Source organism: Ipomoea nil, unplaced genomic scaffold, assembly GCF_001879475.1.
Source record: "Ipomoea nil cultivar Tokyo-kokei standard unplaced genomic scaffold, Asagao_1.1 scaffold1562, whole genome shotgun sequence".
Classification (NCBI taxonomy): domain Eukaryota; kingdom Viridiplantae; phylum Streptophyta; class Magnoliopsida; order Solanales; family Convolvulaceae; genus Ipomoea; species Ipomoea nil.
Window position 1 is genome coordinate 1,938,984 of NW_017617990.1, and position 71,442 is coordinate 2,010,425.

General features: G+C 35.6%; 7 protein-coding genes and 3 long non-coding RNA genes across 12 annotated transcripts; 7 read left to right on the forward strand and 3 right to left on the reverse strand.

The window, feature by feature from the left end:
• Positions 1-3,508: 3,508 nt before the first annotated feature.
• Positions 3,509-7,993, forward strand: LOC109189629 (transcription factor EGL1-like). 3 transcript variants are annotated; one of them, XM_019340244.1, is made up of 10 exons: positions 3,509-3,644; positions 3,952-4,169; positions 4,265-4,407; positions 5,417-5,671; positions 5,772-5,868; positions 5,990-6,004; positions 6,121-6,177; positions 6,292-7,065; positions 7,210-7,638; positions 7,729-7,993. In XM_019340244.1, exons 3-10 carry the CDS (start codon positions 4,283-4,285, stop codon positions 7,798-7,800), a joined length of 1,824 nt encoding a protein of 607 aa, XP_019195789.1. In that variant the 5' UTR covers positions 3,509-3,644; positions 3,952-4,169; positions 4,265-4,282; the 3' UTR covers positions 7,801-7,993. The 3 variants fall into 3 exon arrangements, with proteins under 3 accessions (XP_019195789.1, XP_019195788.1, XP_019195790.1); XM_019340245.1 differs by lacking the exon at positions 3,509-3,644 and adding an exon at positions 3,816-3,830; XM_019340243.1 differs by lacking the exon at positions 3,509-3,644 and having other exon boundaries at positions 3,677-4,169.
• A 314-nt stretch (positions 7,994-8,307) lies between these two features.
• LOC109189780 (GMP synthase [glutamine-hydrolyzing]) lies at positions 8,308-11,389 on the reverse strand. Its single transcript, XM_019340406.1, has 6 exons — positions 10,716-11,389; positions 10,005-10,255; positions 9,478-9,853; positions 9,245-9,376; positions 8,956-9,131; positions 8,308-8,619 (listed from the first exon to the last, which is right to left on the reverse strand). Exons 1-6 carry the CDS (start codon positions 11,355-11,357, stop codon positions 8,496-8,498), a joined length of 1,701 nt encoding a protein of 566 aa, XP_019195951.1. The 5' UTR covers positions 11,358-11,389; the 3' UTR covers positions 8,308-8,495.
• Positions 11,390-23,211: 11,822 nt separating this feature from the next.
• LOC109189617 lies at positions 23,212-27,013 on the reverse strand. Its single transcript, XM_019340227.1, has 6 exons — positions 26,807-27,013; positions 26,492-26,654; positions 25,690-25,754; positions 24,304-25,533; positions 24,027-24,216; positions 23,212-23,948 (listed from the first exon to the last, which is right to left on the reverse strand). The coding sequence occupies exons 2-6, from the start codon at positions 26,613-26,615 to the stop codon at positions 23,413-23,415; spliced, it is 2,145 nt and encodes a 714-aa protein (XP_019195772.1). The 5' UTR covers positions 26,616-26,654; positions 26,807-27,013; the 3' UTR covers positions 23,212-23,412.
• A 10,165-nt stretch (positions 27,014-37,178) lies between these two features.
• Positions 37,179-38,613, forward strand: LOC109189690 (protein FAR1-RELATED SEQUENCE 5-like). The gene is made up of 2 exons (XM_019340301.1): positions 37,179-37,200; positions 37,739-38,613. Exons 1-2 carry the CDS (start codon positions 37,179-37,181, stop codon positions 38,611-38,613), a joined length of 897 nt encoding a protein of 298 aa, XP_019195846.1.
• Positions 38,614-38,759: 146 nt separating this feature from the next.
• LOC109189691 (protein FAR1-RELATED SEQUENCE 5-like) lies at positions 38,760-40,820 on the forward strand. Its single transcript, XM_019340302.1, has 3 exons — positions 38,760-38,872; positions 39,314-40,646; positions 40,794-40,820. Exons 1-3 carry the CDS (start codon positions 38,760-38,762, stop codon positions 40,818-40,820), a joined length of 1,473 nt encoding a protein of 490 aa, XP_019195847.1.
• Positions 40,821-53,736: 12,916 nt separating this feature from the next.
• LOC109189692 (replication protein A 70 kDa DNA-binding subunit D-like) lies at positions 53,737-55,029 on the forward strand. The gene is made up of 6 exons (XM_019340303.1): positions 53,737-53,842; positions 53,928-54,024; positions 54,118-54,202; positions 54,349-54,443; positions 54,526-54,658; positions 54,757-55,029. The coding sequence occupies exons 1-6, from the start codon at positions 53,737-53,739 to the stop codon at positions 55,027-55,029; spliced, it is 789 nt and encodes a 262-aa protein (XP_019195848.1).
• A 714-nt stretch (positions 55,030-55,743) lies between these two features.
• Positions 55,744-56,383, forward strand: LOC109189637. Its single transcript, XR_002055606.1, has 3 exons — positions 55,744-55,824; positions 55,912-55,977; positions 56,316-56,383. It is a non-coding gene; the product is annotated as an uncharacterized LOC109189637 (long non-coding RNA).
• A 470-nt stretch (positions 56,384-56,853) lies between these two features.
• LOC109189638 lies at positions 56,854-64,316 on the forward strand. Its single transcript, XR_002055607.1, has 3 exons — positions 56,854-56,932; positions 63,161-63,162; positions 64,306-64,316. It is a non-coding gene; the product is annotated as an uncharacterized LOC109189638 (long non-coding RNA).
• LOC109189639 lies at positions 59,098-60,456 on the reverse strand. The gene is made up of 3 exons (XR_002055608.1): positions 60,343-60,456; positions 59,606-59,609; positions 59,098-59,109 (listed from the first exon to the last, which is right to left on the reverse strand). It is a non-coding gene; the product is annotated as an uncharacterized LOC109189639 (long non-coding RNA).
• A 2,249-nt stretch (positions 64,317-66,565) lies between the features above and the next one.
• On the forward strand, positions 66,566-69,014 carry LOC109189693. Its single transcript, XM_019340305.1, has 3 exons — positions 66,566-67,238; positions 67,355-68,780; positions 68,909-69,014. Exons 1-3 carry the CDS (start codon positions 66,566-66,568, stop codon positions 69,012-69,014), a joined length of 2,205 nt encoding a protein of 734 aa, XP_019195850.1.
• The last annotated feature ends 2,428 nt before the right edge of the window (positions 69,015-71,442 follow it).

Below are 71,442 nucleotides of genomic sequence, written 5' to 3' on the forward strand. Positions count from 1 at the left end.
GACCATGGTCCACACAATTGTATGGACCATAAATAAAAAGTACATTTTTAATATACTAAGGGTACATTATTTATGTAAGTAAGGTACATTTTTTGAAAATACATTTTTAATATACTAAGGGTACATTATTATATATAATGTACCTTCAGTACAAAAATAATGTACTTTTAATATATTAAAAATGTACCTGATATTCATGGTCCACACAATTGTATGGACCATGGTCCATGCAATAATTTGCCTTGTTCGGCCAAGTCGTCCCATGCCCAACCTCTAAATCATTATCGGCCCATTTTGACACTTCTACTATTAGAGAAAGAAGGATAATGTAAAGGGTCATAAATGTATTTTCATATCTTTCGTCTTGTAACTCCCACTATGGTATCAGAGCTACGGCCAAGCTCGTACCTCGTCGTCGTCACCAACAAGACAAGCCAAGAAGGACATGCAACGACACCAGCAGTTGGATCGCCGACTTGCAAGTCCTCGACAACAACGCCGCAGAGGCATCTTAATTCGCAGAGGAAATTTGCAGCGGAAGATATGGAGAATCTGTACTTCCTTAGCACAAATGAGAATCCATCTACGATTTTGGTCCGTCCGCCTCTAATACTCTAATAGGAAGCTCTAACTATGCTTCCTGGTGTATTTCGATGAGGATCGCCTTAGAAGTCAAAAGCAAATGGTATCTCGTCGACAGTAGTCTTCCAGCACCGAACAGAGAAAGCAACCGCTACAGAGCTTGGAGACGTTGCAGTTTAATGGTGTGTTCGTGGATTTTTAGGTCGGTACACTCTTCGATCGCTCAATCCATTATGCATTTGGACAAGGCAACAGATGTCTGGGAGGATTTGAGAAGGCGATTCGCGCAGATGTCTGGGAGGATTAATATACCTTTACTAAAATTAGTCTACATCTTCCAAGATGGGATCTCAATGCAAGCGGAAAATTTGTGCAAATTCAAGATCTTATATATATTGAGAGGGTCTGCAGTTTCATTTGGCTAGGTGTAAAATACTCTATTAACTACTTGAGAGACAACTTTACAATAGAATTATAGTATCTTTTAGGATGATTTCCATTGGATCAAAACAATGGCTTACAAGAAGGCTAAAAGATGAGCTAGATTTAGATGTTGTGGCGAAAACCTACGAAGAGATAATGGGCAATCAAATGAGATCGCAGGAGACTTGTTGAAAACGAAGGACCTTTGGAATTTGGCATACGTTTAAATAGGGCAACAAATGTGCTGATTATTTGGGTAATTGAGGTTAGTGAAGATTGTGGAGGAGAGTCATGTGCATCTACTAGAGTGTATCAAGTACCTATTGCTTTTAGATGCCTCCAAGATTGAGAATCGATGGGTGAAATTGTAAGTCTTTTACTATAATTTTATTACTTTTTGATATATCAATTGAGTTACTCATCATTAATCAATAATATAATGTTAATTTCAACCATTTTACTAGACATTGTCACATTGATCGAAACACAAAAACAACCAACACAAATTTGCACATAGTGATCCAGACTCTAGTATATTGGACAAATATACTAACAACATGGTTAAAATTATTAAAGTTTTTTACTATATTCAGTAAACTTAACTGAAAAGCTAGTTAATAATTGAAAAGTTAGAAATTAGGAACTAAAAATTTAGAGCTGTTAAACTATTTGATTATGATTAAAAGTGTTTGGTAAAATTAATAATTGGGTAAGTTCATAAATGTATAAAGACAACAAAAAAAAAAAAAATCTTTTATTATCATTGTTGTTGTTGTTGGTAAAAATTAACATATACTCTCAAGACATGTAAAATCATATTATTTATAGTCAGAGAGTAGAAAAATCATGCAAAAGAAAGAATAAAAACCCCCCCCCAAAAAATGAAAAAAAAATGAAAAAAAAAAGAGAACAATAATAGAGATCAAATATTTAAAAATATGTATAAAAGAATATAGCAAATTATGTTAAAGATAGTATAACCTAATTTTGCTGAATGAGAAAAAAAATAGGAGAATTTTTTTTAATTATTTAAATGATATTCCAAGTAGTGTTTCAAAGTAAACTTTTATTTTAAATGTCTTTTATTTATAAAATAGATTTTATAATTTATTTGTAATTTAAAACAAAGTATAAGCTTTAAACTAGACTTTTCACAGTGTACTAAATATTTTAAAAAAAAAAAAAATTAATAGTTCAACCCATAATCGGACAAGGACAATATAACTAAGTAATTGAAAGTAGAATAAGTTAATTTAATGTATTAAATATTACATTAAAAAAAAAGTTAGATTTAAAATTACAACAAATAAAAAAAATTGAATAATGAAATAGTTTAATTTTCAAATATTCCATAATAAATATGACAAATACAATGAGAACCAAAAATTTTATTTACTTTGATTTAACAAACTTAATTTGAACTATTACTTGTCACTATTTAATTTTATTCAATATACACTAAAAACAAAATCTTAATGCAATAAACATAGGTTTTATTGGACAATGTCTATACTCTATACCCATAATGAAACTGTATTGTTAATGGTAAAATATGAACACAAATATTAAACAAATAGGACACTAGGTTACATATTGCAAATTATTGTGTGGACTATGGTTCACACCGTGCTATGCGAACCATAACAAAAAGTATATTATTCGTATAATGAATGTACATTATACAAAATAATATACTTTCAGTACGTAATAATGTACTTTCTCAAAATACAATGTACATTATTTGAAAGTATAATCTACACAGCTATGTTGACCATGGTCCATACAATCCCTCTTTGTTACATATACTCTTTTGGTCAGTAATGAAAAATAACCTCAAATCCATGCCTACGATGGCTGTTACAAATTATAGACAAAAAATACAAATTCATGTTTGGTAAATGGTTGCTAGCTGTTAGCTGATTGGGTTAATTAGAGGGTATAACTAATTGACAACATCAGCTGATTGTAGAAAAATGTTTGGTAAATTAGTTGTTGGTTGATAGCTGTTTGGTACAATTTCTTTTCTAAAAAGGCTAATTGAAAAGGTTGCTTTAAACAACTTTTTTTATTTTAGCATTTTGAAGTTACAAAAAGTTAATTAACCAAACACTTATATTGATTTTTTAATCACGTCAAACAATTAATAGTAATCAAATAAACTAAAATTGTCTGATAGACTGACTATTTTACCCGACATGGCCAATATTAACATGTCACTTACTAATATATATTAAAGGATTTAAAGCTAAATACTAAACATTATTTTTATGTGGAATTTAATGTCATATTAATACTATCATCATGTTAAAATGTCAAAGATTTTTAAGGATTTGAGACAATCCAACCTAAATTAAGGTGCATATGTATCTGCCCCTACTTTTTTTTGAAAACCTATGTGCCCCTACTTTAGTATTGAATAGAAGTGTAATCATAAGAGATTATTCCAAAAACCGAAAACATTTGAGTGTTTTGGTACTCTCAAGCTTGATTTATTCTTCCTCATTTGAGCAAACACCACCTCGTAAACCTCATTCTTTGGTTTGAGTGTTTCATTGTACAGAGTACTACTACTATGTATCACTAAAGCAATAGTCACTTGCGGGGAGTTTTGGTACTCGGAACAGTAGGCCCATTCGCAGGTACTATCCAAAAGACTGGATCTTTAATCCTTTTGAGTCACTTTTTATAGTGGACACACTTGTATAGTATCATAGCTTCCCCATTTCTTTATTCAAAGATCCAATCTTTTTTCACATTGACCGGTGGACTAGTATGCGTTTTGGCTAAATTTTGCAGCACTCTCAAGTTTTGCATGTGTTTGAAGGGTGGTTTTGAGGCTCCACCTTTGCAAAAAAAAATGTTTTTTTTTTTTTTTTTTTTTTTTGGCTATTGTTTGTGCTGTAAAGTGATGTTTACCTTTGCAGTATCACCTGCTTTTCTTTTCAGGTTCTTGGGCTTTTAGCGCAAGAATGAGTTGACTGGTGTGAATGGCCATTTGTGCTGCATTATTAGTGACATCTTGAACTCAGATATGCAAACAGTGAAGTATTAGGGGCTGGTTTGAGATAAGGGCATGGGTTGTGGAGCCAATGTGGTGTGGTTTTGAGGTTAAAGATTTCAATTGAAAGCGAAATATAATAATTTTTTGAGTGCCCTTTGTTAAGGTATGGTATCAGTTGCATTCTTGAAGTTCAATGGTATCCTTTTTGTTTGACACATTGACTGACAATTTTGTTTTTTGGGTATTTGAAAAATGTAGAGTGAGCTGAGCTTGATAATGGCAAAGGGGTGTGAAGATCAGGAAGGATTTGCAGAAAACTTTAGAGAGAAGCTTGGTTTTGCAGTTAGAAATATTGAATGGTGCTATGCTATCTTCTGGTCCATTTCCTCTTCCCAGCCAGGGTAATGAAGCTTTAGACAGACTTCTGCTTTACATATATTTTGAATATTTTATCTCTTTTAGTCTTTTTCTTCTTTAGCTGCATAATTGCAAGAAAGTTGCCCTTCATAAAATTAGTCTTTGCCTTGTTATTTTTTAAAGTTTCCTTGTATCATTAGCACATTGGTGTCTATGCTTATTGGTGGGTATATGGGGATTTCCTTATTTTCTTTTTAGGCTTGTGAGATAACTAATCTTGCCCACATGATTTAATCACAACTAGAAATCATTGATTTAAATTAGGAGTTTAAATTTTGAAAAGAAGAGCAAGTTTTAATTTTGAGAGGTCGAGATGATTCTTTGAGCCCTGGTTGAGTTGTTGACACGACAGAGTGAATCCGGCCATGTCAGTCTCTTCATTGATTCTGACCTTTCAAATCGCAATAACGTTTAAGAAACCGAGTGGGTCCAATGGAGTAGGTTTCCGGGGATAACAAAAAAAAACCCAGCTTTTTATACAGCACCGTAAGAATGCTTAGAATTAGAAGTTGAGGATCGTTGTTTTGGTGGGCATAAAGGAATGTTCTTGATTGTTATGTGGGTTCCAGCCTTCCAGGGCTAATGAATCCTAGCTCTTTATGTGTGGTATGTTTCCATGTGCTCAATATTCATATTTGCTTTACATTAAATACAGATCTTTAGTGATCGACTCGAGTGGTTGCTTTTGGTTGTTGTTATGTAGTTTTCCCCGGGCTTCTGTACCAACATGATCAATATGCAGATTTGTTGTGCATTAAATATACAGATACTTGTTCGTCCACAAATGACATTAGTGTATGCCATGACATAAATAACGTATCAGCTCAAGACTGTGATTTAGGCTTTCTGTTCTTTTTACCCTTTTTTTGCAATATGTTTTCCAGCCTGATGTATACGAATTCTATGTGCTGTATATATAGGCAGACATGCCGATAGCCTTGTTTAATGATGATATGCTTGTGTTCTGCTAAAGTGATTAATAATGTCGTTTAGGGTTTTGGAATGGGGCGATGGGTACTACAACGGAGATATAAAGACGAGGAAAACAGTGCAGGCAACAGAAATTAGTCCCGATCTGCTAGGATTGCAGAGAACCGAGCACTTGAGAGAGCTTTATGATTCTCTCTTAGCCGCTGAAGCCAACACGCTAGCAAAGATACATCCTACAGCATTATCACCGGAAGATCTCACGGATACCGAGTGGTATTTTTTGGTTTGCATGTCGTTCGTATTCAATGTAGGCCAAGGGTAAGGGTAGCTCCGCCTTTTGATCCTTTTGCTGTTGAAGAATGACCGAATTTCTGGTGTCCTTTTTTCCCTCGTGCTAATGCTCTTGAAAATTCGCCAGGTTGCCTGGGAAGGCACTTTCGAAGAACCAAAGTATTTGGCTATGCAATGCACACCAAGCTGACAGCAGAATATTTACCCGATCCTTACTTGCAAAGGCAAGTAATTAAACGTCTCTTTTGATCTAGCAAAACCGTCATTACCACTTTGATACTCGATCTGACCTTACTCTACTTTTGTTTTCTCTTCAAAATTAAACGAAACTTCTCTACCCCTCAGAGTGCATCGGTTCAGGTACATCTTTTCCCCTTTTTCATTCTTTCTTCGAACATGCATATAGAGAATCTAGAAAATGGGCATAAACATTTCGGTAAGTTTCACTCGAGAATGGCTTTTTCTTCAACTTGTAGACTGTGGTATGCTTTCCATACTTGGGAGGTATAATTGAGCTGGGAGCTACTGACCTTGTAAGCCAATTTCCGTTTCATAATTCATATTTTTCCCGATTGTTCCACTGTATTTTTTTTTTTTTTTTTTTTTTTTTTCTGTCACATTGCGCCTTGTTGCATTTTCGTTTGTAGGTTCTGGAGGACCTTAACCTCATTCATCACATTAGAACTTCGTATCTGGACATCCCTCACGCTGTTGGTTCCAAGGTTCCTAATTATGTCTCGAGTAATGGCAAAAACGACAAAGACATTGGTGGTAGGGAGCCCGATGAGGATAAGCTCGATTTGTGTCCCGTTCCACCTGTAGAATGTGAAGATAATAATAATATCGGTTCCCCTTACAACAATTCAAACGGTTTTGGGGCCAACCAAGAAGAAGGGGATTCGTTTATGGTTGAAGAAATGATCGGGGAAGCTTCACAGCTACAAAGCTGGAAACTTGCAGATGACGATATCAGTAACTGCATCCATAATTCTACGAATTCAAGCGACTGCATCTCCCAGAACTATGTAAATCCCGAAAGGGTATCCACTCTTTCAGATGCAGAGAAGCTAAACGGGGATTCTGGAAAAGGAGTCGATGTTCATTACCAAAGCATTCTTTCGAACGTTCTCAAGAGCTCTCACCAACTAGTTCTAGGACCGCACTTCAGGAATAACGATAGAGAATCGAGCTTCGTTACTTGGAAGAAGGAAACATCGTCCAAGAACCCGATGCCAAGAACCAGAACTCGTCCACAGAGGCTCCTAAAGAAGGTTCTCTGTGGCAGCCACAAACAGAACGACCATCATAAACCCGAAGCTGATGAAACTGATAAGAGTCGCGTTCTATCAGAGAGAAGACGTAGGGAGAAGTTAAACGAGAGATTTACAACTCTTGCATCATTGATCCCAACTAGTGGCAAGGTACTTAAACTTCTTGTTATCTTAAGAATTAGCTAACGAAGGGATTAGTCACTGTGTCCGACGGTGGAAACTCTGGGTATACTAAAAAAAAGCTAGCTGGCTCGATATGTGGGGGCTAAGAAGATATTTGCTTATTTTTTGCAGGTTGACAAAATATCTATACTCGATGAGACAATCGAGTACCTTAGAGACCTCGAAAGAAGAGTCAGAAACGTCGAGCCTCAGAAGGAAAGACTAGAGTTGGAAGCAAGAAGTGACAATGCAGAGAGGATATCTGATAATTGCTGTGCTAAAAGTGCAGATAAAGGCAAGAACGTAATGCGACAAAAGAGGAAGGTTAGCGATATGGAAGAAAACTCGCGTGGAAAGCACAAGGATTGCACGAAGAATGGTTCGGGTCATGATGTAACTGTTAGTATGATTAGTAAGGACGTTACGATTGAGATGAAATGCCAATGGAGCGAGGGCATGTTGATGAAAATCGTGCAGGTGTTGAACAATCTGCATTTAGACTGCCATGGCATTCAATCTTCCAACAGTGATGGGATTCTGTCTGTGACTATTAAAGCTAAGGTAAGCCACCATTTCTGATGTAACAAAGTTTCATTAGTTACTACAAAGTATTCAGAAATTCTTAGGGCTTTCGGGCTTCTAAAATTGCAGATGGAGGGGACAAAAGCCATATCGATGTCTCTGATTAGACTAGCACTTCAAAAACTCATCCAAGCATCTTGAAGATCACATCATTTTGATGAATCTTTGGTGGTAGAGATCTTTGCTCTCATTGCATTTCTGTCACACCCTTGTATGTAAGTGGAAACAAAAATAAAAAATGAGGCTATGTAACTTGATTTATGCATAGGAAGTGAAGTAATTGATGTTTTCTGCAAGTTTTAGACAGAGCATATGTGAGCCTATTTCATACAAAGTGCACCCAAACACCGACATACTACATACAATTGTTGTAGTGTTCATCGAACCAATCAATGTAACGGGATTCTATCCCCCCTCAAAATCCATTCTGGGAACCAAACATGCAATTAATAGTTGGGAATGGGATTTTATCCCCTCAAAATCCATTCTGTGAACCAAACATGCAGTTAATAGTTAGGAACGGGATTCTATCCCCTCAAAATCCATTCTGTGAACCAAACATGTAGTTAATAGTTAGGAACGAGATTCTATCCCCTCAAAATCCATTCTGTGAACCAAATATGCAGTTAATAGTTAGGAGCAAGAGAATTGAAACTAACGATCTTAAAATCATATTTTTTCATTAAAAAGCACAAGTTTGTTCACAAAGAACATAACACTACACGACTTTTGGCAATAAAATGCTACTTAAAAGCTGTATAACGTTTCACACTTCTTGGTAGGTCATTTAAAAACCTTTCTAGTTTTACCAATTGGAGATGCACCCTACAAGAGGATCATTCCCATTCGATTGTTGATGGAGGCTTAGAAGTGATATCTAGAAGGACTCTGTTTACTCCCCGAACACTATTGCAAATCTTTCTTGACACATCATCAAGGAACTTGAAGTCAAAGTAGTACCTGAAAGTTAAAATTCCATATAGAAACCTTGTTTAGAGTGCAGAGGAGATATATTGTAATTCATGACGAGAAGGAAATAGCAATATAGGTTAGCCCTTCGAATTAGGATGAACCAATACCCAAAAAGATAAAACCCCAGAATGTAAGGACTAAAGAGGGTGGGTTTACGAAGCCTAAACTGAATATGTATGAACTATGCTGGTCATTAGAGGTCCACACCTAGATCCAGAATCTACTTTGTAGACAAACGGGAATTGATAATGCATAGCTATGAATTAGTTATTCAAAAACTAAAACAGAAAGAGTTAAAACATATAAAATAAAATAGATATGTACCAGTCTGCAGTCATTCCATCTTGACTAGTTACAGCCCTAAGTGCAACAGCATGAGAATGTGTTCTTTGATCCCCCTGAACTCCAACTGTTTTTACTGGCAAAAAAACAGCAAAAGCTTGCCAAATATCATCATAAATCCCAGCTTCTTTAATTGATTGGATGAAAATCTCATCCACCTGAAGGAAAAAAAATTCAATTCAAAGAATATATAGGTAGGGGATTTGTAGGTAATTCATTTGCAGATATATTTTGATACACTTTTGTAGTTAAAAAAAAAACTGTCATCTACCTGGCGAAGAATATCCAAGGCATTCCCTTCTGTGACATCACCTGGAATTCGTACTGCTAGGCCAGGCCCAGGGAAAGGATGGCGTCTCAGAAAAGCCACTGGAATATTCAAAATCCTTCCCAACTCACGAACCTGGCAATCAATTGAAGCACCATATAGAGTAGTTGTAGAGAAAACCATTTGAAAAGAAGGCAAAGGTCAAATGTGTCAAAATGGTAGGGATGTAAACAAACCTCATCCTTGAAAAGGAGTTTGAGTGGTTCAATGAGCTTCAGCTTCATGTCTTTGGGAAGCCCTCCAACATTGTGATGGCTCTTAATTGTGTGGGAGTGTGTTCTTCCACTTCCTGGTGGGGGGCATGATTCTATCACATCTGGATACAAGGTTCCTTGGACCAAGTATGCAGGTTTCTTTCCTAATTTCTGCTCCAAATCATGAGCAAATTTATCGAATATGCAGATGAACTCCTTCCCAATTATTTTTCTTTTCATTTCTGGATCCACTACGCCTTTCAGTTTGCTGAGAAATTGCTCTGTAGCATCAACACAAGTAACCGGTAAATGGAGATCCCTTTTAAAGGTCTCCATCACTCGTTCTTGCTCCTTGTACCTGTGTGGCAAGGAGGAAGAAGAAATAGATGAGAAAAAAAAACAAAAATGAATAGAGCTATGCATGTCTTGAGCAATTTGTAAATAACATCTTCCTTAGTGAAATATATCAAGATAAAAGGTTCCCAATAAAGAATGAGCTAGAAACCGACCTCAAAAGACCATTGTCAACAAACACACAATGAAGCCTATCCCCAATAGCCTGGTGTACAATTGTAGCTGCTACAGTCGAATCAACACCTCCAGATAACGCACAAATGACGTGATCATCAGGCCCTACTGTCTCCCTAATAACCTTAATTTCTTCCTCTAGAACATCTTCCATCTTCCAGTCCGCAGACACACCGCAAACATCAAAGAGGAACTGTCGCAGTGTTTCCATACCTTCAGGTGAATGAGTTACCTGCAATACATAGCCATCAATTTCGGCTTGGATTCTAAAAATCTGACTTTTAAAGTGCTATTATGATCAGGGAAGAAAGACTGGTAGATTGGAAGTCTTGGGATCCTAAAGTTTGAACTGTCCAACAATATAGAAGCAAAATCAATATGATTCTACAGTAATGATGCATAAATAGGACATTATTGATTAAGGAAACTAACAATGTAATCCTACAACACGTGATTAGTGGATAGAGTACTTAAATATGTTCTTCAGCACACCAAATTTGTAATTAGTAAGTGCCAAAATACTGTTTTGCAATATTTGAAGTCATTAAAGCACTGAAAGGACCTTTCAAAATCACAGAATCAAGCACAAAATTTTCAGACTTTTGAAACAACAAAACATCATATGTATTTCAAGCAGCTCAAAAAAAAAAAAAAAAAAAAAAAAAAAAAAAAACAGAGTAATTTATATTCACCTCGGGATGATACTGCAATCCATAGAACCTCCTTTCCCTATGCTCAATTGCAGCCACAGCTCCTTGGTGACTCCTGGCCACAACCTCGAACCCTTCGGGCAACTTCACGGCCTCATCCCCATGGCTCATCCAAACCACCTGCCTATCCCCAACGCGCTTGTTCCCAAACAGCCCGGAACCCTCCTTAGCCACCTCAATCTCCATTCGCCCATACTCGTGCTTCTCCCCGACGTTCACTTTCCCTCCGAGCTGCTGCACAATGAGCTGCAGCCCATAGCATATTCCGAGCACGTACACGCCTCTGGACTCGACGTATTCAATGAAGCCGGGCGGGAAGGACGGGGCGCCGTCGGCGTGGACGCTGTGGGGGCCACCGGAGAGGATGATGACTCGCGGCTCGAGCTTGGTTATGGTTTCGAGTGGGGAGGTTCCGTTGATGCAGAGGGAGAAGACGGAGAGGCTTCGGATCCGGCGGGTGATGAGGTGGGTGTACTGTGAGCCGTAGTCTAGAATTAGGACGGGGTTTGATTTCGCCGCCGGCGGAGCTTGAGAGCCCATTGTGGTCGGAGAGTGTGAGGGTTTTGGAGTTAATGACGGCGGGGCTAGGGTTTTAGGCTTTGGATGGCGGGAAGCACCCCTCATTACCACGCTTATTTATACAGCGGCTTGGAGAGGATGAACTGGCTGTTAAGATATGATTGTTCCTAAAAAAATCTCCTACTTAGAATGTTTTTTTAAAAATAAAAAATAAAAAAAAATCGATGACATTAGTGTTATAAGTACATCAATGCACCAAGACTATGTGGTCTAATGGTACCCGAGTTGACTTTCATTTGAAAGATTGTGAGTTTGAGCAGTTGTAGAAATGATAGATGTAATTTTTTGGTGTATTTTTTTCGTACAAGTGTGAGATTTTTGTGGGGTCCACTGATTGAGAAATGAAAACAAAGCATTTTGCCTGTCTTCGCGTGTTGGAGACCTTGGCGCATTGCACGGCGCATGAGGACTTGCAACTTTTTTTTTTTTTTTTGTTCTTTTTCTTTTTCTTCCTCTTCCCTCTACCCTCTCTCTCTTATATGGTTATGACAAGTTGAAATCTCATCTCAGTTTCAAGAGTTAACATATTATGTGAAATAGGTATTACCGGCAGCATAATTGTGACTTTAATAAGTTGAGAAAATATGTATGAACAGATACTATATGTACTAAAAAACTCCCAAAGGTTGCACTTAATTATTGCAATTTATATCATGGACCAGGATCCACATAGCATTCAAAATGATGAGATATAGAATTTCATAACACAAAACACATACACATGTTATATATTTATTTAAATAAGATATAGGTACACAATTTGTGTTTATAGACATAGAATTTCATAACACAAGACACAAATTCATAACATAAGATACAACTACTAATTTGTTTTAGGTACATAATTCATACTATTAAGGTACAGAATTTCATAACACAAAATACCAAAACTTGCAACATAAAACACATACACATGGACCCTAAATCAAAACAACAAGGTACAAAACTCATACTCGTAAGATACAAAATTTCGTAACACAAGACACAAAAACACAACACAAGACACATACACATGTGATGAGTAAATACGCACAAAGACTACCCGTAGGAACCAAAACTGAATTAATGATGTAAAATTATATCCCAAAAATATCAAGTGTCCCTTTAAAAATATTAAAAATCAAGTGTCCCTAAAAAAAATTATATTCATGAAAGGTCAGGACTTACAACTATATAATGGGCCTAACCTTCATTGTAACTCATTCAATATTCAAACATACAATTCAGAATTCAAAATACATTCAATATTTTTTCTTTATATACATACGTTAATTGACTACCACGTAATCAATGACGCAGGCTGTGGAGAACGAAACAAAAAGTTTACGTTCGTTCATCAAACATAATATACCAAAAATCTAGCAAATTACTCATCACTCATCACCTACCACGTAATCAATGACGCAGGCTGTGGAGAACGAAACAAAAAGTTCACCCTCTCCCCCCCCCCCGCCCCCCCCCCCTCCCCCTTTTCTCTCTCTCTTTGTGGTTAAACTACTGAGGATCTGATGAATTCGATACAGTTAGCGATCACTCAATTTGATTTGGTTACCGATTACAAAACAAAATACATAATAATAACATGTATAACAATATAAAAGTGAAGAAATCATTTTTTAAGTAACAAACGTATATTTTTTAAAAATAAATATCATACTTTGGAGAGGCATAAGAAATTCATATTTGAATTTTGTAATTACATCTAAAAATACAAAAGTGAAGAAATCATTTGCACTTCACAATAATAATAATAATAATAATAATAATAATAATAATAATAATAATAATAATAATAATTAAAAAAGAAAAAGTACACAAAGGCTGCCATGCGGCAGCCTTTGTAAGTGTTAGCAAGCTTTCTAAATAAGAAAGCTTGCTAGACACATGACATGAGTTGTTAATAAAAGGAATAAAGGTCAAATAGGCCATTAAACTGAACATAATAATACAATTAGACCACTGAACTTTAAAAAAAAAACAATTGAGTCCCTAAACTAACCAATTTCATGCAATTAGGTCAATTTACAGATTAGTAACAGGTCACCAAATTTTAAAATATAATTTTTTAAAATTATTATTTAAAAATAATAATTTAAATTTAAAAGAAAAAAAAAAAAGGTTTTCGTCTCCGCCGGAGACGAGACGAAGAAACGGCCAGAAAAATCAAGGACCATCGGAAAACGCCTGGTACCACCCAAGACCATCTCCAACATTGTCCAAACTCCAGGCACCATATAGAAGCAACAAACGCCGAATGCATCTCAAACACCGGAAAGACCTCCTAGCGTCAAACAAGCCTCCAAATGACCCAAGATCACCGGAAAAACACAAGAGCCGCGTAGAAAACCATGAAACCAAGCAACAAACCCCGCTGGGAACAGGGACCACCGAAATCTCGAACCAGAGACCCACAAAAAATGGCCGGAAAAAACAAGGACTTCAACGTAGAGAGCGAATTGATGCACCAACGGCCACCAATCACCAACTCCAACTCAGTCTGGTCTCCAAGCCACCATTTTTGATAAATAAAGGTTCAAGAATGGAGAGGGAGAGCACAGTGCGTTTCTCGCCAGTGAGGTCCAGAGCACACCAAGGTGATAAAACAAAATCAGAAAAACAGAGGATACCTGAGAAGAGGAGGTGATGGAATAGCTTCAATCTTTCATTCAAAAGGAAAAGATTCACACTGTCTCATTGAGAAAGGAAACTCACACTTGGCTTCTTGATCATTCTGCTATATGTATCTATTACAAGATGAAGGAGATTAAGGGAAACTAAACCGGTGGGTAAAACCACCTTTAACTAATTAACTAACAAAGCTTGAAATTACACAAAAGACCTTTGACTTAGAAAAGACTAACTGCTGGCCTCAACTGCTTCATGCACTGTTTGGCAAGGGTCTACTATGTGGCATTGTGGACCTTAGCATACTGAAGACTTTATCACCCCCCCCCCCCCTTAAGCTGGAGAATGAAGATTCTGAAGTCCTAGCTTAGAGTGAAAGACCTCAAACAGAGAAATAGGCAAAGCCTTTGTGAATCCATCAGCCACCTGGTCTTGTGAGGAAATATTCATCAGTTTAACCACTCCCTCATGCACCTTCTGTCTTACAATGTGACAATCAATCTCTATATGCTTAGTACGCTCATGAAAAACATGATTTTCTCCAATGGCCACTGCAGAATTGTTATCACAAAACAAAGGAACTGCTGATTTGCTAGCAACCTTCAAATCTGTGAGCAGGTATAATAACCACTGGATCTCACATATAGTAGAGGCAAGAGCCCTATACTCTGCTTCAGAAGAGGACTTAGAGACTGTTGCCTGCTTCTTTGTCTTCCAAGATATCAGGGAACTTCCAAGAAAAATGCAGAAACCTGTTATAGATTTTCTTGTCTCAGCACAAGTTGCCCAGTCTGAGTCTGAAAAAACCTGTTGTTTGATCTCAGTGTTAGAGGGATAGAACAACCCTTTGCCAGGTGAATTCTTCAAGTATCTCAGCACTCTATGTGCTGCTACTAGATGTTGATCTCTTGGTTTATCAACATATTGACTTAGCTGCTGGACAGGGTAAGAGATATCAGGCCTGGTATTAGTTAAATACAGCAACTTCCCCACTAGTCTTCTGTAAGGCTCAGGGTCACTAAGCAAAATTCCCTCAGTATTGTTAAGTCTTGTTCTTGGAGTGCAAGGAGTTTTAACTGGCTTAGCATCTAGGAACCCATTCTCCTGTAAGATCTCCATAGTATATTTCCTTTGGGATAGGTTGATGCCTTCTGGAGTTCTTAGAACCTCAATTCCCAAGAAGTAATTTAACCTTCCAAGATCCTTGATCTTGTAAAGGGTATCCAGCATATTCTTCAAGTGTGTTATTTGATTTGAATTTGTCCCTGCCACAATTATATCATCAACATATACCAGTAAAGCAGTAAAAGAGCCATTTGAAGTTTTGGTGAATAGGGAAGGATCTGCTTGGGACTGCTGGAATCCATCTGCTTTCAGAGACTTAGTAAGCTTGGCATTCCATTGCCTACTAGCCTGCTTCAATCCATACAAAGACTTTAGCAACTTACACACTTGACCAGGCCTATTAGCCTTGAAACCTGGGGGTGGAATCATATAGACTTCTTCATCCAAGTCACCATGCAAGAAGGCATTGTTGATGTCAAGCTGCTGGATATCCCACCCCTTAGCAATTGCCACAGCTAGAAAGGCTTTGATGGTTGTCATTCTGGCCACAGGGGAAAATGTTTCCATGTAATCCACTCCCATTTGCTGAGTGTAACCTTTTGCAACTAATCTCGCTTTGTATCTCTCTATGCTCCCATCTGCTTCGTGCTTTACTTTGTAGACCCACCTACACCCAATGGGTGTCTTTCCTTTTGGCAATTCAGTCAGAATCCAAGTATTAGTCTGAGTCAATGCATCTATCTCAGCCTGCACGGCTTCCTTCCATTTAGTGTGTTGTACTGCTTCTTGGTAGGATTGTGGTTCATCAACAGAGCTAATGGAGGCAACACAAAGCTTATGGTGAGAAGACAAGCTATTTTGAGAAATAAAATTCTCTATGGGGTGGGGGGAAGATCTCTGTCCAACTGTATCTTTTGTCATAAGCTGACAATAATAGTCATTCAATCTATGAGGGGCAGCCCTTGATCTTGTTGACCTTCTGGGAAGGTGATGATCTTGAGGGACATGAATGTTATCACCTGAATCATGAGTCTCTTCACTGTTTGATCCTGTAGTGTCACTGTGTCAGTGGATACATGGCCCCCAGAGCCAACATTGTTCATTACCTCTTCATTAGAGCTATTTGAAACATAAGGGCATATCTCTTCTGTCATACTTCTGGAAACCATAGGGGTATTAGAATATTGCAAGGAGATTCCTTCTGCCTGTTCCTTAATAGAGACTGGAATCAAAGGTAAGGAGGGATTGAGTTCTTCATCTGTGGAAGTGATGGAACTGGTGGTTTCTTGATTTCTGAAAGGGAAAACCTTCTCATAGAACTTGACATCTCTGGAAATAAAAACAACACCATCAGCAATATCATACAATATATATCCTTTCACATTGGCTGGGAACCCCAGAAAAACAGACTTTCTGGCTCTTGGTTCCATTTTATTCCTTCCCTGAGAGATGGTGGCGCCAAAGCATAGGCATCCAAAACTCCTTAACTGTTGATAATATGCTTTCCTTCCAGTGAGCATTTTCAGAGGGGAACACCCCCCAAGAACATCAGTGGGCAGCCTATTGATAAGGAAAGAGGCATGTAGGACACAATGTCCCCAAAACTCCAAGGGTAAACCAGACTGGAATCTCAGGCATCTAGCTATGTTCAGGATGTGTTAATGCTTTCTTTCTACTACCCCATTCTGCTGAGGGGTATATGCACAAGACTTCTGATGGATTATCCCTTTCTCATTATAAAAGGAGTTCATCATGAATTCAGTCCCATTGTCAGTTCTAATTTTCTTGATTTTAGCTGAAAATTGAGTACTGACATAATTATAGAATGTCTGGAAGATGGTCTTGACCTCTGACTTATTTTTCATCATGTGCAACCAAGTAAATCTACTGTGATCATCGACTATAGTTAAGAAGTAGTGCTCCCCTTTGAGGGATGCCACACTAAAAGGCCCCCAAACATCCATATGGAGTAACTCAAAACATCTCTCAGCTCTAGAGGTACTGACAGGAAAGGATGATTTTCTATGCTTGGCAAAGTGACAAGAATCACATATGAAATCATTTTGTTGCTGCAAAGAATTGAAACTGATTTCATTCAAAAAAGGGATTTTATTGATTGGATAATGCCCTAGTCTATAGTGCCACAACTCAGCAGACACACTATTACATTGGAAATCATTTCTATCCAAATACTGGGCTTGTTTCTTAACAGGAGGGGTTTGCAGCAGGTACAATCCATCCTTCTCCTTAGCAAAACCAGCCATTGTTCCAAGATCCCCCTGAATGGCACAACACTCAGCATCCATTATAAGCTTGTACCCTGACTGCTTAGCCAACTGACTGACAGAGACAATATTGAAAGCAAAAGATGGAATATATAGCACATTCTTCAACAACAAATCTTCATTTACTTTAACCTCTCCTATGTGGGTAACACTCACAATTTCACCATTTGGGAGCTTGACAGATATCCCATCTACTTTGCAATATTTATCAAAAAACTGTATGGAGCATGAAATGTGGTCTGTGGCTCCAGAATCCAGAATCCAGACCAAATGAGTGTTCAAAACAGTGTTAACATAAGCATTAGAGAGGTAGGTACCTTGAGGATGCCCTTGTAGGGGTTCCTTAAAATCAGATGTGATCCCTGGTTGTGAAAAAGCAACTGCAGCATTACTAGCAGGACCACCATGATTCTGATTTTGAAGAAGGCTCAGCAGTTTCTGAAATTGGTTACTGGAGAGCCCAGTGTCAGCCACTTGATTCACAGAAGAACTAGATGATTGTTGTACATCTTGAAGCTGTTTTCCCTTAGATTTGTACCCTGGAACCCATCCAGGGGGATACCCATTCTTTTTGTAACACTTTTCAATGGTATGACCACTCATCCCACAATAAGTACATTTGGGAATGTTCTTTCCTCCAATGTTTGGGAATTTCTTCTTGTTATTAAAGGCTGTTGCTGCCACTATTGACTGATCTTCATCAGATTGATCCTGAATGTTACTCATAGCATTGGCTTGAACAAATTCAGTTGCCTTTTGGGTAATGGCCCCTCTGATCTTGCTTTCAACTTTGAGTGTCATATTCAAGACCCTTTCCATATCTGGGATAGGGTCCATAACAAGAACCCCAGACTTAATTGTTTCATATTCTTCATTCAACCCCTCTAAAAACCTGATTATCTGGTCCTCTTCTCTCTGTTTTTGCATCCTACTCACCAAGGTGCAAGAGCACCTGGGAACACACTCACAGAGGAGTAATGGCCTTAAGGCATTCATCTGTTGCCACAAGGCATTGCTTCTAGTAAAGTATTCATTGATACTCATTCTACCCTGAACATTCTTGAATATTTGATTTTGAATTTCAGAAATCTTATGGGGGTCTGACTGAGAGTACCTCTTTTGCAGGGATTTCCAGATATCGGAGGCTTTGTCAAAATACATTATGCTCTCCGCAATGCTTGGGCTAACGGATTTCAAAATCCAGGAGCAAACTATTCTATTGCACCTCATCCATGTTCCGATTCTTGGATCCGCGGCTTCTGGGATTGGAATTGTTCCATCAACAAAAACAAACTTGTTTTTGACTTCCAGCGTCATTCTCATCGATCTACTCCACGATGCGTAATTTGTCTCGTTGAGAAGAGGAGATACGAGACTGAGATTGGGGTTTTCGGTGACGTGAAGGTAGAAGGGGTCGTCGAATTCGTCGTTGCGTTGATTGACGGGAGTCTGCATCAGAATTTGACTGGTCTGGCCTCCAGCGTGTTCTGACTGACCGGAATTGCCATTTCCGTTTGTCTCCATTACAACCGCGGCGGCGTAGCTTCTTGCCCGCTCTGATACCATGATGGAATAGCTTCAATCTTTCATTCAAAAGGAAAAGATTCACACTGTCTCATTGAGAAAGGAAACTCACACTTGGCTTCTTGATCATTCTGCTATATGTATCTATTACAAGATGAAGGAGATTAAGGGAAACTAAACCGGTGGGTAAAACCACCTTTAACTAATTAACTAACAAAGCTTGAAATTACACAAAAGACCTTTGACTTAGAAAAGACTAACTGCTGGCCGCAACTGCTTCATGTACTGTTTGGCAAGGGTCTACTGTGGCATTGTGGACCTTAGCATACTGAAGACTTTATCAGGAGGCACCAAAAACCCGCGGACAACCGTAGCAGAACCCAGTTGGAAGTCTCCCAGCAAGACAACAGCCAGAAACACTACGGAGCAACAACGACGTTCTTCGTCTCCATGGCCGGAGACGAAGAGACTCTCCGTCTCCATGGTTGGAGACAAAGAGTTTCTTCGTCTCCGGCCATGGAGACGAAGAAACCTTCTTCGTCTCTGGCCGGAGACGAAGAACGTCTCCGGCGGAGACGGGAAAGGTTGTTTTTTGTTTTTTTGTTTTTTTTTTTTTTTTAGTTTTAATTTATTACTTTTAAATAATAATTTTTTAAAAAATATTTTAAATTTTAGGTGACCTGTTACTAACCTACAAAACCTGTAAATTAGACTAATTGAATGAAATTGGTTAGTTTAGGGACCTAATTGTTGCTTTTTTAGGTTCAGTGGCATAATTGCATTATTGTGTGCAGTTTAATGGCCTATTTGACCCTTATTCCTTAATAAAAAAATAATTTTTTTTTGCCACCTCATCTTGCAAGTGGAATCATTTCTGGGATGGGGTTAGCCTAATAATAATAATAATAATAATAATAATAATAATAATAATAATAATAGGGTAAAAAGAGAGAGAGAGAGAGAGAGAGAGAGAGAGAAAGGAATTGAAGTAGGAAATAGAAACAAAAAAAAATGGAAAATAAAGACGGAACAAAGAAAGAAAGGAATTGAAGAAGCGTCCAACCTAGGATTTTATCAGGATCTCAAGCACTGTTTATCCGAAACACTATTAATTCGTGTATTTCCATTCTTCTAAATGGAGAAGAATGATTTTAGGTTCTCCAATTGTTTTTTTAAAAAAAAAAAAAAATTCTTCCATTTTCTCCAAAAATAGAAGAATGGAGATAGAGTTAAGATTGAAAAATTAAATTAAATTTAGTAAACAAGTTTTTCATTTTATTATTTTTTATTTTATTTTTCTAATTTCTTTTTTTTTTTTAATTTTTCACTTTGATAAACGATCTCTCGTAATTTCGCCAATTTAATCAAGAAAAGGAGCTAAACTGCCAGGCTGCTACCAACAGTTGCGAAGAGGAAGTGGAGAAAGAAAAGACAAAAAACAAAAGAAAGGGGAGAGTTTGGGAAAAGTGAAAAAAAAAAAGTTGGTTTCGGCAAAACTCTAATAATAATAATAAATAAATAAATAAATAAATAATCTTGGATTTTTTGTTTGAGGTTTTGCCTGGTTAAATTATTCCGATTCTACCTGCATGATCTTGTCCGGTTGAGTATGTTGCCCATGGTTCCCCAAGGCACGAAAGAAAAATTTTCTCGGCTTCGTTTGAGGTTTTGTCCGGATGAATTTTTTCGGCTCTACCTACACAATCTTGCCTGGTCGAGTGTTACATCTATCCCGCTTCTTAGCGATGAACATATCTATCCCGATTCTAAGCAATGAAAGATCAATCCCACTTTTCAGCGATGAACAGATATATCCCGCTTCTCAGTGATGAAAGATCAATCCCGCTTTTCAGCGATGAACAGATCTATCATGCTTTTCAATGATGAAAAATCAATTCCGCTTTTCAGCGATGAACAGATCTATCTCGCTTTTCAGCTATGAACAGATCTATCTCGCTTTTCAGTGATGAACAGATCTATCCGCTTCTGAGCGATAAAATATCTATCCCGCTTCTCAGTGATGAACATCTATATCCTACTTCTCAGTGGTGGTTGGTATATCTCGCTTCTGGTGGTTGGTATTCTTTATCCCGCTTCTTAGCGGGTACAATAAATTTAGATGCGTGCACAACTCCAAAATGGTGCGTTAAATATGAGTTGTTAGGCACCCTTCAGAGTGAGGGGCTCATTTAGTTTAGAGAGGTGGAATTAGGTACTAACTTAGGATAGGCATATTAGGATATGCATGCATCGCATACATCTTTTGCATGATTGTTGATGGTCGACATGCTCCGTTTCTCACTGAACGGTATTTTTTATCTCGCTTCTCAGCATATGGTATTCTTTACTCTGTTTTTCAATAGATGGTATTCTTTATCTTGCTCCTCAACGGATGGTATTCTTTATCCCGCTTCTCAGTGGATGATATTTTGATCTTTATCCCACTCATCAGCGAATGATATTCTTTATCCCACTTTTCATGGAACGATATTCTCTATCCCGCTTCTTAGCAATGAGATCTCACGGTGGTCAGGCCCGGCCCTGGGCAAGGACAGGTTGGGCCCTTGCCCAGGGCCCACGCTTGGAAGGGGCCCACCACCCTACCCCACTGTATTTTATATATACTGTAGAGTTAGTATACTTATTTAATATAGAAATCTATGTAAGTAAAGTATCAATTGGTTAAGTGGTAAGGTTCTTTGTTTGCGTGTTGTATGTTGTGGGGTTGAATCTTGGTATCCCCATTTTTATTAACTTTTCGTTCACTCCCTATATGAATTTAGATATGTTATATTATTATGTGGTATTAAAATTGTAACTCCCTATATGAATTTAGATATATTATTATGTAGTATTAAAATTGTAACTTATAGAATTTATTTGTATTTTTTATTTTTTACCTTTTTATAATTATTGTGAGATTTATAATATAGATTGATTCGTGATTCATATCAAATTTTGTAATTTACTACTTATATTTAGAACACGTGTTATTTTGTGAACTTTATAATGAGTAATGTATATATAATATATGTCGTGATTTAGTTATCATTTTTTCAAAAGATAGTTTACTTTTTTTATGAATTATCTAGTCAACGTAGTTTAGAAGTTCTATTATGTGTCTTTGTATTCAAATCAATTTATAAAATTTTGAAATTGATCTAACTAAAAAAAAAGTATTTATAAATATGATATCAATATAGAATATATGAAGGGATTGATGTGGTTATTGATTATTTTGGATTTAAGAAAACATCTAGAATTGTTTTCATGTGTATGTAAAATTGTTAAAAAGTTTTGAATCCTATTTCAAGTTATTTGACATTAGTATTTTTCCTTTATTTAAATTAAAATTTAATTATACAAATGTATGTTAATTTCATATAGGGCCCATTTTTGTTGCTACGCCCCGGGCCTATAAAATGATAGGACCGAGGACCCGGCCTGACGGTGGTCGACAAAATAAAAGATAAGTTACTATTATCAACTATTTAAGTTGGAAGAAAGATAAGGAATTTTTGAACCTATCTCCTAACAAAGAATCTCATATCAAACTGAGGGCGCACCTCTATAATAATATCATATGTTATTCATCTTGCAAGAAATAATTTCCAAAAGCTCACTGGACATGATCAATCACTAGAGATTCAACCAGGAGGAGCTGATGTAGCTGCATAAACAATCCAGACGACCCTTTATAGTCTTAAAGATCATGGTTGTACTCTTTTTCCCTTAGCTAAGTTTTTTTCACTGAATTTTTTATAGTCTAAGGTTTTTAACAAGGCAACTAGTGTAAATCACGTCCCCTATGCTCAACTCAGACTTGAGGGGCTCATCATGGACTACTAAGGCATTCAGACCGGGGGGGGGGGGGGGGGGGGGGGGGGGCTTTGTTCGTCTGGTCGTAGGGAACATATTTCACTCAACAATTCTCGTGGATTCAATATATGGAAGATTCGTGATGGGTAAATACGCACACGGACTACCCGTAGGAACCACGAGTGAATTATTAATGTATTATTATATCCTCGAAAGGTCAAGTGTCCCTTGAATAATATTAAGGGTCAAGTGTCCCTTAGAAATTTTGAAGGATCAAGTGTCCCTTGAGAAATATTTTATTCCTGAAAGGTCAGATCCTACAACTATATAAACGGCCTTAACCTTCATTGTAACTCATTCAACATTCAATTCAAGATTCAGTACTAAGGATTCAATACACATTCAATCAATATATTTTCATACCTACGGTAATTGACTACCCTGTAGTCAATAACACCATCAACGAGTTTAGGGGTATAATGATATATTTTCATAATTTAATAGCAATAATTCGATAACCTATTTGACTTTATCTCTATATTTAACCCCGATATGCCATTAACAGCAGTGGAGAAGATGAATTCAATAACCAGAAAAAAAGTGTAATCTATATTGTTCAGTTCCAGTTTTACTGCAGGCACAATATACACCACCAGCAAAAGCTGATAAGAAAAGATAACTATAAAGAGGACATAAAAACCTCCCTATAATGCAACTAAGTTTGTATGAAGGTTAAGTCCAATGCTCTACATGACTACACTCTATATATCCACTGTGTTCATTCAAAGTAGTAATTCCAAGATTGATTCTTCGAAAATTTCTTCTGCAATTTGGCTCACAATACCTGCAGAATTGATCCTTAAATCGAGCCACAATCCAGGTTTGGCTAAGTCCTCGGAAACTAGCCAGTCCAATGTAGGTTGTTCTGTTAATGGACAAAGCCTGTGCTTCACTTCTTTCGTTACCTTATCCAATAACACGTCCTTTTCGGGCTGAAACGATAGACATGGATGGCACCCGAAGTAGCACTGATATGTCTCGAGTAACACTTCGTTAATGTAGTCTAGTAGGAGATCGGGATTGCAATGCATATCGAGAGATGATAACTCCAGTTCATCAAAAAAGGATGGTTGAATAAGCTGTTCTGGCGAGGGGGTGTTTAACCAGAGCTCTTCCCAATTCGAATAAAATGCTTGCAAAGCTGACTCGATGTAAGAAGATATTGTATCCTTCTCGGGATTGAGGGGTGAAGGTGAATCCTCTTGTGAGTAGTCCTCAAAGTTGATTCGTCGTGGTTGCAAAAGCATTTCACCTGCAGCTGTACATGAAATGAATTCTTTCAAAGATTGCTTGGGTTAGCAGATATTAAGGAAAGTTTTTATGTGGAGAAACATACTTGGTTTTTCGGGCAAGCTTGTTGGGCTATCTACATCTTCCATGAATGACAGGTCGAGGACAGAAACTGGACTAGGATGCTCTTTCTTGTCTTTGACATCCTCTGAAACACCCGGTTTGGTAATGCTTATTGGACTTGATGAAGAAACATCTAACGAAGATCCTCGGTCTGGACTTTTAGAAGGCGAATCCTGAATTAAGGTTATGTCAGGGATTTCTTTTCGAATAGAATAATTGCTCAAATAAACAATTAGACAGTGTGTTGAAAGAATCTTAACCTCATTTGTTTTGGCTACATGTTTATGACTTGAAACCTCCTCATTCTCTGCTTGTGAACCGAAGAAAACTTTCCCTTTGGGGCATTGAGCTGCCCAAAAGTCTCGTTCAGGTGAGTCGAGAATCCTAGCAAGTGTTTTCGTTTGGCTACTTTCTAGAGGTTGTTCATCTTCATTCATATTTATAAACCTCCGAGAGAGGTGCCTTTTTGCCTCGAGAAAGACATCGAATTCTTGTTGCTTGGACAGGTCCAATTTTTTGCGCACAGTTTCAGTTATGCAACTCATTTCAGGTCCATTGCCCGAGTCTTGTACCTTGTCTGCCTTATTTTTCATCCCGGGATTGGTGGTTGCTCGGGTTTTGACAACCTTAATATTTTGTTTGTAATCGAGTTTATGTGAAGTACTAGGCAGCTGCTCCAACTTTTCTCCCATTGCAGATTTCAGTTTTCTCTTAATATCTGCAAGAGAGAAACTTTTGTGCTTGCCATTGCTTCTTTTACTACTCGAGCTTTGAGGAGACACTGAATACGAGCAATTGCAGGCAACGTTTTCAGTGTAATGAACCCTTCTAGGCATCGGCTTCAAAACAACGATTTTGTTTGAAGGCTGGTGGGGATCAGTAAATCGTCCTTCTAACTGCTGTTCAGATTGAATTTTGTTCTTATCAGGGAATTTTTGGTTCGGGAATGACTTGATTGTCTCCTTTTCCATTTCCTTGAGCTGCAAACTCTGAATCTGCTTGGCCAACAATGAATTCGGGTCTCGTAGGAACTTCAGGAACAGATCCTTGTTCGAATTCAACATCTCGAACCCATCAGAGAAGTCTGTAAACTCGCAGCTCGCCTGGCTTCTCTTGATGTACTTTCTGTCTATAAACATTTGATCAATAAACGCCTTGGCACTCATCTGAACCAGCTCATAATCTGCACTCGTAACACTTCTCGCTGCATCTTTGTTTTCCAGATGAATTTGGCTGCAGATATCTTCCAAGATTGCTGCTACGTTTATCTTGTTCTTGTTATGCACTTCCACCGAACTCGAACCCTGCTGAAAGCCCCCCCGTTTTTCTTTCGGAGAACAACAAACAGGCGACGAATGGTTCAGTGAGGCATTCCTTTCTGCCTTGGACTTCTCTATCAGATGATCAAACAACCCGATATCTTCCTTTGAATGTTTCTCGGTGCTAGCTATGGCATGATTCTTCTTTTTCTTCTCGTTCGGCTTCTTTACCTTGTTGTTGTCAGGTCAACAAAACATTATTAAGCACAACGAGGATTGAGGAGGCTAAAAACTGGTTTGATCTGATTCAAGTCACAGGATCAAATATCTCTGGAAATTGACACTGAACTAAGTTTTTACAGAAAACATAGAACTCTGCAAACTTACATTTGTCTTGTGAAACTCATCATCGCGTTTAGCAAGCATACCGGGCTCTGTTGGTTGCAGTTTCCCTGCAAAATTCTCCGATTAGTAAACGTATCTGATTTACGATTACAGATTAGTAAGTTAACTATGCATCCATAAGCAAGAAGCAGAAATTCTATTCCTTTTTGGTGTTCTGTCAGGATTTATCATGGCATGTTTCTGCTATATAAAATGGATAAGAAAGCATCATTCTTGGGCACTTTCTCAGTTTCATCATATCATCAACACACAAAAGCAAAAGGTAAAACTAAAAACACCATAATTACCCAGCATTATCTTACAAAAGAGTTTTTACTCTTTTACCACACCAAAGGTAACATTTTCACTATTGGTGCACAACTTCATCAGATTTCACCCTGAAGGATCAAAAGTAGTAATTTTTGTAATGGTGCACCAATAGTCGGTCCTTTACTGGCTAGGGTCATAGGGTAAGACGGGTTAATGTACACTGTCTGACAGTGGCTGTGGTCCTTTACTGGGTAGCGTCACATGGTTTACCTAATGCACACCGAGACAGTGGTTGTGGTCCTTTACCAACTAGGGTCATGGAATTTACCTTAATGCACATCGTCGAATAGTGACTGTGGTCCTTTACCTGTTAGGGTCACAGGACAACGTAGAATTTACCTAATGCATACTCTCGGGTAGTGGTTATGGATTTTCCAGGCCACCCAAAAATGGCAATAACTCACACAAAATTACAGATTTGACAAAACACAAATGGCACACACTTACATATACACATATATATCATTGCCATTACCATTCTTATGCAGAGTTCTTCCATTAGACAGCACCTTCTGGTTTCTTCTGCTCCTGTGAAAATGGTGGAAACCCCACATACATCTCAGCTGCATATTATCTTTCTGCAATCTCTTCTTCTCCATGGCTAATGCACTATCAGCTCAACTACTCACCCTGAAACCCTGCATATGCTTCCACACCTCAGCCTCCCAAGTGCATATATAATCAAGAAAAGCCAATCCCAGAATGCAAAAACACAAATTGAAGCTAATTTCATGCCAAAAAATAAAAATAAAAATAAAAATTATGAATATGCAATTCTGCAAATGCTTACTGTGAACTAGAACAACAGACTCATAATGCCACAGGAATGAGATAACTGATAACCCTTGAGGAAAATGGAAATCTTTGTGGGAATTTTTTGGAGGAAAAATTAAAGAAAGCTGTGATTTTTGTGGGGTGAAGAATGTGAATGGGAGTGAGGATTGAGGAATAGGAAAGGTGCCAAGAGAGAAATAAATGTGGGTTTGTTTGTGTTTGTTTTCCAATAATTAATAGAAATGGCATGACATTGACTACACCCACCATACACAACAGACAATCTCTCTGTCACAACCACTACCCTCCATGAAATCTTTTAAAACTGATCTGTATGCACAGTTCAGTTGGTCATAGGACTGAAGTTCGGGAACAATGACCCTTAATCGAGTCTCACCAACAATAATTTTGGAACAACTTCTCAAAGTAAAAGGGCTCTTCGTACTATATTCAACTGAGTTACCATGATTTACATTCTTTCAGATGCTCTGTTAGGCCAGTTCGGGACTGGGGACAATATTTTATAACCAAGAAAGAAAAACCTTAAATTACTCCACATTTTCCTTTCCCTATATCATCATACCTGTTTTTCTTTCCTTATTAATAACATAATTATTTCATTATTATTATAGTCCATGTTGAATCATGTAGTCCACAGATTATTCCATGAAGCTTAATTGTGATTTGTGAGTCCTCATCTATAGTTTTTAAAAACAACTTTGTGCAGTGTCTGAGCATATAAGTTAAATTCCTATAAATTTTAAACATCAAACACCAAGTTAAATAATTACTCCATTTGTCTCAAATTTTAGGATCCATTTTTTTCTTTATTATTTTTTGTAATATTTAATTTAGTATTAAGTCATTGATATATAAAATTTATATATTTAAAAATTACACTAAAAGTACTACAAAATATTAAAAATTGAATTTAATAAATTATACAAATGTTAAAGATTTTTTAAAAGTATGATATGTAAATTAATAATAAATAAAACAAGTAAAATGTGAGATATGAAGTATTAAAGAGTTTATTCTTTTTACCAAATAGTTTGGAATAGTTGATTAAAGCAACTTCCAATCATTATAATGTAGATTATGGTCTACACTGCAAGGTGCACCCATAATATACACATTTATTTTTAGTATATTGAAAGCTCTTTTTTTTTTTTTTTTTGGTAATACATTATACATGTTCATTTTTTGAATGTCCATTTTTAGTGTACTAAAGATTCATTTTAAAAAATGGAAATTAGTCTGAGTATGATACTAGTTTAAAGGTGTCTCTTACAGTTAGAGCATGTTCAGGACACCTAGTGGTCTAACAAAAAAAAATATTTAATTTTTTTTTTGAGTATAATACCTTAAAATGAACATTCAATATACTAAAATTGAACATTCATCAATGATCCAAGAGCTCGCGATTGGGGTTAAATAATACTATAAGGTCGGAATTCAAGTTTGATTGTTAAAAGAATTAACGTGATTCATTGCAATTAATTGGTTATTAAAAAAATTGTAATTTAACAATTAATTAATTGTGATGTACAGTAATAAGTTAATAATTTTTTTTTTTACAAGCTCTTCTTGAGCCTTTAAGTCTTGGTGTCCTGTGTGATTTGTCTCCACACGTTAAACGGCAGGTATGCTAACATTTGTGATCTCAGGAATTTGGTGTCTTCCACGTCATCATTGGATCTCTTTCCACATGAATTATTAATCTTCTAACCCCTCTCTAAACTTGTCTTAGTGCCATTTTTAAAAGAACAAAACAAAAAACATGATGGCGTTGCTTTTGAATCTTGTGGAGTGATTCTAGGAAAAATTTATATTAATATCCCCAAATTCACGCTAGCGTAGGGTGATGAACGAAAAATATTAAATTCCGACATATATTTTATACACGCTTTTCTTAAAACTTATTCATTTCTTTATGTAAATGTTATTAGAAGCGTTGAAACTAACAAGGCGAGGAATTTTAAATTCCCTTCCCACTTAATTCCCACATAATTCTAAAGGTCATTAAATTCCGTAGTTTGGTTGGAGGGAATTGCAATTCTCCCATTTTCATGGAAGTAAAATCCCATGTCCCCCTGGGATTTTAATTCCTGAGAAAAAAAGATAGTGATGAGTCAAAATTACCCCTTCCTTTTTTAACTTAAAATTAATGTCTAACAATAGTAATGGACATTTTTGACTTTATACTACTTATTCCCTTTCAATTCCCATGTATACCAAACATTGGAATTGAAATTCCCAGTAATTCTATTCCTGTCAACCAAACACTGGAATTTAAATTCTCACTTTATTCACAATAATTCAACTCCCATAGAATTACAATTCCTTTCCCACGTAATTCTCCCTCTCCAACCAAACGCCCTGTAATAGTACGTGATCTGAGCTCCAGTCAAAACAATACCTTTAATTAAAATGATCATTCATATGCTATTTTCGTGCTAATTTTAATTTCCAACAGTAATTGATCACGATGAATCATCTTTCAATTATTGCATGGATTAGTCTTGTGATAAATGTATATATAATTATATATACTAGAGTAGTGTCAATCCTTTTCCCAAAAGGTTGAACCACAACTCTAAGGGGAGTAGTGTCAATCCTTATATGTATGAGGGGTTGTATCGCTTCTAAATGGTAGAAACGAGGATCTCTAGTGGGTGCCTTCATCGTTCTTGACCTTCTTGATAATCATAAATTAATCAAGTACTCTCTAAATTTACCTTCTAAAAATACTGTCCCAACACAATTTCAAAACGTAATAAATTACCCAAATATAATTATACTCCGTACTATAATACCATAAGCAATTCACACTTCATAAGTAAATTCGATAATCCATTCACCAAGCTATTGCATTTCTCATATGCTCGGATCGATTAACCTTTACCACTACTATCAATATTAATTTTGAGAGGCCTTTTTAGTGATGTTTACTTCTCTTGTGTAATTTACAACTTTACATACTATTACACAAGAACTAGTATGATTTACACAATACACATTATCAAGTAATGACTGTGATTTTCTATCGACACCTAAACAACATATTAATTTTGACAGTACTTATTTCCAAGTTCACTTATTATTGCAATATATATATATATATATATATATATATATATATATATATATATATATATATATATATATATCATAACCAACCATTATTATTTAATATGCATGGGTCCTCAACCTTAAAAATAATAACAAAATACTCCAGGCCAACAGACCAAGCTGCAATCCAATTGTATTATTAAATATGTACACCTGACCCCTTAATATTATTATTGTTTAACTTGTCCACTTGACGACATAAATTACGGTTTAAGAATCATAACATATATATATATATCGTAGATCGAATAATCCTAATTTTAATTTCATCATTAAAATAATAATAATTAGAGTCTGTTCATGCAAACTATGCATTTGTCGGCAAGTAAGTATGCCTACTCATGCACATTAAAAATAAAGATTTGCATGTATTTAATTAATAAAAGACTCTGATCCTATGAATGTGGTGCTTTAACATAATAACAACAATAACAACAACAACAACAACAATAATAATAATAATAATAATAATAATATGCAAATTATGTATGTACTTGTGAAGAATTGTTCCGTACCTGGATACGACTGCACCCAAAGTCCTCCAGACATGTCTGGGCCCATTGTAGTGTACTCATTCACAAGTTCCATAGTTCGCAGGTTATTGTCAGTTCTCACCTAATTAGAAATATATATATATATATATATAGTATGTACTATGTAGTAGAAAACAATACAAGCGTATAAATGTAATTATAAAAAGAGTGTTACTTGCAAATTTTGCATGTGTCGGTAAGTAGGGGTGCCTTTTGTTGTTTTATGAAATGGCCTTCTTCTTGTCTGTATCTATGATAAATATAATAGTCCAGCAATGTTGACGTGTGGAATCTTAATTGCTTAAATGCTGGATTATATAAATCTCTTTATTTACTTTTATATTATGACTAGTATTTTCTATGCGTGATGTGTAAAAATATGTGTCTAATATTAATATTTTATATTAAAAATTTTAATTTATTTAGATTTAGATAGATATTTTTATTATTGTAAATAATAATAATAATGATAATAATCATATTAATATTAATATTAATAATATAAAATATTTTTATAAATTTGATATTTATATTTTAGAAAATAACTAACATATAACTCCAATATATAATGTGTATATTATTATTATTATTATTATTATTATTATTATTATTATTATTATTATTATTATTATTATTATTATTATTATTATTATTATTATTATTATTATTATTGAAGATAATAAAATATATGGTAGATGCGTGTGCATGTTAACAATAGTGGAAAAAGATAATGAAAGTTGTAACGGTAAGGGTATGCTTGTTCAAAATATTATATAATACAACTCTTACAGCATAATGTATAGAAAAATATACTGAAAAAACAGACATAAATCAAGGGTATGGTATAACTTTCATTTGCACTTATTAGTTTTTAGATATTTGATTCTAGTTCATTCAAGTAGTAGGGAATTAAGTTATATTTAAGTATAAGATTGAAAGTTTGAACTGGTAGGAGAGATTCAACTCAAGCTCAATTGGATTAATATAATCTTGTATAGAGTATGGATACAAGTGCAATATGAAAAAAATTATATATGACTCAGTCCCAAAAGTAAGCATGTAGAGCCCGATTCTCATACCAGAAGGTTACATAATTTGGTTCAGATAGCTGACGTTGTTACAATGTAGTATTTAATCTGTTCATATCTACTGAGACACAACACAAAGAGTCAATACCGCCCCACTGAGGCTCGAACCCATGACCTTTCATTTTAGAGAGTCACTTCATACTACTAGACCACAAAGTCATTGACGAGATTTTTTGTAAACAAAAGATTTTGCCAAGCACCTTGCGCTCAGATGGCATGTAGTGACCTCTTCCATGTAGGAGGTCATGAGATCGAGCCTTAGTAGAGGTGTTGTTGGCGTTGTTGACTCTATGTCCTTCATTAGGTTAAGAATGTATGTTTGAACAGATACTATAAAACAATTAGGCCATTTTCAAACAATTCTTCCAATTTGAAGGTTTCCAACAGGTCATCTCCCAAATTAATTATTAAAAAAAAAAAAAAAAAAAAAATTGGAATCCAGCCGGAGACGACCGTCTCCGGCCGGAACCAGTTTTTTTTTTTTTTTTTTTTTTTTTTTTTTTTTTTTAAAATTTAAATAATTAATTTTTAAAATTTAAATTTTAAAAAATAATTAATTTGGAAGGATGACCTGTTGACCTGTTGGAAACCTTCAAATTGGAAGAATTGTTTGAAATTGATTAGTTTAGGGACCCAATTGTTGGTTTTTTAAGTTCAGTGGTCTAATTGTTTTACCGTGTGCAGTTCGATGGCCTATTTAACCCTTATTCCAATATTATATAGTATGAATGTTAAGAAGCTAAGTCACATACAAGTAGATACTGAAAAGAATATCAATGCTAAGCAAATTTGGTAGGTTTATATTTTTTTTGGGGGAAAAGGGAGGGGGTAACCCAACCTGATTTGGTAGGTTTATATTAAATTATTAATGTATTGACTATTGAGTGAACAAAAATGCCAAATGGCACCCTAGCATATAGTATGATCCCTATACCATTAAAAAAAAAAAATGAAAGTTACTTATACAAATTAAGGTTTTAATTAAACATTATAAAATAAATAAGATATGATATTTTGAATAAGAAAACAATATTGAAAAAGTTAAATTTCATCACACTCTTTATTAATCTGTCTAAGTGCAAGCTCAGTCAACGTGCCTAATTTGACCATTAATATAATATTGAACAATTAATTAAACAGGCCGAAGATTATTTAATTGATTGTATAGATTATTAATTATAGAGTAATACTATACCCTTTTTTTTTTTTTTAGAAATACTATACTTAGTTTTTTTTTTTTTTTTTTTTTTTTTTTTTTCTACTTATTGACGTGACAAGTGACAATTTGTTTTTCTAAAAAAAAAAAAAAATAGGCCACATTTTTTTTCCCTTCCTTTAACTATATCAAGACGACAACACATAAAACAAGAATAGAGATGACTCTAATAATCAAGTTAGTCAAATAGTTGATTTGGTAATTATAATGTTTCAAATTTGATATTATGTGACACTAGTAAGGGTGTCAAAGTGGGCCGAAACTCGTATCCGTCCTGCCCAAAACAACGTTGTTTTGTTAAATTGTGTGGGGAGTTGACGCGACGGACACCGTTTTATGTGTATTATGTTAAGAGTTTATGTGTATTATATTAAGAGTTTATGTGTATTATATATGTTAAGAGTTTATGTGTTTATGTTAAGAGTTTATGCATATTATGTTAAGAGTTTATGTATATTATGTATTATGTGTATTATCCTTTCAAAAAAGATTATGTGTATTATGTTAGGAGTTTATGTGTATTCTATTATACAATAATGTACATTCTATTATACAATTATGTACATTTGAATCATGAGATTTAAAAAAATAATAATAATAACAGTAGAAACGAGAAACGAAATTTCAAAAAAAAAAAAAAAACATATACAAAACGATGTCGGTTTGAGCCAAAGTGCACAATGCATTGTGCGCCCTGGTACAGGATATAATTTGCCGATCATTGAAAACATGAGTTGCGGGCCAACCCGGGGCCATGCTATGCTTAATAAAAAAGAATAAGAAGAGTTTTTTTTTGATACTATTGACTCTATTAAAACTAGTAATTCACTCGTGCGATACACGGGGAAAAAATTATGTTATTATAAATATAAATAAAAAAATAGAAAAAATAAAAATATTTTAAATTGTTTAATATAATAATATTTTTGAGCTTCCATTGGTCAAGTATTTATTATTTTTATAGAATGCAAAATTATAATTAAAATTTTGTATGGTTAATATAATCTCTAATTATGTACATATTCAAATAAACTTATAGAGAGAATTTACATAATTACATTGATTTATTCTTAATTGTATTTCATCTATATTATAATTTTCACAATACGAATAATAACTAAGATAATTACATTTAGAAAGCAAATTTCAAATTTTGTATGAGAAAATTTAAACTCTAATTGAACACATTTTTATATGATTATATAATATATTTTAAATTATTTAATATAATAATATTTTTGAGCTTCCATTGGTCAAGTATTTATTATTTTTATAGAATACAAAATTATAATTAAAATTTTGTATGGTTAATATAATCTCTAATTATGTACATATTCAAATAAACTTATAGAGAGAATTTACATAATTACATTGATTTATTCTTAATTGTATTTCATCTATATTATAATTTTCACAATACGAATAATAACTAAGATAATTACATTTAGAAAGCAAATTTCAAATTTTGTATGAGTAAATTTAAACTCTAATTGAACACATTTTTTTTTATATGATTATATAATATATTCTTTATGCACATGGCATTCCATAAACTCAAATGTCATTTTATAAGTCCAAGACCACTTTTTGTGGAGATAGTTCAAATGTATTTTTTTTCTTTTAAAAGTCCTAAGTTTAGACATCCAGAAAAACATACGATATATACATTTATATATATTTAAATTTTTATTTATGGCTTAAATGATTTTTTTTTTTTTTAATTCTGAAGTACAATAATTGACCCACGGCCCGCAACATTTGCTTTCTTCATCCCTTCTCGCTTCTGTCATTTCTTTGAAGCATTTGAGATGGAGAAAAATTATATGTAGAAGCTTGCATTAATTGCACTGTTTCAGATATTGAATAGGTTTTCATCGAAAATTTAATTAATATTGTAATCCCAAGAACCACCATAAATAACAAAAGCATATCAAATAGATTTTCATTGTAAAGACAGAGATTTAACTAATATTTCATCGTTTCATATTTTCTATTAATCGGGAATCGGAATCCTTAATCCTAATATCATAACATTTAATAACTCCATTAATTCAATAAATGTAATCCTTTGTTATGGGCGAGAAAAAAAAATAGCTATTTTATTTTTCAAATGTTGTGTGTTTTTTTTTTTTTTTTTTTTTTTTTTTTTTTTTTTTTTTTTTTTTAAGTAAAAGATGTTGTGACTATTTTATATTTATAGCTGGTAATAATAATAATGTTGGTAATTAATTGTAACATTAATTATTTCCCAACCATATAGCTTTATTATATGTAAGAAGATGTAATACTTTCTCAACCTAATACTAAAGCACAAAGAGCCCATGCTTCCACATAGGGTTCAAACCTGAGACCTCTCAAGTCCCATTCAGGGGCGGAACCAGTGTGGGGGCAGCTGCCCCCACTCACCCCAGCCCCACCCCTAGCCCTTGTATGTATATATATATATATATATATATATATATATATATATATATATATATATATATATATATATATATATATATATATATATATATATATATATATATATATATATATATATATATATATATATATATATATATATATATATATATATATATATATATGGTGAATCAACGATTTGGTCCCTCACTTATTCGCGACTTGTCAATGTTGCCCCTGAATCACGTATTCATCGATTTAGTCCCCGAAAATAATTGTTTTTCGTCAAATCAGTCCCTATAGCCGTATTCCATCAAGTCTCAGGCGAGAGCTCCGATTTGCCCTGGGCATTTTGGTCTTTTCACGCCTTCTTCTTCATTAATTCTGACCAAGCTTCGCCTAAGAAGCTCAAGCTCGCCGGTGACCAAGTCTCACATCCTAAAGCTCCTCCGGCAAGCCAAGTCGACGCCAGAAATGCAGACAACCTTAAACCCCTCGTTATCACAGCTCACGACAACCTTAAATCCCTCCTTTTCACCACCAAGTTGTCCAAATCTTGCGAGACAATTTCGCCCGCAAGGCCTCCAAATTCGTGCTGCACCTACTGGCCAACGTTTGCCAGAGAGGGAGGAACCGGATCAAGGCGGCGGAGACCGGGGCGGCGACCGTGCTGATCGATCTACTGCTAGACACGAACGAGAAACGATATTGCGAGTGGAGTCTAAGCGTACTGGAGCAGCTTTGCCGGTGCGCGGCGGGGTTGGCGGTAGTGTCGAGGAAAATCCTGAGGGTGTCGCAGGTGGCGAATGAGAGAGGTCTGAGGATCTTGTACTCCATCGCCAAGTTCTCTGCTACTCCCAGTGTGGTGCAAGAGAGCTGCTGAGATTCTCAAATTGCTTGCTAAGCAATGGAAGAATTCTCCTTGCACGCCGGCGTTCTCCATGCAGCGTTTATTCGCCGCGTTTTCTGACGCGAGGGACCTTAGGGTTTGGAGAACTTTGGTTTGCATTTCCGGCGTCGACTTGGCTTGCCGGATGAGCTTTAGGATGTGAGACTTGGTCACCGGCGAGCTTGAGCTTCTCCGGCGAAGCATGGTCAGAATCAATGAAGAAGAAGGCGTGAAAAGACCAAAATGCCCAAGGCAAATCGGAGCTCTCGCCTGAGACTTGACGGAATACGGCTATAGGGACTGATTTGACGAAAAATAATTATTTTCGGGGACTAAATCGATGAATACGTGATTCAGGGGCAACATTGACAAGTCACGAATAAGTGAGGGACCAAATCGTTGATTCACCCTATATATATATATATATATATATATATATATATATAGTACATGTATTAGATATAAATATAAGAAAACAGCTAAAAATAATAATAGGAGTGTTAGACTAGTTGGTAGATGCGTGTTTGGCCTTGTGAAAGGTTGAGGGTTTGATCTTCATTGCTATTTTTGGAATTTCAACTACTTCTTAAATTCTTCTTTATGTTTTTACAATCACTGTTGCTGTGTTTTTGAATTTCAACTTCTTTATGTTTTATAATCCCTATTGCTGTTTTCGACTTTCATATGGTTTTCTAATATATATATATATATATATATATATATATATATATATATATATATATATATATATATATATATATATATAGGGTGAGCTTCAGGTGAGAACCATCTTAAGGTAGGAACGTAAGAACTAATCCAGGCCTTTGAATCCCATCTAATCAATGGGTTAGATTGATTAAACATTAATAAGGAGACCATTAATAGAAATAATTAAAAAGGATATTAGGGTAATTTTCAACACCAAACAATTGATAATTAATATTAAATTCATATCATCCCAATAATGTAGGGGATGCAACGCTCAAGGACTCTAATTTGTCTACAAATCACGCCACAACAACACTGCTCCAGAAAACTCTCCGACAACTCTTTGCGAATTCCGGCCGGCCAAGTGCAGCGGGAAGCATCTAAAGCAGCGGACCAAGTGATATTCGACGGTAGGAAAGATGGCAACAGGATACAACAACAGTAAGTGCAATCTATGAATATGTACACATGATTTTGTATGCAACTTAAATTGGGGGGGGGGGGGGGGTGTGGAATGGTAATGGATTGTTTACGCATACACTCAGGCATCACATTAAATGAAATGGCACTGTGCGCGGTTGCAAGCGGAAACAGTGATGTGCATGTCTTGCCCTACTGGGTTTAAACACCTAATGGGCAGCACCCGAACCGCTGCGGGGCACACATTGCCCTAGGCATACGCAGCTATGTGCACCCACAATTAAGAGGAAGTGCACAGACGAACCCACATGTAGCATTATGTGCACACCAATCCGCCCATAAGGGCACAGACTTAGCCACAATGTCGGAGTAGTGATACTAACTTCTGCTCATGGCATAATCCCCTTAGTCGGGCCGCACGTGAGGCGGAGGGTGCACCTACGGTCCCATTACTGTGCCAACAGGGTGGTCAAACCCAGTCACCGTGCACTTTGGTTATAACCTGAGTGCCACACAAGTCCAATACATATTGAACTAACAAATTTGCACCCCTTGACAGGTGAAGACGGCTTAACAGGGAAACCAACTGGGTGTTTGATGAACATCTCCCCCGGATCAACAAAGTACTGGACCCCACAGTGTGAAGCGGCCAAAACGCCTTTTGAGGGACAAGTGTTCACTACTTTGGAGGGAGGAATTGAGTTCTACAAAGCTTATGCCACTACTACTGGGTTTGATGTGCGGCGCGCTTCCGAAAAAAGGGATTGGCAAGGGCAAATCACGTGGAAGTATGTGTTGTGTTCACGTTCTGGCTTCAAACTCCCTACCGGCCAAGGGGACGGGGTAGGGGTGCTATCAGCCGAAGACAATGCCCCACCTAAAAGGCGCCGTGTCACGAATAGGGTGGGGTGCAACGCTAAAATAATATTTAAGAGAGTAAAGGACGGAAATGGTTATGAGGTATCGGCAATTGAGGAGCGCCACACCCACTTGTTGTGCACTGCAGTTTCTAGGCCCTTCATGAAGGCAAACCGGAAGCTAGACCTTGGGCACCAAAACTTCATCATCAATTGTGCCAAGGCAAATATCGGGTACACCAAATCATTTACACTATATGAAGAGATGGTTGGAGGGTTTGAGAATGTTGGAGCTACAGTAACAGACTTCGGGAATTACAGAAGAGATATAATGGCTTACATAGAAGGCGCAGATGCCCAATTAGTGATTGACAAGTACATGGCAAAGAAAGATGTGTCCACCGACTTCTATTTTGCCCACGATGTTGATGAGCTTGACCAACTGTGTCGAATATTTTGGGCAGACCCACAAGCTCGCCACAGTTTCAAACTATTCGGCGATGTTATGTCCTTCGACGCCACATACAGTACAAACAGGTACATACCACACCCTACACCTACATTTATGCTCTCATAGACCAATGTTCACGGATGATGTTACAAAGTGAGTGCACAGAATTAGTGCGAATGGTTGCCCCGGCACCACAAATGGTCTCCAATGTGGCAGGACCACTTGGGGTGCACTCCCATTTAGGGTGATTGCTGTCTGCACTACAATAGACCATGGAGACTGGGCATGACCCTGCTGAGTGGGGCACTCAGTTTGACCCCATCGGGTACAGAGTCGGGGCTAGATATGCACACCCCCAGAGGCTAGAAGTGCACACAGCGACCCAGTAAGCTAACCAGCTAGTTTTGCTACGCCTTTCTGTTTAACACTGTGCGGAAACCTAAAAACCAAAGCAATGCATGTTCGTGCCATACTGTGACATACAACATGGTGGCTTAGTGAACCACTCAACTTACTATGCTTCTCTATTTACATTTAACCCCAAAGGGTAACTAGTGCGACAGAATCCGTTTGCTGTTACAACCATTTGAGTGTGTACTGTGTGCACATATGCCCATAAACGTTCGTGCACCTGACCATTAAAGGCAGGTGCACACAGCTAATGCCCATAACGCACTACATCTCACAGTACACGAATAAGAATGTTCTGCTGTGCCTATCAGTTTCCTACGGGTCACCATGAACACACTTTTTTTGCATAGTGGTTGTCCCCACCCCCACTTAGTAACTAACCATTAAATTTTTATACACCATGTGATGACTACAGGTACAAGCTGGTGTTTGTGCCATTCACCGGGGTGGATCACCACAAGAAGAGTGTGACATTCGCAGCGGGATTAATTGCCAAAGAAGATGTGGACTCCTACACCTGGCTGCTCGAACACTTCAAAAAGGCAATGGGTAAAGTACCCGCGTGCACAGTTACCGACCAAGATCCTGCAATGAGAGTGGCAATATCGCGTGTTTTTGATACAACACGCCACAGATACTGCATATGGCACATCATGACAAAGGTTTGCGAAAAGGTAGGGCCTACATTAGCAAGGAACGAAGATTTCTTAAGAAGCCTAAATAGTGTGGTCTGGAATGAGACGCAAACAATTAGTGAGTTTGAAGCAGCATGGCAAACAGTAATGGAAAAACATGAACTGGTTGACCACAGATGGTTTACCCACTTGTTTGAGATACGTGAATATTGGATACCAGCATTCTTTAACGACATGTTCATGGGTGGCTTAATGAAAACAACCTCAAGGTCGGAGTCAGAGAACAACGTCTTCAACAGCTGCACTTCCCCACATCTAAGTTTAACGGACTTCTTCATAAAGTTTGAGAAAGCAATAGACAAACAACGCCACACCCAAACAAGGCTAAACGCAGATTGTGAGGACAAATTCCCAGAGTTGAAGACAACTTTATTGCTAGAGCGTCAAGCTGCTACAACATATACAATTGCTGTGTTCTATGATGTCCAAAAAGAGATACTCGAAGCATGCTTCTCATCCCAAATCATTAACAAAACAGTTGAAGGAAACACTATCAGACTTGAAATAGAGGATACAAACAAGATGGTGTACTCAGTGGAATACAATTCTGCCACCCAGACAACACACTGCACATGCAATATGTTCAATAGGATTAGACTACAGTGTAGGCATGTATTGTTGGCGTTTAAGGATGCACGTTTGGAAAGAATACCAGTACAATATATCACTCCACGATGGACCCGCATTACATGTTGGCCATACGTACAGCTTTATGCAAACCCTGAACTAGGCGAGCCTACAGAAGTTGTTAGTGGGGATACACGAATGGGTACCGTATTCGATGAGTTCTTCAAGTGTGTTGGGAACGCGTACGGTAACACTGATCGAATAACAGAGCTAGCACAAATGTTGAAAGAGTATAGAGAAAAGACAACAGAAAGCATGCCGCAAATGGAAACTAGAGCAAGGAAAAGTGGTATGATACGTAGCTTCTGTGGGTCAACCTCATCACCAAACATTTTGGTTCACCCCCCCGCCATTGCAAAGAACAAAGGTTCGGGAAAGCGATTGAAATCAGCAAAGGAGATCGCATCGGATGTAGCTGGAAAGAATGTAAGGAAATGTAGGACTTACAACAAGTACGGACACCATGATAGCCGCAACTGCGAGCTGCGACCAAAAAACCAAAAACAAAAAAAAAAAAAAAACTGCCTAATGGAAAGAGGCCATATGTTGATAGTGAGCACCTGCGATGGACAGTGTGTGCCATTTAGCCCTACTGCATAACAGTTTTTTAACATCATTCTTTAGAAGTGTATTTGTGTACGACTAATTATCACCAAACTTGTTTTTACATATATCTATATACGTGACATCATGAATCTGTGCTTTAGACCCTGCTCTTTAAGTAGGAGATGTACATGCCAATGTGCACCCCTAGCACACAGAGTGTGCCACACACCTCATACTGGGTACACGGTGCTCTTGTGCACCCATCCACAGTACTGGGTGCCTTCAAACGACACTAGAGTGCAGTATTTTGCACCCGAATGATTTTATTGCAATTGAGTATGAATACCCGACCGCCAATATCATTTTTCAGCAATACATACGTGGCGATGTAAATCGCGGCCAACCAATAATAGCGGACTGTGTGGTGGAAGAAGGTACAGCATACAGGTGTGTGCATATGTGAAGTTCTGAGTGTGCCAAGCTGGACATTGCGTGAGCACATACTTGTATGTGTCCGTGCACCTATGAACATACGACCCATTTACATGGCGCCAAGAATTACCCTACTCAAAACATACTAACAAACTAACAAGGTGAGTTCACCATACCCACCACCACCACCACCCAAGCCCCCCCGGGTTGATAAAATCTCTAGGCATACAAACATAAGGATAGCCGCAACTGCCAGCCGCGACCAAAAAACCAAAAAAAATAAAAAAAGACTAATAAAAAGAGGCCATATGCTGATAGTGAGCACCTGAGACTGAACGTGTGTGCCATCCAGCACTACTGCATAACAGTTGTCCACTAATTCTATAGTAGTCTACTTCTGGACGAATAATTGTCATCGAATTTGTTTCAACACATATGTATATACGTGACATCATGAATCAGTGAAAAGAAAAATGTTCTAGCTGCGGTTTTCTTAGTAGGAGATGAACATGGCAATGTGCACTCCTAGTAAACAGAATGTGCCACACACATTAAACCGGGTACGGGGGTGCTACCGTGTACCTGACCACAATACTGGGTGCCTTCCAACAACACCAGAGTGTAGTATTGTTTCACCAAACGGTATTATGGAAATTGAGTATGAATAACCAACGGCCAACATCATTTTTCAACAATAGCACCCAGTGACAGTGAGCACCTGAGACTGACAGTGTGTGCCATTCAAGTCTATGGCGTAACAGTAATCACCTCATTCTTTATTAGTCTATTTGTGTAAAAATAATGGTCATCGAATCTGATTTAACATATATCTATATACGTGCAATCATGTAGGCATAGCATACAGGTGTGTGCAGATGTGAAGTTATGAGTGTGCCGAGCTAGACATTGCGTGAGCACATACTTGTATGTGTCTGTGCACCGCTAAACATATGACCCAAACACGTGGCGCCAAGCATTCCTATACCCAAGAATTAATAACAGCGTAACAAGCATTACTATACTCAAGAATTAATTAGCACGCGTATAAACTAGGAATCTAACACCAACGAACATCACCCCACCATTTATTCAGAGAAAAATGTGCCAAATGAATCAAAAAATAAGGTCCATAATACCACGAGTAGACAAACAAAGTAAAATAGATAATGGACTAGCTACACACGAATCTATGTTGCACCCCCATCATCACGATATTCAACCGCGCTTCGAATGTTTTTCGAATGGTGTATGTTCAACTCGGCCGTCAAAATTTGACACATATAACTTGCCCTCAGCAAATCAAGGACACCACTATCCCCCTTGTGCAGACCACAATCCCATGCATTAACAGGCTGCCCCAAGAAACACTCCATGTGCCGCATAGCAAAGACTCCACAGTCCACTTTGTTATGCACATCCCGCCACCGCATCTGCATTCTCCTAGGGATAATTCTCCGTACAATATACCCATACTGTTCGTCAACCACGTCATCAAGGAACACAGACAAGAAATCTTTCTGTCAAAGGCACAACAACGTTAGGAAGCCACAGGAAAAAAATACACAACAAACAGCATGCCTAAAAACACAGGTGATGGGAAATGAAACCGACTAAGAAACACTGTGAGCACATTCAAGTATTCGTGTGCACTGCAGTGCACAACTGTGTGCCCCACAGGCAACTGTGTGCGTATACACATCAGTCGGAAACAGTGCAGGACAATATTGCCCGCAACGAACAGCAAACAACATAACCAAAACTAAACGCAGTGGGAAATCAATAACATACCAGCACATCAGGTGTACCCCCATACTTTGTCCCATTAGTCCCACTAGCCGACGAATTGTCGATTATGTCAATGCGTTTCCGAACCATGTCAACACTTATAACATAATAGTGCTCACTCTGAAGAATGGGGAAAATGAACTGCACATGACAAAAATAATTAGCTAACAACCATAACGACTACAAACAGCAAAAAACAAGACAGACATACACATTAATCTAACCCCCACACGGACACAAAACCACACAAAGAACTAATGCAACACCACACAACAGAAAACAGACAAACAATTACAAATACCATGTTAATGCTGCGCCATGACGCATAAGGAGACAACTTTAAACCCGCCTCCATGCGCTGAGAGAACCAATCAAGGCGACGTGCACGTGACTGAGACTGAGACACTACTGTATTGAGCTACACATAACCACAACACAAAATCGCAAACCAGATTTATCTACATATCACAATATTTTAAAAACAAGACAACAACAATACAAGATAACGTACCGTAGTCTCAATCGAAGCAAAAAACCTGCAAGGAGCACCGTCCGTCCGAGCCAACTCCCTTACGGTCAAAATACATGACCAACTATCAATTACGGCCACACGCAACTGGGATCCAATTTTCAAGGACAACAAATCCTCACGTGTCGCTGCCCACCCGTTATAGTTGAATAATTCCTCGTGGCTGGTACAAAAACACAACACACACATAAGATAAGCAACCACACAAACAGTTACCCAACAAAAGCAGAAGGAGGAAAACTTACATGTGAGCCCGGGGATTGTCCACGATCCAGTCATAAAACACATGCGAATCAGGGACGCTGGGCAAATATCTGGATATCAAACCATCACCACCTTGTGCTGAGCCCCCAACCGCGTGAGGGCGTCGCGGCTTCACCGGCGCAGCCAACTGAGGCGCACATCCTTGAACCGAACGCTCCCCAACACGCGGCATAATTTGCTACATACAAATATTAATCACCACCAACGAAAACATAGCACGCACAAAACTATTATAAGAAAGAAAAATACCGCTGCCGGGGTAAGCACTTGCAGATCACAAGCCATTGAACACACACCGCCAACAATTCCACTATCTACTGGCACAACAACTCCTCTAGATGGTGGATTCGCGGTGACAACGGCAGTATGCATTGACGCGCTGCGCACAGGCTGAAGAACAAAAAATAAAAAAAAAAAATACTTAGGTGTACTTTCAGAACTACAAGCACGTGCACATACGTTACTACGCAAGTGCACGCAAAGCAGACACAGTGTGGCCTGTGCACTTTGACAGAACTGTGTGTGCACCTGTGCATATGCATAAGAACGTATTCATGCACCAACCACATAAGCATTCTAAACGGGACAAAACACACCCTGCCACAACTTAACAGTACTAAATGTGCAAGGAAAAAGTCCAAAATTAAAACCACAAGACTACACTCACTATGCAAGTGTCATCTAATATCAAAACACAATGACCGGATTGCGCATAACTAATACGAAACAATATATATAACATCTAAAGCCAAATACAATACCTTGCTGCATGTGCATAGTACAAAACAACAAGTTATCAACACTATACAACTACCGCAGCACATCAAAAAATCAGTACAAGGAGACTGCTCACCAAGTACAAAAACATCCCACCACCAACAAAACAAAGCCCCAGTACACAACCCTACAAACCCAACCCCTTAGCTTTCCTACGCTTGTAGACAATACTTACTGCAGCATCAGGGACTCGCAACGGACACCCAGACGGAGAACCACCAACCACATCACCTGAATCATACTGATGGGCCACCTCCAAAACATCAGCCCCCTGCTGCACCTGAAAATCCTGCGTCAATCCCAAGCTAAAAGATGGAATATCATGCATAGCATTCCGCAACTGGATCGCTCGCTCGACCTCCTCGAGAGCACGCAAATTCGCAGGGTCAGCCCAAATCGCATCCTGAGACGGCGTGAACAACGACTGTGAAGTCTGCTGAGTAGGCATGGTAGACCCCCCAGTGGCATGACCAACACCGAGCATCGCGCGCGACGCATCTAACACCTGGACCAAACTGTCTGTCTGCAAATCAGACCCAGCACCATAAGCCTCTTGTAAAACCTGCATCAACCGAAGCATAGATGTGGCCGCAGCCTGTGCATTCTCGATCACCCGAACAACCAACGGCTGCAACCCCCAATATAAAACAAAAATAGAGAACAGTCAACCACAAGTTTGCGAAAAAAAGAACACCAACTTACACAACTACATAAACCACGCACTAACCAGCAACTATAATATATAAAACACCCAAAGAGGCCCACCATTGCTTTCCAACACTTTGTGCACCCTCGTCCCCTAGTGGGTGCACACAGGCAGCCACTCAGAAGGCAGTCGTGTGCCAACAAAAGCAAACAAAACTTTAAAGGCATTAAATGGACGACATAGCCTTACCTTGCTAATCTCTGGCTCACGGTGGCCATCCAATGCACCACCTTGACCTCCACTCAGTACACCCACATTGACACCATCCGAGGCCCCCACACCACCAAGATCAACAAACCGTGGCTGAACAACCCCCCCCCCCCCCCCCCACCAAAACCACCACCCCTAATCTCTGCAAACTCGCGCTCACGCAACAACTGACTTGTCCAACCTGAAAAGGCTGGAACGGCTCTGGGAACAGCGCGAGCGGCACCACAAACACGATCCACATAGAAAACCTACGAAACACACGTGCACACACATCAAACCCTACATCCCAAAAATAAAAACATAAACAAAACGAAACAAAACGGAGACACTACCGTAAAAAACAATAGGGGCCCAACAAACCGCTGCCTCGTGTTAACCAACCACGCCGCGCGAGTCTCAACCAAACTATCCAGGACAAACTTACACCAGTTCGAATCACCAATTTTCTCAACCTCCTCATAATCATCTACAATGATCTGGTATGCATAACCATTATGCATGCACTGTATCAAAGTACTCACCATCAAAGCAGTGAAATGGCGCTTAAACCACTCACACCCACCACGCAACTCATCCATCCTTGATGCAATACGGGTAGCCGTAATGCCATGGGTGGTTGTGTCAAACTCAGCCCTCCAAAGCAGCAAAAAGTCACTAACATCATTGTTTCCATGCTTGGTAATCGTAATGTGACCTCTAGGAAGCCCAAGCGTCGCCTCTACATCCTCCTCACGAATAGGCACCGACACACCATTCCCCAAACGCAAGGACATCGTACCAGGGTCGAAATTCTCCAGCAGCCAACGACCCATCCGTCCAGGAGTCTCCATAACCTCCAACTCTAACAACTTCCCAAACCCCAAATCACACACTGCGCTACGCTGCCGGCGTGAGAACTTTCTACGAGCTTTAACAAGTATGCGTGCAGAGCACCTAGTCTTCAAACTCGGGAACTGAGCAGCCTCCGCTGGAGTCAGCTCATACTCCGACACATCAACATCATCATCCTCCAGCACAGGTGCCTCAACCTCAGGCTGTTCCTCTGGAAAAAAACAAAATACACCATATCAAACACTGAAAGACACACATGTAAGAACACACCGGCACACTTACAAAATCCATTACCATTACACCAACCACTGCACACCAAGGACAAATAATCTAATAGACTAAATTCCATACAGTATAACTCAAAATGCACACAACAGAGACCACAAAGGCACAGAGCGGGAGCAGCCACCCTCCAAGACAACACAAGGGCACCCACAATAGTACTAAAATACACACACCCAAATCAAACACTGAAAGGCACACACGTAAGAACACACCGGCACACTTACAAAATCCATTAACAATACACCCACCACTACATGCCAAGGACAAATAATCTAATCGACTACATTCCATACAGTATTACTATAAATTCACACAACAGAGACCAAAAAAACACACAGCGGGAGCAGCCACCCTCCAAGACAACATAAAGGCACCCACGGTAGTACTAAAATACACACACCCAAATCAACCATTGAAATGCACACACGTAAGAACACACCGGCACACTTACAAAACCCATTAACAATACACCCACCACTGCACACCAAGGACAAATAATGTAATCGACTAAATTCCATACAATATTACTATAAATGCACACAACAGAGACCACAAGCCACACAGTAGGAGCAGCCAACCTCCAAGATAACATAAGGGCACCTACGGTAGTACTAAAATACACACACCCAAATCAACCACTTAAATGCACACACATAAGAACACACCGGCACACTTACAAAATCCATTAACAATACACACACCACTGCACACCAAGGACAAATAATGTAATCGACTAAATTCCATACAGTATTACTATAAATGCACACAACAGAGACAACAAAGGCACACAGCGGGAGCAGCCAACCTCCAACATAACATAAGGGCACCCACAGTAGTACTAAAATACACACACCCAAAAAACACATAAACAAAACCTGCCAGCACACAACCACATAGATATATGATGTAAGAACCTCCCTGTGATATGTTATTTAACATTGTTTTATCTACTTGGACTCAAAACCGTTTAATTTTCTTCTACTTTCTATGTGTCTTGCAGGCATGACTTTCAGTTCTTTAAAACACAAACTACAGGGGGCTGTTTGAAAAGGAAGTTTACTACCTCATGGTGGGTCATGGCTCTCCTCTACATTTCAATTAACAACAACAAAAAAAAAAAAAATAAAAAAAAATCAAGGAGCAGACCATTCATCAATGGCATCCCCGCCCCACCAAAACACACCATAGTCTAACCAAAACCCTCAACCAACACACCACAGTATAGCCAAAACCCCCAACCAAGACCCCCCCCCCCCACTGCCACCCCACCCATCGGCACAACCACCCAACCAACCCCCGAAACCCAAAAAAAAAAAAAAAAAAAAAAAAAAAAAAACTACACCGGTAAAGCAACAACCCCAAAATCAAATAACAAAGAAGCCAAAACTCATATATATCAAAACAATGCAAACAAAGACCCAAATCATATATCCGAAATTTATATATAAAAAAAATGAAAAAAAGGGGCAAAAACCGACCTGGAACAGCGGCCGACTTGGCCGCCGGCCGTGGACGCTTGGGGTTCCGACCCACGGTGCCGGCAGTCTCAGCCGGGACTCCAACCGCCGCAGGCGACGCAGCAGCGGCCGACCTCGCCGCCGGCCGTGGGCGCATAGGGTTTCGAGTCACGGTGCGAGCCATCACAAACGGACTTCAATCGGAGCAGCGACGCTGTGGAGGAATACGGAGACCTTCGACCTTCTCGACCTTCTCTGGAGAGCTTCGAACGTCTCTGTAGAGCTGTCCAACTTCTGCGCTGTACGGACTCTCCAATGCGAAATAAAAGGGAAAAAATAATAAAACCCTTCACGCGCCTATGACATGACCATACTACCCTTACCCGCCCAAATTAAACCCAATCCACCGTAAAACACAATTTTAAAAATAATAAAACATACACCGTGGATTAATTTAAATAAACGGCTTAGATTAGTTCTTACGTTCCTATCTAACAATGGGTTCTTATATGATTGTTATTCTATATATATATATATATATATATATATATATATATATATATATATATATATATATATATATATATATATATATATATATATATATATATATATATATATATATATATATATATATAATGAGATGTGTAATTTATTACGTATTTTCTATTTGAATTATTTTATCAAATTAATTACTGTTAACAATTGCTCTAATTGCTGAGTTATGTGAATTACTAATATGTTAATTATCCCTAGTTAATTACCAATTTGCCGGATGTTGAAATAATTGCTTAGTGTTGTATGTTGAAAAATATATTTTTGATCAAGTTTCAAATGGAGCAGTTCTACAATGACTTCAAAATACGAGAGAGTGTATAGGAGTATTATTCTGTAGTTGATCATAAACCTTGTATTGTAATTTATAATGTATTTTGTATTTTAACAATCTTATTGTATTTGAACTTTGTATTTAAACATTTTTGAATTTATTTTCCCTTTGCTTCTTCGTCCCCACTGAAGAAAAATCCTGACTCCGGCACTGGTCCCATTTGATGCGCCACAGCTATGCCGTTCAATCACAAGACTTTTAGCAAGAATAAGAATATTTAATACTACACAGACACATAATATTTAAACTTCTTTGACCCTAACTCGCCCCATGTAAGTTGGCGGGCCTCGCAGGCTAACTTAGAATTTAAAGAAAAAAGAAATTAAAAAGAAAAAAAAAAACTTATATTAGTGTATTACATTACATACTATATTTTAATATATAAATAGAAATAATCATATAAATTAAAATTTATATGTACTATAATTTGATGGATAATAATGTTTTAATTATAATCATAGCTTGCACTATTTTTTTATACGGAAATATTATTTTATATTTACATTATATACAATACAATGAACAATAATGTATAATACGATTTTAAAAAGTATGAATATTTTAGAAATATTTGAATGTAATAATGAGTTATAACATTTTTATTTCTTAAAACAAAATATTAGAGCAAGATACCAAGATCTTGTGGTCTAATGACACCAAAGTTAGACTCTCATATCTCATATGGGAGATTATGAGTTTGAGCCTTAGTGAACTACCACCCCAAAGTGGGGCAGGGTAGGACCGACTAGAGATTCTCATTGGTAAAGCATTAAAATCTATAGGTATTTTTTTTTTGTTTGAAAGTTACTGGCTCTATTACATTATAGTATACTTTCTCAACCTACTGAAACACAAAGAACCAATAACGCCCCCACTGAGGCTCGAACTCATAATCTTCCAAATGGAAGTCCAACCCGGGTACCATTGGACCACATAGTCCTGGTAAATCTGTAGGTATTTAATTCGTCTATTTGCTAAATTTGTTGGTATTTTTATGCTTTATTGTATTGCCAAATGAATATTACCTATACCAGTTTCAAACTCGTTAAACACTACTCGCAAGGTAGCAGGAACTTGTATAATTATTGTTCCAAAACCTATTTACGGATTTTCATTACTATCCAAAACATATCATATGAGAACTCATACGATAGAATACTCAATATTGTCCGACTCATTGTCCACTCTAAAGAAAGAAAGAAAAAGTCATGAAAAGTAGAGTAAACATTTTTCATACATGAAACATATACATTCACATCTACTCCAAATATTGGACAAAACATGGAGTATGTGTGTGGGTTTTGTCTTGTAGAGGGTACAAGGACAACAAGTGAGATGCATAGGAGATAGGATATATATGAAGAATCCTCCTTGCATAGGGAAAGCAAAAAAAATTTGGATATCATTTGTAAGACAAACATCTTTCTTTATCATTTGGAAATGCATATATGTATGGAGGATAATAGCTCCATCCACCATTTGGCTCAAGCCTTGTTCACTAGGGAATTGAAAACTAATCCCCTTAGGACCACACTTACCAAAAACCAACTGCCCCATTTATTTTTGTTCCTTTTTCTTATTTTATTTTTCATTTTATCATTGAACTTACTCTTTTTTAATATTATAATATATACTACAATAAATAGTTTTGGTCAACTCTTACTTACCACATTAATATAAGCCTTTTGTTACACCCACTGCAATCAGAATTTTCCTTTTCCTGCACATGCTATGATAGGAACCCACAACTTCTTTGTTTATTTGTTTTGTTTTTTTTTTTTTTTTTTCATACATTTCTTAGCTTAGTGGGAAATGATAAGTATATTGTGGGAAGTAAAGTTTCCGTCCACGTATAGTAGGTGTTCTAATTTTATTGTTGGAAGGAAATGAATGAAAAGAACTATGGTTCACATTTTCTTTAATATCAACAATGATTGACATATCAGACGAAAGTAAAAAAAATATAATTAAAAGTGAGAATATGTATAATATTAATTGTTATTTGTCAAATCCTACTCTTTCGCCTTAAAATGTACTTATTATAGCATCTCCAATCATCAAAGACTCTTTTATAAGATTTTTTTTTGCCATGTGGATTTTGCAAGATTAAACTAATAATAATAATAATAATAATAATAATAATAATAATAATAATAATAAGTCTGGTCACTAGTTGGCGGCCACTCTGATGCACCCATCGAATATGTGAAGAAAACACACATATTGGGCACACAAGTCGTCAATGCATGATTTTTTATTATTATTTTTATTTTTTTTGAAGGAATTATTATTTTTATTTTTTATGTTACAAAAATCCAAGATACAATATACTCAAACACTCTCTTTCCTCGTTCTTATCTCCTCCAAATCAATCAAAAATTTTCAAAAAAACTTGCTAAAAACCTCTTATTATTGAACTTGCACTTATACATAAATTTAGTTTGACTCAAACTAATTATATTTTATAATATTAAATTTATTTAAAATATTACATTTAAAGTTCTATTAAATACAAAACACTACATTTACAAAAGCATAAGAAATTGTTTTTTTTTTTATTTATAAATAAAAGTTAAGTAATCAATGAATAATATTTAAATCATATAAAATGAAACATGTGAAGTAATGTATGAGTTAAATATTAATAAATGATATAAAAAAAATGAACATCTTACAGGGCGTTTGGTTGGAGGGATTTTAAATTTCCTTCCCACTTAATTCTCACCTAATTCCAAAGGTCATTAAATTCCGTAGTTTGGTTGGAGGGAATTGCAATTCCATGGAATTGCAATTCCCCCATTTTCATGGAATTAAAATTCCATGTCCCCCCCTGGTATTTTAATTCCTGGGAAAAAAAGATAGTGCTGAGTCAAAATTACCCCTTCCTTTTTTAACCTACAATTAATTTCTAACAACAATAATGGACATTTTTGACTTTATACTACTTATTCCCTTTCAATTCCCATGTATACCAAACATTGAAATTGAAATTCCCAGTAATTCTATTCCTGTCAACCAAACACTGGAATTTAAATTTCCACTTTATTCCCAGTAATTCAACTCCCATGGAATTACAATTCCTTTCCCACATAATTCTCCCCCTCCAACCAAACGCCATGTTAAAGTTACATCAATAAATACAACAAACCCCATTTCGTCACTGTAAAATTGACATAAAACTTGTCAGGACATTTTATTTTGTAAATGAAGTTTGGATTGTAAGCCCATATTACCTATTGAATCTGTTTAATACAGGCCCATGTATATTCATATGACTATATGAGGTCGGCAAATTATGCCCTGGACCCGTGTCCAGACACGGACCCAAAATGACGTCGTTTTTCAAAAAAATGCGTCATTTAGTTAAAAAAAAAAATCGCACGTGTTTTGCCGTTAACGGCGTTATTTTTTTTTGGATTATGAATGTACACTTATGCTGTTATGAATGTACAGTTATGCAATTATGAAATTATGAACACAGAGCTCTAACATTATGAACTTACAATTATGAACATATAGTGATAAAATTATGACCATGGAGCTTTAAAATTGTGAATATAGAGCTTCAAAGATTATGAATCTACAGTTATGGAGTTATGAATCTACAGTTATGAGATTATGAATCTACAGTTATGGAGTTATGAATCTACAGTTATGAGATTATGAATCTACAGTTATGGAATTATGAATGTACAGTTATTGATCGAATTACGAACAAAGAGCTCTGACATTATGAACTTACAATCTTTATACCAATATAGCCAGGAGATTTTGGCTCTCATTCTCCCGCCCAACAACTAAAGATTTTCCATATATTTTAACCTTTTTATTTTTTTTAGTTATTTTAGATACTATGATTGTTTTTGTTGGTTTTGGAATCCTATTTTAGAGGATAATCATTCATTTGATTGGTTTTGGGGATGAATTTCGTTTCCCGATTAATTTTTTCTAGGAAGCGTGTTATTGTATCTATTTTTTCCTTTTTTTTTTTATAGCTATTTTAGTGGGCATGAGTGTTTTTGTTGGTTTTGGAATCCTATTTTATAGGATAATAATTCAAAAGATTGGTTTTGGGGATGGGTTTCGTTTCCCGATTTCTGTCCTAGAGGAAACGTATTATATTTGAATAAGAAATCTAGGTTTTATCTACTAAGCTAATCCTCTAATCTTCTAATTTTTCTCTTTCTATAAGTATTCTACTGCTGCGACTCTGCATTATCTCCCTCAGCCGGCTACCAGGTCTTTGAACTATCAGCTCTTCTTCTTTTTCACTCAGCTGTGATGATTACTTACACAGCATAAGTGATGGCTTTCAGTATAAATACACCTGTTTATACAAGCAATTGCACATTGCAACCTTTCAATATTAGTCTATTCGAATCACAAGCTCTTCTTCTTTGATGGCCGGTCAGTTTGTTCTTGCTTCTCAGCTCACTCCACTGTGCAATAGGAAGGCATTCGAGTTAGGCTGGTGCGAACATATGTTGTTTACGAAAACAGAGAAAACAAGGCGATTAACAGTCTGGAATGTGTTTTCCATAATGTAGAGGTGTAATATTTTCGATTTTATTAACATAAAATTTCTTTGTATTTGCTTATGTTCACTACTTTCCAGTTTAATACCTTTGAATGTGTTCATTTAGGGTGTGTTTGTTCATTGTACTATACCTAAGGATCAAGTGCAAAAATGGACCAAATTCAAGGAAGGTTGTGTTTATGGGATAAAGAACTTCCTTTGCATTACTAACTACTTGAAGTTCAAGACAAGTAATCATCGTTACATGCTTAAATTTAAGCATGATACTATGGTTAAGGAGTACAAGAATGTCAGTTTTCCTAACAAGACTTTTCGTTTAAAATCGATATCTTCCTTGGTTAGGAAGGATGATATTGATGAGAAGATGCGCATAGGTATATTCTTATCTTTAAATACAGACTTTTTTACATTTAAAACTATCCTTATTTAATACCTAACTGTTTGTATTTGTTTTTCTAGATGTGATTGGAAGGGTCACTGAAATCTATTTTCCAGTGGAGAGGGTTGTAGCAGGACAGAGAGCTAGGCTCATTGATTTTGTTTTGGAAGATATCAAGTAAGTGTACATGTTTATATTACATTTCTGTGAGCCTAAAAATTTTTATATTACTATTCTTTTTAAAATAAAATTTTCTTTTATTTCTTTTAGTCAAGATCAGATTCAATGTACTCTTTGGGGGGATCATGTGAACAGTTTGTTGCCTATTTATAGCTCAACAGTCACTGAAGAACCAGTGATTGTTTTGCTATAGTTCTGTAGGGCAAAGATCTTCGATAGTATGTGTTCTCTTATTCTTCTACTCCATTGCTCAAGTTTTATTAATTTATTCTTTTATCTTTTAGTGGTATCATCTTGAAATTGCATATTCTTTATTTCTAGATGGAGATGTGCACATATCAACTTCATTTAATGCAACAAAAATTTGGATCAATCAGAAAAATGCCAGATTTTGAGGAGTTTAAGAAAAGTTTAAGGTATAAATTATACATTCTGTTTCTATTTTTAAATTCCTCAGTTCTTCATTGAATCTATTTACTTTTATTCCTTCTATTCCAGTCTGTCATCTGGCAGAACTCCATTAAGAAAGTTGGACTCAAGCTCTAGACTACCTGGATTTAGGTCAAATCGTAACAGTCTGAGTGATGATATTGTTGTAACTTCTCTAAGTGAGATTTACCACAGGAAGGAGGTAAAAAATTATTTTTTCTCTTTTATTTATTTTATTTTTTTTTAAAAAAATCCAGATGGCTAACTAACTTCTTTTTTGCTATTACACAACTATGTGAGTATTGGGTGGCTGTTAGGATTATGGATGTTGACAGTTCAGATGGTTGGTATTACATGTCTTGTAAGGGAACTAACTGTGGGAAAAAGATAACTCCAAGAGAAGGTTTGATGTACTGCTCTAAGTGTGATCGTAGCTGGCATGAGGGGGCTGTCAAGTATAAGGTGGTTGTTCGTGTAACCGACAGTACATGTGAAGCACCCACTAGTACAAAAATGGACATAGAAGACTCACATTTAGCTACTGTTGTTATAAGAACGGTGGTGTATTCTTAATTAAAAATTCGCGATGGCAATTTTGTAAATAATTAATCAACAATCCGCCACTGTTATAAGATAAAACGGTTGCGGTTTAGAAAAGGCTTTTATTTTTCGCCACCGTTCTTAGTTGAAACGGTGGCGAAAAGTTTATATTAAAAAAATAAATATTAAAAAAAAATCACGCCAGACCTGCCAGATCTAGCTCACTTCTCTCACTCTCACCAGACCAGACCAGATGACTTCTCTCACTATTCCTTCTCTCTCACTCTCATCAGACCAGATCTAGCTCCACCGATCCACTGCGACGCAACCACCGCCACAACCGCTGACTCTCTCTCTCTCTCAGATCTGCCGACCGACACTGCGCCGAGACCTCTCCCAACACTTATCGCTCGTTCGCTTCTTCCCGGAGTTACTGCCTTTCACGTTCCTCGCCGCTCCTTCTCTGTCTCCCCTAGTTCCCACAATTTTCGGCTCAAAAACGATGCGTTTCAACCGGAGAACTGGACGCGCAACTACTCTACTGCCGCTTTGACTTTTGACCTCTCACCACCGCCCATCGACCACGACCTTATCGTAAGTCTCCGTATCCCGAAACACTAAGTATACGGTTTTACGTACGCAGAGAAGCAGTTTATTGATTTTTCCATGATCATTAATGTTTTCCAAGGCATTAAACTGAAGAATTGCCTTTACAATTGAACATTCATGCTGGATAATTGTAATCTCTTTTTCTGACAAAGTAGAAATACAAGATATTTCTAAGCAAACGTGTTTTTTTTCGTACTAGTGGGGCCTAGAAGCAACCAAGTATATAATCAAATGAAATGTTATATATTTCTTCTTTTTGTTCCTTTTTTTATCAAATTGATTCATACGAGTTGTTGGTGCAAACAGATAATGGAAGGATTGAATCTTGGTGACCTTGTTGGACAACCATATGGTTCACACAAGCATTACAGTGTAACTTACTGTTTCCCTTTCAAAATTATTTACTTGAGGTCAGTCAATTCTTGATATAGCTGTGATGTAGAGTTGTAGACACAGTAGTCGAATGTTATAGAGCCAATCTCTTATCAATTGTGTTTATTAAAGTGGCTGATTTTTTTTCCACCGTTCTCACCTCTTAAATAACCCTTCTGCAGTGTCTTTTACATTTTATGACTTCACCAAAGTTTGCCTCATGCAATTAATTATAGGAGGAATTTTTTTGCTGATCTGGACTGTCTTCATCCATATAATATAAAATAGTGAATCTTTAGCAGTGGGACCTAATTTTTAAGCGCCTTTACATGTAAAAGGTAAATGGGAATCCAGTAACTATAGCAGTGGGAAATATCATATCAGAAGAAGGTTTTTCACTGTTGGTACACTTCTTTTCCATTCTTGTTCATATCTCTCATGGTATGTACATGAAAATGATTTCTCTGCAGGTTTCTCTCTCTGCTTCTCGCTTATGCACATGAAAATGCCTATATCTTCAGCTAAGTAATTTGTTTGGATCCAAAAGTTTAAGTGTTTCATGCAAAAATGTTAAATTCTATGTCTATATTTGTTGATGTAAGCCAAGTTTGTGCTTATTGTTGTGTGTTTATGCAGTTTTTTGAGCTTGTATAACCATGAAGGCATAGAAACTATTGGGCTTGATGATGAAGCAAGGCAACTAGGTACTGATCTAATTTTTAAAATTTTTTTTTATTGCATATGGTTTATTTTAAACAGTTTTTTTTTAATTTTTTTTTTTTAATGTTTGGAAAGTGTATGTGCTGAACTTGAGGTAGTTTTGGTTGTGGTTTAGGGGTTGGAAGGAGGAGGATCTATGACATTGTGAATGTTCTTGAAAGTGTTGTGTAAGATATTCTAATTTGGCATTAACTTCATCTTTGGATCCAATTTAATTACTTGGATTACTGAGGGTGTCTTCTTCTTTTTGCTTGACCTCGATTGTTCAGGTTCTTTCAAGGAAGGCAAAGAATAGGTATACGTGGAAAGGGTTTGAAGCAATTCCTAGAGCTTTTGAAGAACTGAAGGTAACAACTAACAAGACATATATTAGCTTAGCTAGCTAGCAGCTTAAACTTAGCAAGAAATTATCAATTCTGTTGTGAATAGAGATCTTTTAGCTCAAGGTTCACAATTTTTACTATGTATTTAAGAGTTCATGTGTTAAACATCTAAGTTTATTATCTAATATAATGATATTGGATCTGGATTAACCTAGGTAATTTTGAATTTTAATAAATTTACTGTTATACTTGCCTAAAAAAAAAAAAAGAACGAAAGAAAAAAAGAAAAGAATTTACAGTAATAAATCTTTGTTGCTTGCAAAATTGCAACTGGACTTGAAATTAATTTATAGTTTTATACATCCTTGTTTTGCAGTTCAGCTTATATAAATCCAATTGAAAGTACCGGTAAGATGGATCTTCGAACATTTCTAAGATGGGCAGCCATTCATCTTGGTTGCTCAACCTTGGCAGAAATTGAATGAACTCCTCCCACTACTGAATTGGAGCCTATACGATCCAACTATAGCCAGGTTTTAGTTTTGGCACACTAGTTCATTGATTGTTTTTTAGCCATTCATCTAAATTCATTGATTGTTTTTTAGTCAGGTCTTAGCTTTCAATTATTTTTAATTTGGAACTGTAAATTTGTAATTCATTGATTGTTTTTTAGCTTGAAGTATTGTAATTTTATAATGTTTGTATGAGAATTGCAGTGTGAAAAACAAATACTATTTTTGTTTTGTTTTGTTTTGTTTTTTTTTTTAATTTTTAAATTATTTTTAAAAAATTAAAATGAATCCGCCACTGTTCTTCAAAGAAGAACAGTGGCGGAAAGTGAATTTTTTTAAAAATATAAAATTAATCCGCTACTGTTCTTCAACAAGAACAGTAGCGGAAAGTGAATAATAAAATAATAATAATAATAATAATAATAATAATAATAATAATAATCTGCCACCGTTCAAGTGAAGAACAGTAGCAGATGACTCAACTTTTCGCTACTGTTCCACAACAGTGACGAAAAGTCCATGACTTTTAGTGACTATAGTATTCGCTACTGTTGTACAACAGTGGCGAAAAGCCCTTTACAACAGTAGCAAATGTGCAGTTTTGTACTAGTGACCTATGCTCATTTGGGATAAGGAATGTTATGATTTGGTTGGTGTTTCAGCTTCATCCCTAAGAGAGAAGTATGCTGAGGTGAGAATGGTTTTTGTACTCTAATTTGGGATTGGTAATGCTATAGATGTTCCTATGTTTATTTCCTTAAAATTGTTTTTTCTCAGAATGCAAAAGGTTGGATCCCACCTGAGTTGCAGTCTATTTGTGGGATGCCTATACTATTTAGGATTTCTATGAAGAAAGATCAAGTGGACAGTCTCAGCTCTGCATTTGGGGTGTTAGGGTTCTGTAGACAAGCTGACATTGTTTCAAAACACTGTGGGGTTATAGACTGTGATTTAGATGCAACAGAACAAGCTCATGAGGTTTAATTGTTTTCTTATTTAAACCGTTTTCTTCTTTATAAAATTGAATAACACTATGTGTATTATTTAATTTTTTCAGGATACATTTGGTCTGGATGACTTTGGTGATTTTGAAATGGTTGGATTTGATGAAGGTGGTTCTTCTGGAAATGTTGCAAGCACACTTAAGAGGTCTCTAATTAATGAGTTCAATCAGTTTGATGACTTTAAGAGACTTAAGACTTCAGTGATTAAGTTGGAAAAATGTGATGCAATTGCGATTTCTATTCTATTTAGCACACTGAAGAGGTCTCTAATGGATGAAGTCAACCTGCCTTCCTACTATAATAGACCTACTATTTCAGTCTATAAGTTGGTAAAAATGTAATGCTTTTGCGGTTTCTATGCTATGTTTTGTAATGTTTCCCTAATGGGGTCAGTCTATGTACTACGTTTCAATTATGTCTTATGTTTTGGGACTCTAAGGACAATATGAATATTATGTCTACTTATTTTGGTTTGTATTTCTATTCTCAAGTTTATTTTACTTATATTTCCAGTTTAAATAGTACAAGCTAATGGGGTGGTTTTAGTTGTACATAACTTTTCATTTAATTATGCTTTATGAATTATATCTTCATTTGATAACTCTATCTAGAATTAGATAATTAAATACATATTAATGAAGTTATAACATCATAAGTAAATGTAAAATCTTTTGTATTATTTGAAAATAAACTTACTTATTGAGTCTTGCTAGATATTTGATGCGAACTGTTTTGTTATACTGAGATCCAGATCCAGATCTAGGTCGCTTTGTATCTGAAAACAACTGCAAATATAAACTATCAATGTCTGGCTACTTTTAAAAAAAAAGGTTATCTATCTGTGTACTAAATTACAACTTATGAAGTAAAAATAGAAGTATTAATAAGTTAAGTTGGCATGATCAAATAAAATTACAATACAGTACTAAATTTACTCAATTAGTAAATAGATTTCAATCACAAAATGACAAAAGCTTACAGATCTAAGCTGGAGTGATGGCATGGAGTATTTCAGGTTTTTCAAAAGGTTCTAGATTAGTTTTTTAGTACACTAATGACCATGAGTTACAAATCTAAGTTGGAATCATGATTTCCTAACTTAGTGTTGTATTAATAGTATCTGTTGAACCTTTAATCCTATTTATTTAACTAAACTTAGTACATGTGTTATACATTCAAAGTCAATAGTTTATGTAAAAACAGTTTTAAGCTATAAGTAAACAGAAAAAAAAAAAAAAAAAAAAAAAAAAACCAGATTTTAGTGTGGAAGAATAGTACTAGGTTAGAATCATAGTATGCAAGGATTTAATTTGGGATTTACAATTGAAGCCTAATAGCTTGACAATAGTTATTATACAAAACCTTGGAAATTTGCATTTGATTAAGGCACTTTTATTTGTTGAAATCAAAGTGCCTATATCTAATGCAAATTTCAATACTTGCATTATTTAAGATATTATGAAAGTATTTGGGTAGGGATTTACAGTTGAAACCAAATAGTTTGACAACAGTCTATATATAATTTTTAGGCTCATTTGCCTAATAGAAAAAAATAAAAATTTGATCACTGTTATCAATGAAGCAAAATGTTGAAATTAAAAACTAACGACTAATTAACCATTATGTATAAATTCAATTCAGATATGACTGGACTTTGTATTTGTAATAAAAATCAATGAGTTTATAGATGAACAAATGTATAATGTATGGCAGATGTCATGAGTTTGATACTCAATTTGTAAACTCATTTAAAAATGTGATATTACTAATATGTAAACTCAATTAAAAATGATAAATGCATAAAACCATGTATAAAGATCAAGCCAAAATTTGATCTTATAAACTGATAACCAATTAAACAATATTGGGAAAATAAAATCAACTATCAGTACACTGTTACATTCCCAATAAAAATGAAATTCAAATCTAATAAAAAGCTATAAAATAGTAATCATTTACAAGTATTCATGACAGTTGTGCTAGGGTAATCAAATGCTATTGCCACTATAAATAAAGATCCAACACTTGGAAGATCAATTCAAACTGCAGGTTCTCTGTAACTGTATATACAAAGCATAAACTTAAACAAACATGAGAAAGTTAGAAAAATCTACTACAATTGGTTGCCTAAGAGAAAGTATGGGATTTCAAACAAAGGTATGAAAGCATTTTATATTACACTACAGTTTATAAATACAAGTTTCATATAAATACTTAAAATCACATCAATTAATGCCTAAACAAGTAAAAGAATTAATAAATATATAGCTAAAGCAAAAAAAAAAAAAAAAAAATTGTCCAAGAACTGTAATATTGGCAAATTATACTTATCTTTGATGATGTGCAGTTTTCGTTCTGTTTTGAAGAGTACTGCCAATTTGGTTTTCTTCACTCGCATTATATTTTCCTTCTCAGGCTTAGTTTTGTTTATCTACAATAAATTAGATCTGACCTGCGAACAAAATAGGTTTGTGGTTAATTAGAAGAACACATATTTCAAAATGACATAATTTAAGTACAACTAACAAAATCTGAAGAAAAATACTAGAATATTTAAGTGAGAATTTATTTTTTACAATTAGAGAAAAACTTATATTTTTTAGAGCTCAAATCCTCTTTATTTTCGTTTTCCAGATTCGAAATTTATTTGCATGCGTATAAATTGGTTAGGGTTTGCGGTTAATTAGAAAAAATATATATACATAAATGACATAAAATAGAGAAAAAATAGGTATTGTATAATCTTCCATCCATATTGTTCGAACATGATATCTGGAAATCGACCGAGATTTGGGTAGAACAGTGGGTAAAAATATATAGATAACTGAAATTGGTTAGGATTTTTATTTAATTAGATAAAAATATATAGATAACTGAAAGAAATTAGAATTAAATTACCATGTATTGTAGATTCTTGCCTCCATAGTGTTCGAAAATGTATATGCAAATCGAATCAGATTTGTGTAGAACAATGTGGGTAAATTCTCTAATGGTTTTGGAATGGTGAAATGAAGGATTTTTAAAGTGATTTTGGTAGTATGGAAGTCGGATTGTAGTTTCGAGTTGGTATTTTTGCCTGATTTCCTTCTTCGTCGACGGAGGTAGGCTTAGGGCAGAGCTGCGAGAGAGACGGCGAGGAAATGGGGCGGTAAGGTTGCACGGACTCGGGTTTGGGGGGTTTTATATGGTGGGCTATGTTTGGGTCGGGTTTTATAAGATCTGTTGGGCCAGTGTTTTGGGTATAATATATCTATCTAATAATATATATTCAGATAGATTGGCCCAGTTATACAAAATAATTTTTATAATAAAATATAGTTTTAAATATAAATTTATATATATATTAACTTTTTAATTTGTTTAATTGTGGATATTTATATAATTTGGAGTATAAATTTGAACCAGGTTATTGAATTTTTTTGCACATTAATCTTTATTGATTTTTTAAATTCTGTGTGTATATAAATTTTTTTTTTAATCTCATAAGAATATTATAATGTTTCATTTCAATAAATTTTATAACTGTTTGTTATATTATTATTGTAGTTTTTTCTTTCTTTGTGTATTCATTAAATAATTGTGAAATACATATTTAGAATGGACGTATTTGATATATTACGTTGATATTAAAAACAAATTTTAAATATAGCATTATATATATATATATATATATATATATATATATATATATATATATATATATATATATATATAGGGTTCATATCAGTATTCTACTAAGAAACGAATCAACACTTAGTTAAAGATTTTTGTAGAAATAATTTATAAAACAGACAAAAAATATATAGATGAGAAGTATAAAAAATTAAAGCAAACTTATCTTTTTCGTATATATTTTCTGCCTATAATTTGTTGGTATTTTTTAGGCTTCTTTGCTGTTGATTGATGTATGTTTGTTTCTTTCTAGGCTTAGCTACGTACATCTGCATTCATAGAAATTAGGGTTTCAGGAGTATATAAATAAATCAAACTAATTTAGGGAAAATTGAAATTAAAACTTACAGCATGTGGGGAAATTGTTTCCTTAAACTGCCGATCGAGTTTAAGTTTCAAAAGTAGACGATTTGATTCCAGTTCTTCCGATTTCTGGGTTTCGATTTTTGGAGTATTTCATCTAGGACTAGGGGTTTTCATGGTTTAGAGGATGAAGCTTGAAGGATTGAAGAGAGTAGAGGTAGTTGGCTTATATTTCGTGAATCATTTATGGTTGGTGGGATGAGCGAATTGTACTGTTGTCGCGAAGGAGACGATGAATCGCGACATTTTTGGTGAATGGCGAAGGAGGAGACAGAGCGAGGGAGAGGGATGTGGAGCGATGAAATTCTGGGGTTATTGTTTGGGTTGGGTAATAACGGGTTAGATATGTGGGTTTGGGTAGTTTAGTTGGGTTTCGGCCCTTTTTTTTTTTAGTTTTTTTTTTTATATATATTATTACTATTATTATTATCAATATTATTATTATTATTATTATTATTATTATTATTATTATTATTATTATTATTGTTATTGTTGTTGTTTTTGTTGTTGTTGTTGTTGTTATTATTATTATTATTATTATTATTATTATTATTATTATTATTATTCCTTAATTTGTTGTATTGATTAGTAGTATTGCGTTATTAATATTCATAATATTGTTATTGTTTCTGAAAATATTTAAATATTTTTATCATTATTGATATTAATATTACTTTTTTTTTTTGTTATTCTTATGTTCTAATGTGTGAATTCTTTACCAGGACTATGTGGTCTAATGGTACCCGGGTTGGACTTTCATTTGGAAGATTATGAGTTCAAGCCTCAGTGGAGGCGTTATTGGTTCTTTGTGTTTCAGTAGGTTGAGAAAGTATATGAACAGATACTACAATGTAATAGAGCTAGTAACTTTCAAAAAAAAAAAATGTGTGAATTCTTTTTTTTTTGTTAATATATTTATTAAAAATGTGATTTTTTTATTGAGTTGCTTTCAATATATTTGTATTTATAAATTGTTCATCTCGATATTTGCATTGACTTTATAATAATAATATATTTTAAAGCATTTTTACACTTTTTCCCTTTTTTTTCAATTAAATATTACGTTAAATAATGTTACAAGTAATGATTTTGTCTATTTCATATAATGAATTTGAAATTATTTTTAAATTTTCCATTTTGGGAACCAATAAATTGTTGACAATTTCATCTTGGATTTTTGTTAGAGAATGTGGATAGTGTAACTCCTGAGCAGATTAGAACGCGAAGGATCAATCGGTTTGGGATTCATGCACATAAATCATGCTTTGTGGGGGTCTTTGAAAATTCTCTTTATACGCCTTTGAGTGTATTAACAAATTGTAAGTTCCACAGTAATTTTATCACATTTTAAATTAAATCTTGTGTTTTTAAATTTTATAAAATGTATTTTCTTTAATGTAGGCAATCAAATCAATACTACGATATCTTCTAATGTTGAATGCTTGAATAGGCATATTGGTAGTACTAGCACTGAAGCGGGTAATTTATTTTTTTTCTTTAAAAATGTTATATTAAATGTTAGGTAAATTTATATTTTGACTTGATTTGTTTGGTGTGTAATCATACAGTCGACATTGTTGATAATTCTAAAATCATATTGAATATTCCAAGTGTTTCAAGGCGAAGGAAAACAAATGTAACTGATGCAGGTATTTTTTGCATTTTTTTCCTAATTTTTCGTTATAATATATTGCTTTATTTTATTCTTATAGTAGTATATTCAACTAACAATAGGACAATCAATTATATGTAGATAACCTATCCAAAATAAGCAAAAATCTATTGTATGACCATTAATTGTATATAAATTCTTAAATTATTGTATACCTTTGGTAGCTTAAAGTTTTCAAAAAGTTCATTTATCTATATATGTACATTTTTTTGTGAACATTTTTTTTTTTGTAGGTGTGTATTTAGACAATGGGGATCCGAATTTTAAGTGTCAAATTGTGATGCATTGTTTTGGTATGATGAGAGATTAAAGAGTGTAAGGGTGAATAGTTTGCCTAAATATTCTATATGTTGTGGTAACGGAAAAATTAAGTTGGCACCTATCATTCCTCCGCCTAAGTTGATATCTGATTTGTTTTTTAGTGGCGATCGTAGAAGTAAAAATTTCTTGCAGAATATACGATCTTACAATAATATGTTCAGTTTTACATCAATGGGTGGTCGAATTGATAAACAAGTAAATTCTGGATCATCTCCACCAATCTTTCGCTTGAACGGTCAGAATTTTCATTTGATGGGGAGTTTATTACCCACTGAAGGTAATTCAGCCAAATTCGCACAGCTATACATTTATGACTCTGCAAATGAAGTTATGAATAGAATTAGTGCTGTCAGGTATGTATACTAATTGTTTTCTATGTTTTTATAATATATTTGTTTGATCAATTTCTCAAATTCATTTTACTTTGCAAATTTTATAATTTTGAAGGAATGAAAGTGATGTACAAGACTTACACCCTCAGATTGTTGTTGATATTCAAGCTGTTTTAGATGAGTGCAATGTTTTGGTTAAGTCATTTCGAATGGCGAAAGAAGCAATCCAGTCAAATCCAAGAGTAGAAGTTAAAATGAAGTTGATTGGGAAGCGTAGCACAGATGCCCGTACATATAATTTGCCCACAGTTTCTGAAGTTGCTGCACTTATTGTTGGGGACTTGGATGCGCATCTCGGTGAGCGAGATATATTAGTGGAAACAAAGTCTGGATTGTTGAAGAGGACTAGTGAGCTCAATCCAGCTTATCTTCCATTACAGTATCCACTGTTGTTTCCATATGGTGAAGATGGTTATAGGGAGGATATTGGCTTCAACATTGTTCGAGTAGTTGAAAATGGATCTAGACACCGTATTTCACCTCGCGAGTATCTTGCTTTTCGTATTCATGAGCGTTCATCAGAAGTTTCAACAATTTTATATGCTCGGAGATTATTTCAACAATTTTTGGTTGATGGTTACACTATGGTTGAAGCTGGTCGATTATTGTATATTCGCACCAATCAAAAATCTTTAAGGTGTGGAGCTTATCAGGGATTGTCTGATGCATTAACAAGAGGTGATATTGAGCCTGGTCGTCATGGTAAACGAGTTATTCTTCCTTCTAGCTTTACTGGAGGTGCTAGGTATATGATTCAGAACTATCAAGATGCTTTGGCAATTTGTGGATGGATTGGTTATCCTAATTTATTTATTACATTTACATGTAATCCAAAGTGGCCTGAAATAGAGAGGTATTTGGGAGAGCGACATTTGAGTGCTGTTGATCGGCCTGATATCATATGTCGGTTATTTAAAATGAAATTGGATGCGTTGATCAAGGAGATCCGTTCTGGATTAGTTTTTGGTAATGTAACTGCAGGTACGTATTTTTCTTTTCCTATATATACATGAGAATCATTCTTATCTTATTTTTAATTTCTGTTTTAATACTTCTTTATGTAGTTATTTATACTGTTGAGTTCCAAAAAAGAGGACTTCCGCATGCCCATATATTGATATTTCTGAGTCAAGAAGATAGTCGAGCTTTATGTCAAAATATTGATACTATAATTTCAGCTGAAATTCCAGACAAGGAAGTAGATAGTGAGTATTATAGGGTTCTTGAGGAGTTTATGATTCATGGTCCTTGTGGTCATCTTAGGAAGAATTCTCCGTGTATGGTTAATGGTCGTTGTTCTAAACATTTTCCAAAGAAGTTTGTAGACTCTTCAAATTTTGATCAAGATGGTTATCCAATTTATAGACGAAGAGATGATGGAAGGTTTGTTAAGAAAAATGGAATTGAGCTGGTTAACAGATTTGTTGTACCGCATTACAAATATTTGTTGCTTAAATATAGAGCACATATCAATATTGAGTGGTGTAACCAGTCCCGTTCTATCAAGTACTTATTTAAGTATGTCAACAAGGGGCATGATCGAGTTACAACTCATTTCTACAAAAGTTCTGATGATTTAGAGAAAGGCCAAATTGTAGATGAGATATCTATGTTCTATGATTGTCGTTACATATCTGCTTGCGAAGGAACATGGCGTTTATTCGGATTTGACATTCAATTCAGAGTTCCTGCAGTTGAGAGATTGAGTTTCCATTTGCCTAATCAACAATTAGTTGTTTATGGCGATGATGATTGTGTTGATAATATTTTGAGTCGCCCGAGTGTTGGAGAAAGTATGTTTTTAGCTTGGTTTGAAGCTAATAAAAAGTTTCCCGAAGCTAAAGAGTTAACTTATGGTCAGATGCCCAACAAATTTGTTTGGAGAAAGGATGTTAGAAAGTGGCATTTTAGACGTAAGGGGTTTGCCATTGGACGTATGTTTTTTGTTCCTCCAGGTTCTGGTGAAATTTATTATCTAAGGTGTTTGTTGAACTTGGTTCGTGGTGAAACATGTTATGAAGATCTTCGTATTGTTGAGGGGGTGCAGTATAGTTCGTTTCGAGATGCATGCTATGCTCGTGGTTTATTAGCAGATGACAAGGAATATGTTGATGCGATTAATGAAGCAAGTAAATGGGCATCTGCAACTTCTATGAGGAGACTATTTGTTACTATGCTTACTTCAAACGTTCTTATTCGACCAGAAGTTGTTTGGGAGGCAGTATGGATATTCTTAGCTGAAGATGCGGAGTTCAACCAGCGGAAACTACTAGATAAACCAGGTTTTTTTTATTTATATTCTTTCTAAGGATTCAAAATACATACATTTTATTTACATGATTGTTCTATATTGGATCATCTGATATAAGTAACATTTAGATCTTATTTCCTTTTTTAGGTTTAATCCTCACAGATGAAGAAAAGGCAGACTATGCTTTGGTGGAAATTGAAAAGCTTTTACGTGTATTTGGAAAAAGTATTTCTTGCTTTCCCTCTATGCCTCTGCCAAATATGAGTTCCTCATCTTCTCATGGAAATCAGTTGTTAGATGAAGAATTGTCATATGATTGTGATGCTCTTAAAGTTGAACATGATAATTTGGTCGAGAAATTGACAGATGAACAGAGGCATGTTTATGACATAGTTCTTAGTGATGTTGCGAATGCTGGGGGTGGTTTATTTTTTGTTTATGGGTACGGAGGAACTGGTAAAACCTTTGTTTGGAAAACACTATCAGCTGCTTTGCGTTCTGAGGGTCACATCGTCTTAACTGTCGCCTCGAGTGGTATTGCTTCTCTACTTTTGCCAGGTGGTCGAACTGCTCATTCCCGATTTGCTATACCTATAAATATAACTGAAGATTCTACATGTAACATCTCTCAAGGGAGTGACTTGGCTAATCTAATTTTAAACTCCAAACTAATTATTTGGGATGAAGCTCCGATGATGCATAAACACTGCTTTGAGGCTTTAGACCGAACTATGAGAGATTTATTACGGTTTGTGAATCCTTTGAGCACAGAGATGACATTTGGAGGAAAAACGGTGGTTCTTGGTGGTGATTTTCGACAAATACTGCCTGTGATTCCTAAGGGAACAAGACAAGATATTGTTGGAGCAAGCATCAATTCTTCTTATCTTTGGCAAAATTGTAAGGTTCTAAGATTGACTAAGAATTTGAGACTACAAAGATTGGGCAATGATGACAGTGCTGAACATATCAATTCGTTTTCGAAGTGGATAGCTGGTATGGGTGATGGTTTGATTGGTGGTCCAAATGATGGGTGTGCAATAATAAATATTCCAGAACAAAATGTATTGTGGCCACATGGAGATTCGATATCAGCTATAGTAAATAGTACATTCCCGGAATTTTGCTCAGGTAATTTTGATATGAAATCTATTAATGGTCGAGCTATTTTGGCTCCAACTTTGGATTTAGTGCATGAAATCAATGATTACATGAGTGGCTTGAATCCGACAGCTATTAGAACTTATTTCAGTTCTGATTCTGTTTGTCAATCAGATTCTGGTGTCAACACTTTAGCTGGTTTACATACAACAGAGTTTCTTAACACGTTGAAATGCTCGGGTATTCCAAATCATTGCCTTATGTTGCAAGTTGGATCTCCAGTTATGTTGTTGCGCAATATTGACTACACTCTTGGCTTGTGTAATGGTATGCGATTAGTCATTACTAAATTGGGAGATCATGTTGTTGAAGCGAAAGTGATGTCAAGAAGTAGTATGGGTACAAGAGTTTTAATTCCAAGATTGTCATTGACACCGTCTGATCCTCGATTGCCATTTAAGTTCCAAAGGAGGTAATTTCCTTTAATGTTGTCATATGCAATGACAATAAATAAGAGTCAAGGACAAAGTCTTACAAATGTTGGCTTATTTCTGAAAAAACATGTTTTGTGCATGGACAATTGTATGTGGCTTTGTCTAGAGTTGACAATCCAAATGGTCTTAAAGTGGTTGTTTTGAGTGAGAATGGGGAGTATTCTTCTTCAACTGTAAATGTTGTATATCACGAGGTTTTTAAAAATTTGTAATTTAGTATATATAATTATTCCAATGTATTTAACTTTTTTATGTCTACTATTGTTTTTAACCTTTTTGTACTGCATATTTCACATTTTTATAATGCAGATTTGTATGTATATTTTTATTTCAAATGTTATTTATAATGTAGTTTAATTTTTATCCCGTGCATCGCACGAGTGCAATACTAGTTATGAACATATAGTGATAAAATTATGAACATAGAGCTCTAAAATTGTGAACATAGAGCTTCGAAAATTATGAATGTACAATTATGGAGTTATGAATGTACAGTTATGGAGTTATGAATGTACAGTTATGGAGTTATGAATGTACAGTTATAGAGTTATGAACGTACAGTTATGGAGTTATGAATGTACAGTTATTAACATATAGTAATAAAATTATGAACATATACTCCTATAACGAAGCGGTCTGAAATTTAAAAAAAAAAAAAAAAAAAAAAAAAAAGAAATAACAGTGCCTAACGGCACTGTTACCCGTGTCCAGCATGCATGCTGGACACGGGTCCAACGCATAACGATTGTATGAGGTCAATATAGTGTTAAAGTCCAAGACTCTTCCTCTGAGTTTTCATTTGGTTTAGAACAAATTTCATTTTTGATGGGCAAATTATGCTATGAGGACGTGCCCACCTTGCAAGGTGGGCATAGTTTCATATCCATAATTTCTATACTGTAGATCCATAATTTCTATACTGTAGATTCCAATTTTTGTACCCTGTTTTCACAAATCAGAGAATTATATGTTCATAATTGATAACTATATAGTTTAAAAATTATGAATTTACGGTACAGAAATTATGAATCTACAGTACAGATATTATGAATCTCCAGTATAGAAATTATGAATCTACTGTATTTAAATTATGAACCTACGGTTTAAAAATTATGAATTTAAAATATAAATTTATGAACCTATAATATAGAAATTATGAATCTACAGTATAGAAATTATGAATATGGAACTGTGTCCACCTTGCAAGGTGGGCACGTACTCACAGCATAACGTTCATTTTTTATGTCTCTGGACTATTATACATGTATCAAATTTGATCATTAACTATTAATATTTTTAAATTAGGTACATGATTATGTAATTTGTATCACATCTAACTCTACCTTAATTAAACAAATCTTATTGAATAAATCCCAAAACTCAAATGTGAAAATACGAACTTAAAAGGAGTAACAAAGTGGGTGATACATGATTTTTGTACGCAAAAATCAATCATTTGATTCTCGCTAAAACTCTTATAATCAAATCCGTCACATTCAATTTTCTTAATTCTTACATCTCATGTATGATTATGACTACATGTCTCTTGTCACACCCAAAAAAAAAAAAAAAAAAAAAAAAAAAAAGTGGAAATATGTGCCCCACACGTACTCCCACTTGGAACAAAAAATCTAAAACCCAAATCCTTTGTGAGTGAGGCATTAAAAAGTTAGATTCATCTAAAAATTGACAAAAACATTCATTTATCGCATTTGGCATGTCGTAATGCAATTCATCATTCCAGCCACTCTCCCACTACTCAAAAAATGCGTTTTTATAACATGGAACCAACCAAAAAAAAGTTAGAATTGACTTTTTTTTTTTTTTTTTTTACTTTGTTACAACTATATTTAGCCTCTAACTATTAGTTTTGTAACATTATTTAATCAAAATTTTAATTAAAATATCAGAATACATACATTCATAATTCAAAATCATATATATATATATATATATATATATATATATATATATTTATTTATTTATAGTAATACTACATAGACTCACTGTTTTTTTTACTCGAACTAACATGACATGTTTTAATTGATTAAGAAAAAGGGGTTCACACTTTTTATTACTCCGTATTTTTTTTAGTCTTTTTATATAATAATTTGAACACGTAATATAAGTTATACACTATGTAACATGCCATTTTCTTACTTTTTTACATTTAAATTCCCACTTTATTCCCAGTAATTCATCTCCCATGGAATTACAATTCCTTTCTCACATAATTCTCACACTCCAACCAAACGCCTTGTAAGTGGTTAAATTGATATAATTATGAGCTGAAAACGTGTTGAACTTTTTTTTTTTATTTATTTTTATATTACATATTTGGTAAAAGAAATTAAATGTAACAAAATAAGTCATATATTAAATGTGAGAGAAATAATAATAATTTTTTTTAATACTATTGACTTTATTACAATGTGAAAGAAATAATATATATATATATATATATATATATATATATATATATATTTTGAATGATATTGACTCTACAGTCTACAACCTTTCATATGAGAGTCCAATTTGAGTGTCATCTGTGCATAAAGTACTTGACAAAAAGAAATAATACTTAAATCTCTATGTGAAAGATAAGATAATAATGGAACCAAAGTTAATAAATGCAAAATG

Bases quoted from the DNA above. Each gene is read 5' to 3' on its own strand.
- LOC109189629 (XM_019340244.1), top strand. From the start codon at position 4,283: ATGGCAAAGGGGTGTGAAGATCAGGAAGGATTTGCAGAAAACTTTAGA. The intron at 4,408-5,416 runs GTAATGAAGCTT...AATGTCGTTTAG, and splicing joins ATTTCCTCTTCCCAGCCAGG to GGTTTTGGAATGGGGCGATG. The intron at 7,639-7,728 runs GTAAGCCACCAT...CTAAAATTGCAG, and splicing joins CTGTGACTATTAAAGCTAAG to ATGGAGGGGACAAAAGCCAT.
- LOC109189780 (XM_019340406.1), bottom strand. From the start codon at position 11,357: ATGAGGGGTGCTTCCCGCCATCCAAAGCCTAAAACCCTAGCCCCGCCG. The intron at 9,132-9,244 runs GTAGATGACAGT...TTTTTCCTTCAG, and splicing joins CCTTGGATATTCTTCGCCAG to GTGGATGAGATTTTCATCCA. The intron at 8,620-8,955 runs GTACATATCTAT...TTTAACTTTCAG, and splicing joins GATGGAATGACTGCAGACTG to GTACTACTTTGACTTCAAGT.
- LOC109189617 (XM_019340227.1), bottom strand. From the start codon at position 26,615: ATGGAGAAGAAGAGATTGCAGAAAGATAATATGCAGCTGAGATGTATG. The intron at 25,534-25,689 runs GTAAGTTTGCAG...GACAACAACAAG, and splicing joins ATGAGTTTCACAAGACAAAT to GTAAAGAAGCCGAACGAGAA. The intron at 24,217-24,303 runs GTTAAGATTCTT...ACCTTAATTCAG, and splicing joins ATGTAGCCAAAACAAATGAG to GATTCGCCTTCTAAAAGTCC.
- LOC109189690 (XM_019340301.1), top strand. From the start codon at position 37,179: ATGGCAACAGGATACAACAACA. The intron at 37,201-37,738 runs GTAAGTGCAATC...ACCCCTTGACAG, and splicing joins GGCAACAGGATACAACAACA to GTGAAGACGGCTTAACAGGG.
- LOC109189691 (XM_019340302.1), top strand. From the start codon at position 38,760: ATGGAGACTGGGCATGACCCTGCTGAGTGGGGCACTCAGTTTGACCCC. The intron at 38,873-39,313 runs GTAAGCTAACCA...TGATGACTACAG, and splicing joins GAAGTGCACACAGCGACCCA to GTACAAGCTGGTGTTTGTGC. The intron at 40,647-40,793 runs GTAAGGAAATGT...TGCGATGGACAG, and splicing joins CGGATGTAGCTGGAAAGAAT to TGTGTGCCATTTAGCCCTAC.
- LOC109189692 (XM_019340303.1), top strand. From the start codon at position 53,737: ATGGTTAAGGAGTACAAGAATGTCAGTTTTCCTAACAAGACTTTTCGT. The intron at 54,444-54,525 runs GTATAAATTATA...CTTCTATTCCAG, and splicing joins GAGTTTAAGAAAAGTTTAAG to TCTGTCATCTGGCAGAACTC. The intron at 54,659-54,756 runs GTAAAAAATTAT...CAACTATGTGAG, and splicing joins AGATTTACCACAGGAAGGAG to TATTGGGTGGCTGTTAGGAT.
- LOC109189693 (XM_019340305.1), top strand. From the start codon at position 66,566: ATGTTCTATGATTGTCGTTACATATCTGCTTGCGAAGGAACATGGCGT. The intron at 67,239-67,354 runs GTTTTTTTTATT...TTCCTTTTTTAG, and splicing joins GAAACTACTAGATAAACCAG to GTTTAATCCTCACAGATGAA. The intron at 68,781-68,908 runs GTAATTTCCTTT...GGCTTTGTCTAG, and splicing joins CCATTTAAGTTCCAAAGGAG to AGTTGACAATCCAAATGGTC.